The 72,089-nt window shown below is 37.0% G+C and overlaps 3 long non-coding RNA genes and 1 pseudogene across 5 annotated transcripts; 1 reads left to right on the top strand and 3 right to left on the bottom strand.

Moving 5' to 3' along the window:
- Positions 1-11,522: 11,522 nt before the first annotated feature.
- LOC115991713 lies at positions 11,523-18,956 on the top strand (annotated as a pseudogene).
- A 17,467-nt stretch (positions 18,957-36,423) lies between these two features.
- LOC115989571 lies at positions 36,424-41,495 on the bottom strand. Its single transcript, XR_004092000.1, has 3 exons — positions 41,419-41,495; positions 37,479-37,536; positions 36,424-36,636 (listed from the first exon to the last, which is right to left on the bottom strand). It is a non-coding gene; the product is annotated as an uncharacterized LOC115989571 (long non-coding RNA).
- A 7,352-nt stretch (positions 41,496-48,847) lies between these two features.
- Positions 48,848-56,595, bottom strand: LOC115988510. 2 transcript variants are annotated; one of them, XR_004091536.1, is made up of 5 exons: positions 56,379-56,595; positions 55,629-55,706; positions 54,934-54,973; positions 50,471-50,592; positions 48,848-49,069 (listed from the first exon to the last, which is right to left on the bottom strand). It is a non-coding gene; the product is annotated as an uncharacterized LOC115988510 (long non-coding RNA). The 2 variants fall into 2 exon arrangements; XR_004091535.1 differs by lacking the exons at positions 54,934-54,973; positions 55,629-55,706; positions 56,379-56,595 and adding an exon at positions 51,959-52,333.
- A 7,178-nt stretch (positions 56,596-63,773) lies between these two features.
- LOC115988511 lies at positions 63,774-71,524 on the bottom strand. 2 transcript variants are annotated; one of them, XR_004091537.1, is made up of 7 exons: positions 71,158-71,524; positions 67,499-67,553; positions 66,471-66,527; positions 66,298-66,359; positions 64,581-64,655; positions 64,009-64,174; positions 63,774-63,881 (listed from the first exon to the last, which is right to left on the bottom strand). It is a non-coding gene; the product is annotated as an uncharacterized LOC115988511 (long non-coding RNA). The 2 variants fall into 2 exon arrangements; XR_004091538.1 differs by lacking the exon at positions 71,158-71,524 and adding an exon at positions 70,408-70,460.
- Positions 71,525-72,089: the final 565 nt, after the last annotated feature.

Raw genomic sequence — 72,089 nt, 5'->3', positions numbered from 1 at the left:
AGACTGGAAGAGTCGTTACTTCTTCCTAAAGGGTGATAGATGGATGAACCGTCCAGGGGAGACGGAGTACATGCCTGTTGACACAACCTAGGGAGTGATAAATCAATCGTGTATGCACCCGTCCCATTTTCGTAATACTTTTCATACCCGTCCATTTTTATGTGTATATTTTGATCGTCTTTCTCTGCAGGTAGACGGCGTCCGCAAGTTAGCCTTGAGGAATTTAGTTTCCTTGAAAAGATTTGCAGAAAAACTAAGTCGGAGGAAAGGACTTGGGCTAAGTTGGTGAACCCGAAGACCATACATTGGTACTGTGACGGTCCTGAGCCCACTCAAGAGGCTATTAGATACGACGAGCGAGTTCATAGACGTAAGCCCGTCGATTTTACTTTGCCATTTATTAACTTTATTTAGTTTAATTTCATCCGTCACTATTTGCAGAGATGGAAAACGCAAAAAGGAGAGCTTTGATTAAATCTCAAGCCGTCAAGAAGAAGGAATCCGGCGAGGTGGTTCCAAAGGGGTCGGCTCTAGCCTCAAAAAGGAAGCCGACAACAAAATCTAACCGTCCGTTTAAACAACCCAAGATCTCTCTTGAACCAATTGTTGGCTTGATGGCTGAGGGTGCCAAGACCGTTACCCTAGCTAAGCATGGGACAGCGAAGGGTTTTATGAAGGCCCCGGACTCAAAACAAGAGAGACCTCCTCCCCTTCTCCGTGACGACTCCAAGTTTGCATTAGAGAAGCTGTCGTCTATTATTACGGCGGAAGATTATGAGGACCTAGGAAACCACTCGACGGAGGCTATGGGAGAGACGGGCCTCTTTGCTGTTGCTCAAGTAAGTTATGCCCATAAATTATGTTGTTTTTTCTTTTTATTTATTACGTGACGGGCTCTCTTTTCGTTTTGTAGTCGTTGGTCATGATGAAGGAATTATTGGATCGATGTCTCAATCGTGAGAATACTTTGGACCGGGTGCGTGCAAAGGCGGAACAGACGGAGGAAGAGCTTGGTCAACTCCATAAATGGAAGTCCAATATGGAGAAGAAGCTGGAGCTCTCTGAGCAAGCAAGGAAAGAGCTGGAGAAGAAGACGGACGAGGCGTCGTCGGTCTTGGAGAAGAAGGAGAAGGAGATCCAAGCACTGAAGGAAGAGATCCGTCTTGCTAAAGAGGTAGCCGTCCAGGAGTACCGTGACTCAGACTCCTTGTTAAGCGAGCTGGTGGACTCTTTTCTGCAAGGCTTTGACGACTCGCTTCGCCAGATCAAGAAGGTCTATCCCGAGCTGGATGTGTCAATGATCAAAGTTGACAACCAAGGCCAGACTTCTGCTATTCCCGTTGCTTCCGAAAATACTGAGGAGCTCTTCAGAGATGAAACAGCTCAGGGTGACGGAGAGTCAGCTATGCCGAAGGAGGTTCCGGTTGCCGACCCTAAGAAAGTTGATTGATCTCTTGTAATTTTTGTATTTTGAGGACGGTTTGTTCCTTTTTGTATGTTTTGAGCAGTTTTATGGTAGACCTATCTGTCAATGCGCACTTTAAACTTTTATCTCTACTTTATGTCAGCCTTCATATTGAACAATGTTTATGCATATTTTTGATTGAGCATTTGCATCCGTAAGGATTTTTCTCTCCGTCCACTTTGTGGTAGTTATATCACTTCTAATTGGACCCGTCTATTAGTCGGACTCAGGGATATACTATCCGTCCACTCTGTGGTGGTTTACCATTAATATGGTCGTCCATTTTATGGACTCGTAAAAATTTTAACCGTTTCGGTGATCCGTCCTCTTTGCGGACAGTTCTTTTACCGTCTTGGTTATCCGTCGGTTATATCACCTATAAAAGTACCGTCCATTTTATGGACTTGTAAAAAATTTTCACCGTTTCGGTGGTCCGTCCTCTTTGCGGACAGTTTTTTTTACCGTCGTGGTGATCCGTCCACTTTGTGGCCGTTATATCACCTTTAATAGCACCGTCCATTTTATGGACTTGTAAAAAATTTTCACCGTTTCGGTGATCCGTCCTCTTCGCGGACAGTTCTTTTCACCGTCGTGGTGATCCGTCCACTTTGTGGCGGTTATATCACCATTAAAAGCACCGTCCATTTTATGGACTTGTAAAAAATTTTCACCGTTTCGGTGATCCGTCCTCTTCGCGGACAGTTCTTTTCACTGTCGTGGTGATCCGTCCACTTTGTGGCGGTTATATCACCATTAAAAGCACCGTCCATTTTATGGACTTGTAAAAAATTTTCACCGTTTCGGTGATCCGTCCTCTTCACAGACAGTTCTTTTCACCATCGTGGTGATCCGTCCACTTTGTGGCGGTTATATCACCATTAAAAGCACTGTCCATTTTATGGACTTGTGAAAAATTTTCACCGCTTCGGTGATCCGTCCGCTTTGCGGACAGTTCTTTTACCGTCGTGGTTATCCGTCCACTTTGTGGACATGTTCATTGTAGCATATCCATATCCATGCGAAAAATTAAATTGTCTGTGAATACTTAAATAAATAAAAAAACAAGTGCCTGCCCCCTTGGATTTAAAAAGGCACAAAAAGATTGTATCAAAAGTTGGAGAAAACGTAGTAACAGTTAACAGAAAAATAAATAGGGGAAATTGAAAATCTTTCTCATATTCTTCTTCTTTCTACGGGTAGTATTTCCAAAGATGCTTTGAGTTCCATAGGTGCTGCAGCTTTCGTCCATCCAATGTCTCGAGATGGTAGGTGCCCTTCCTTTGCCATGATATGATCCTGTAGGGTCCTTCCCAGTTGGGGCCGAGTTTTCCTTGTTAGGGGTCTCTGGCGGCGCTCATTACTTTCCGCAGCACTAGGTCCCCGACCCCGAAGTCCCTATGCCTTACTTTGTTGTTGTAATGTCTCGCCATGAGATTCTGATAGCGTGCTAGCCTTTGCTCGGCCGTCATTCTGACTTCGTCCAGTAGATCAAGTTGGAGGCGCATAGCTTCTTTGTTTACATCTTCGTCGTAGCTCTCCACCCGGTAGCTGGTGATCCCCACTTCTGCAGGAATGACAGCTTCTGCAAGTCGGAAAGGTGTTTCTCCAGTAGGTGTTCTTGCTGTGGTCCGGTATGCCCATAGGACACTAGGTAGTTCGTCTGGCCATATGCCTTTTGCTCGTTCAAGACGGGTCTTGATTATCTTGAGTAGAGACCGGTTTGTGACCTCTACTTGCCCGTTCGCCTGTGGGTGTGCAGGTGACGAGTAATGATTCCTGATCCCTAACTCTGCGCAGAAGTCTCTGAAAGCATTGTTGTCGAACTGTTTGCCGTTGTTAGAGACCAGTACCCTGGGTATCCCGTACTTGCATATGATGTTTCTCCAGACAAAACTTTGAAATATTTTTCTCCGTGATTGTGGCTAAAGCTTCCGCCTCGACCCACTTGGTGAAGTAGTCTATACCGACGACCAGGAATTTTAACTGCCTGACTGCTGTAGGAAAGGGGCCCATAATGTCAAGTCTCCATTGCGCAAACGGCCAGGGTGCCGTCATAGGTGTCAGCTCTTCGGATAGCTGCCTGATGAAATTGCTGAACCTCTGGCATTTGTCGCAAGATTGGACATAGGCTTGCGCATCCTTCATCATTGTAGGCCAGTAGTACCCTGCACGGATCAGTTTATGTACCAGTGATCACGCCCCCGAGTGGTTTCCGAAGATTCCCTCGTGCACCTCTCTCATTACATAGTTCGCCTCTTCTTTGCACAAACACCTCAGGTATGGTCGAGAAAAACCTCTTTTATACAAGATGTCTTTTATCAGCACGAACCGTGATGCCTGGACCTTCAATTTTCTGGCGGCACCTTTCTCATCCGGTAACACCCCGGCCTTTAGGTAGGCGATCAATGGCGCAGTCCAGTCACACTCAAAGTCCTCAACTTGCATGTTTGTTTCGTTATCGATTAGTGAGGATGTTTGTACGAAAGACAATACCTGTTCGGGGACCACTACGAACTCGGCTGATGCAGACTTTGCTAGTTGGTCAGCCCACTCGTTCTCCTCCCTCGGGATTTGAAAGAATTTGACTTCAATACTGTTGATCCGGTACTTCACTTCTTCTAAGTATTTATTCATTCTGTCGTTCTTGCACTCGTAGTCGCCATTGATCTGACTTGTTACTACTTGCGAATCGCAATGGACAATTACGTTCTCCGCTCCCGCGACCTTTGCGAGGTCTAGTCCTGCCACCAAGGCCTCATACTCTGCCTCGTTGTTGGTTATTGGAAAATCTAGGTGGGTCATGCATCGTATCATGTCTCCCCGCGAAGTTTTTATTACGACTCCAGCTCCTCTGGCTCGCCTGTTTAAGGACCCGTCTGTGTAGATTTTCCATTGTTCCCTTACTTCTTCCAATTGGTCCTCCCCGAGTGTAAATTCGGCGATGAAGTCAGCTACTGCCTGTCCTTTCATGGCCGTCCGTGGGCGGTACTGAATGTCGAACTCGCTTAGCTCTATTGCCCATAAGGCCATTCTTCCTGCTGCTTCCGGGCTGTTCATAGCTTTCCTTAGTAGCTTGTCTGTTAAGACAATGATTGTGTGTGCCTGGAAGTACGGCTTAAGTCTCCGCGCAGCTATTACTAGTGCGAAAGCCCACTTCTCCATCTGGGGGTACCTCTCCTCTGCACCACGGAGTGCACGGCTGGTAAAATAGACAGGTTTTTGTATCCCTTCCTCCTCCCTTACTAAAGTTATGTTTACTGCGGCATGCGAGACTGCTAAGTAAAGGTAGAGTTCTTCACCTTGCACGGATGGACTGAGTAATTGAGGAGATGAGAGATACGCCTTTAAGTCGTTGAAGGCCGCTTGGCATTCATCCGTCCACTCAAATGACTTTCTTAAGGTTCGGAAGAATGGTAAGCACCTGTTCGTCGCCCTTGAGACGAATCTGTTTAGGGCCGCAATCTTTCCATTTAAAATCTGGACTTCCTTGACCGTCCTCGGGGGTTCTAACTCCATTATGGCCCGTACCTTCTCCGGGTTGACTTCTATTCCTCTCTGGGACACCATAAAACCCAGGAACTTTCCCGCCGTGACCCCGAACGCGCACTTGCTCGGATTTAGCTTCATGTTGAATGACCGAAGTGTTTGAACGTTTCTCGGAGGTCGTCTAGATGATCTTTTTCGTGCAGGATTTTGACTAACATGTCGTCAACGTAAACCTGAACGTTCCTGCCTATCTGATGTGCAAACATCTTGTTCATTAGCCTCGGGTACGTTGCTCCAGTGTTTTTGAGTCCGAAGGGCATTACCTTGTAGTAGAATAATCCCTGGCTGGTGACGAAGGAGGTTTTTTCTTGATCAGATACGTCCATCCGGATTTGGTTGTAGCCCGAGAAGGCGTCCATGAAGCTTAGGAGCTGATGTCTTGCAGTTGAATCCACCAGGGTATCTATTCGTGGGAGTGGGTAGCTGTCTTTGGGGCAAGCTCTGTTGAGGTCTGTGAAGTCTACACACATCCGCCAATTCCCGTTTGTCTTTTTCACCATAACGACGTTCGCCAGCCAGTCGGGATAATACACCTCTCTGATGAAGCCTGCCTCTAGTAACTTCTAAACTTCCTCGACTATGGCCTTATCCCGCTCCTGGGTGAAGGCTCGTTTCTTTTGCCTGACTAGGGGAAAGGAGGGTGACACATTCAACCTGTGGACCATGACTGATGGGTCAATACCCCGCATGTCTTCATGGTTCCAAGTGAAGACGTCTTGGTTACTTTTTAGGAAAGTTGTGATCTTCTGTCGCACCGGCCAACTGGCTAGCGTGCCGATTTTGGTTGTCCGTTCAGGTCATGCGTCATCCAGCCTTACTTCTTCCAGCTCTTCAACTGGCTCTGCCGTTACTTTCTGTTTCCCGATACACATCGTCTGCTGTTGATCCTCCATTTCTATCATGGCAATATAGCACTCTCGAGCAGCAACTTGATTTCCCCGCAACTCTCCTACTTCGTACTCCGTCGGGAATTTAATCATTAGGTGGTACGTGGAAGTTACCGCCTTCCAGGAATTGAGTGTTGGTCGGCCAAGGATGGCGTTGTAGGTGGACGAGCAGTCGACTACGAGAAATGTTACTTCCTTGGTGATTTGCTGATGATAGTCACCTGCTGTCACTGTTAGAGTTATTGCGCCCAAAGGGAATATCTTTGCGCCCCCAAATCCTACGAGTGGGACGTTCGTTGGGGACAATAGTTCCCTGTCAATTCTCATCTGCTGGAATGCTGGATAGTACAGGATGTCCGCTGAGCTGCCGTTGTCGACGAGTACCCGATGCATATTATAATCCCCAATCTGTAGGCTGACCACCAGCGCATCGTCATGAGGATGGTGAAGTCTCCGAGCATCATCCTCTGAAAAGTGTATGACGGGGTTACCTATTCGTGGCATCTTCGGTACGGATCCTGTGAGTTGGACGCTATGGACCGTCCTAAGGTAGGTTTTGCGGGCCTTTTTGGAAGACCCGGCTGCAACTGTGCCCCCTATTATCATCTGAATGTCCCCTATTGGTGGTCTGGGGCGCTCGTTCTCCCGTCATGGGGTCTGCTCTTTCGGTTTGTTGGTCTTTTCCCTGCTGACGAACCTTTGTAACTTTCCCTGTCTGATCAGTGCCTTAATCTGCTGCTTCAGGTCATAGCAGTTGGTAGTGTCATGCCCGTGGTCCCGGTGAAAGCGACAATACTTGTCCCTCAGTCTTTTGTTGGGATCTCCTTTCAACTTCCCTGGGAATGTCAATGCTCCTTCATCTTTGATTTGCATCAGTACTTGGTCGATTGGGGCTGTTAATGGGGTGAAATTGGTGAATCTTCCTGTGGGGGGTCTGAAGTGCCTTTCATCACGTTGATCCCCGGTTCTAGCGACCTTTCACCCCCTATCTTGTCGCATATCCTCCTGCCTCTCCCTCTTCTTAGGTTTCTCTTCGCGGGCCAACAGTGCGTCTTCTGCATTCATATACTTGGTAGCCCTGTAGAGTACATCCGCCATGGTCTTCTGGTCGTTCTTGTACAAGGAAAACAAGAACTTTCCCTTCCGCAGCCCGCTTGTAAACGCGGCCACCAGTATCTTATCGTCCGCTTCGTCGATCGAAAGGGCTTCTTTGTTGAAACAGGTTATGTAGGCTCACAACGTCTCGTCTTCTCGCTGCTTGATGCTCATCAAGCACGCGGTGGACCTCTTGTACCGATGTCCGCCAATGAAGTGGGAGGTGAACTAGGCGCTCAACTCCTTGAAAGTATTGATGGAGTTTGGTGTCAGTCTACTGAACCAAACCCTCGCAGGTCCCTTTAGTGTGGTCGAGAATGCCCTGCACATGATCTCGTTAGGTACCCCTTGAAAGTGCATCAGGGTCTTGAAGGTCTCTAGATGATCGAGGGGGTTCTTGACCCCGTCGTAACTTTCGATCTGAGGCATTCGGAACTTCGGTGGCAGGGGGAATGAGTTGACGGACGCGGTGAATGGTGAGTCGGTCCTGTTCACTAAATCGTCGAGGTCAGAAGATACCCGCCCCTTTGGGGGGGTAGGATCCGTGAGAGACGGAAGGCTCTCGTTTTGCCGCTCCTGTCGGCTTGGGATGTTGCTGTCCTCTAGATTCTCCCGCTCCCTTCGCTCGGCACTGTCACCTTCCTGGTTTCGTTCCTGAAGGTTAGGTCCTACATCCCTTTGACGTAGCTGTTCCTCCAAATCATGATTTTGCTTTGTGAGTCGTTCGACCACCGTCATGAGGGTCTGGACCTGCCTTTCCAGTGCGGTAGATCTTGGCGGTTTGTCTCCTTGGGCGTTGCTGATGGTGGCCATTGAACGAGTGAGTACCATGCAACTCTTACGTCCGGGAGGCGATAATCTTTCTCGCGTTTCCCACAGACAGCGCCAACTGATGATGGCGTGAAATCACCAGTGAGCCGCACAGTCCACACTCGCCGCAACTAGCAACCTGCAAAGAAAAAGAAAGTGATCTCGCCGTGGGCACCGGTGTGGTGTCGACCAAATACCCTCCGACGATCAAGTTAGTATTGCTCTCCACTCTAGAGTGCTAGAGAGAGTGTTTTTTTGCGTACCTTGATTTGCGAGAATGTTCAAGCTTTTATAGTAGAAGAAAGTCGGTCTTTCCACCTTGGACTAGAAGTCTTTTCCTTCTAGAACTCTGAAATCCCAAACATGATGGACAAATATTTCCTTGTAGAGCGAGTCTCTTCATTAAGGTGGATCTTCTAGAATTGCCCTCCTGATTTTCTGGGATTCCCTTGGATTTTAAACGTGCGTATCAAGCATTTTAAGCGAGGCTAAGCCTTGGGCCCCTGCTTAATGTCGGCCCATGATTACGAATCCGTCAGGCCCAAATGTTGCACAATTTTTTACCCATCAGAAGGGATGAAATTTTCAAGGCTAGTAGTAGTTTAAGAGTGAATAGTTCTTCCCTATGGAGGAACAACTATGTGGAAGTTTTCAACAGGTCTTCACGTATGGGTTTCTAACACCTTCCTATCTTGTAACTTAGCCTTGAATCTAGATCTTAGGTTTGTAGTATAATCTTTATTGTTGACAGATTGTAATTAGTAAACAAAGTTTTGTAATCTTTTTACAAGATTGTAAATTAGAACCAAAGCCATGTACTATTTCTTCCAATCAAATGTAAGAGTTCAAATCAATAAAAACTCAGTATTATTCATGTTTTCTGAATTTTATAGTTTTCTTATTTTTGTAACTTAAAAATAAGTGGCGACTCCACAAAACCCCAAAAAGAGGTACCAATACACTCTTTTTAAGAGTTGGTCTCTTACATTACCATTGGTTGCTCAACACATGGACTTTGATAATAGGTGAAGAAATGACTCCAAGAAGTTAATTGGTAGTTGAAGCTTATAGAGCTCTAATACTAGGGGATGTTTAGGCCTGAAGGGTTTTATTCAATATTGTATTGCAACTATTTACCAGTGAAGATTTGGCAATGATGCCATATAAAGTTTTTTTGTTGGAGGCTTCAGTTTCCTTTTGGAAAACACATTCCCTTGTTTTCTTGTATTTATTCTACACTTTATATTCATTTATATTTAGTTATTGCTATTTGAATATGCATGCAATGGAATTTGGTTAATCATTTATATTTGGCATTAATTGTTAAATTAAGTTAAAAATGGTTTAGCCTAAAAATTGGTAATTGGGGTCTAAATATACCTAGGGTGTTAGGTCTTTCACCTTCCATATTTAATTTTAATCAAAGTTTATTTTTTTGATACTTTGACAGTTACAACAGGAAATGAAGATTTGAACCCTAGTATTCATTGGAGACATCAGAAGGTGTCAATCAATTAAGATACAAAAAGTTGTCAATCAGTTGAGATACAATGCTCTTGGCTATTTAAAGAATATACTAGTTTTTTTTTTTTTTTTTTTGTGGATAATTTGATAGTTGAGAGTGGAGAGATTTAATCATTTAAATCATATTGGAGACATCAAGAAATACTAATCAATTGAGCCCAAGAATTATAAACCTAATTTAATTCAATGCATTAGATGCCAACTAAAGTCAAGTCAAGTAATGCGACGGCCATAAATTATTTTACAATATTTTTATAAATTGTTGATGTAACCAATTCTTAATGATTCTCATCTGGACCCACTATTAATATTTTGTAACTCTCACATTTTCCGAGCGGTAAATTGCAGCCTTCTCAAAAAACAAATCATAAATTGCAAGAACTATTCAATTAAGACACATGGGTTTGCCAAAAGTACGGCCCTAGTTGAGGCAATTAGATTAGCGTGCCTTCTTTCATTGATAATTGAAACAAAAGAGCTTTCACTATCATGAGTCCACGACCCATTATTACGAAAAAGTGATCCATCCAACTCAATTTTGTGAAACTACCAACTGCTTTCTTTTAATTTGGCAGAAAAACTCTCAAAACTAATTTTTGGGGTACACGGCATTGGATACGGAGGAAAATTAGGATCTATCAATTTCCGAATTCCAGACCTCAACTTTCTTATTCAGAAAAATAATAATAATAAATAAAAGGAAAAAAAAAATCCAACTTTCTCTTTGGTCATTTCCCCCTCATGTTTGCTTGACAATAATGTGAACCTTGACCATGATATTCAACTATCCTTTTTATCTAGAAGGCCAGCTGAGAATTGCAAAAAAATACGGAAACCATTTATTCTTTTAATAAATGAAAATTACTTTATGACCCTTTAATTAAATTTTAATTGACCTTATGATTTATAAGACTCGCATCTTTATTTATTTGTAATAAATTAATGATGCTCAACCATACTTTTGTTCTAGAAGGTCCAGGTCAACAAAGAAAACACAATACGTAACTTTTTTCTAAAAAATAGTACATCACTGTTATTGGTAACCTAACAGTGCATCACTATTGCGAGTCCAAATCCTTTGTATCACGTTTTGTGTATCACTCTATATTCCACCAATCATAATTTACCATGTGTATAATTGTTTTCCATTTTAAACTTCAGTTATTCTATTGCAACTAAGTTCACTATTGCAACTAAGTTCACATTTTAAACTCCACTATTGCAACTACGTTCTTGGAACACAGGTTAGACACTTGGATAGAATTATAGTAATCAACAATAAGTTTAGCTAAAACAGATGTAATAAACAATAACGGTCTCCTCTTTATTATTTTTAAATTCTACGTTCCCTTAGCCTAAGCCTGAAGTCAAAATTGGTAAATTAATCAACTGGGTACTCTCTATTTCGCATGTGATGATATCACTGCTTAGTTCATTACTTTCTTCTCCCATAAAAAAAAATAAATAAATAAATAAAGAAAACTGCTGAGCAATGCAGAGAAGTAATGCTGGAATATAGTAACTCCCATTATATGCTGCAGCCTGTCAGCAATATATAAGTTGTGAAATTGTCTACCCCAATATATGGTGCAGCCTCATCCATCTTTATGTTCTAGAAACAAGTTGTGAATATATTTAGAGTTGACGAAAAATTATGTAAAAAGAATTGGCATCTATTTTTCAAGTCAAAGGACCAAAGCATTCTCAAAAAAAAAAAAAAAAAAAAAAAATGTCAAAGGACCAAAGTGACATTGAAATTTAATTTCTACCTTTTCAACGTATAAGTTGGGTTTTGTAAAGGAAAAAAAAAAAAATCCAAGATTTGTATGTTAATTAGTGTAATACTAATAATTAAATTGCTAACAAATCTTTGGTTTAGTACACAAGAATGAATATATTTAGAGTTTAAGAAAAACGTTGTCAAAATAAGTGGCATCTTAATTTTCAAGTCCATGACTAAAGGTGGCACTTTTTGAATTGAATATTTACCTTTCAACATATGAGTTCCCGCGCCACGTACGTACGAAGCATCCTAGGATATTGTGATGTGAATGCAGTTCAACAAAAGCCGTCTCTAAGAAACTTACACACTTACATGTCCTCACTCTATATATATGTCACCAATAATGCTACTTCATATTCATTGTTGGGACAAGTTCCAGACCAACATACAGAGAAAAAAAGCATAGAGTTTGATCATCTGTTTTCTGTTTAATTCACTTCTATATTGAGAAAACAAAAACTCTTTCTGGGTTTTGGTGGGCTTTTTGCAGTTATTGCAGCAGGACCACTCTTTTGTTTTTGCCATAAAGTTTGAACGTTTTGAATTCTGAAGAAATATATATATTTCTGGGGGGACTTGGTGGGTTTTAGCTGTTGGTTGTAATGGAAGGGGGTGACATTTACAAGGCTAGTAGTAGTTTAAGAGCGAATAGTTCTTCCCTATGGAGGAACAACTCTGTGGAAGTTTTCAACAGGTCTTCACATGAAGAAGACGATGAAGAAGCTCTCAAATGGGCTGCCCTTGAAAAGCTTCCTACATTTGATCGTCTAAGAAAAGGTATATTAACTACCTCAAAAGGTGAGGCTAATGAAATCAATATAGAAAGTCTTGGATTTGAAGAAAGGAAGCAATTGCTTGAGAGGTTAGTGAAAGTAGCTGAAGAGGACAATGAGAAGTTCTTGATGAAGGTCAGGAACCGGATTGATAGGTAAGAGTTCTGCCAATTTATGCTTCAAAATTTTCATGTATAGTTTGGTTTGTACTGTAATGGATTTTAATTTCTCTGGTTTCTTGGAATTTAATTAGAGTTGGAATTGATCTTCCAACAATTGAAGTACGATTTGAGCACGTAAATGTTGAGGCAGAAGTACATGTGGGTGGCAGTGCTTTGCCTACATTCTTTAACTTCAGTGTCAATATTGTAGAGGTAACCATCAGCAAAATATGTACTAGTCAGTTGCACAATTTTGCTTTCGAAGTGTTTCTGTTAAGTTGTTATTGAATTTACTTTTCACTGTGCGCAGGGTTTTTTAAATTCTCTCCATATTCTTCCAAGTAAAAAGAAACACTTGTCTATCCTAAAAGATGTTAGTGGAATCATCAAGCCTAAAAGGTGAGAAATTAACCTCAGCTATAATATGCATTTGACTCTGATTGTTTACAATTAGTTTCTGGGAATCCATTTTCATTTTCTGCATATGTATTTTGCAGAATGACATTGCTATTGGGTCCTCCAAGTTCTGGGAAGACAACACTCTTGTTGGCTTTGGCCGGAAAGCTTGACCCCAATCTAAAGGTGAAAATAATTTGATTTCAGCTTCAACTCTTCCTTGAGTTTGTAATTCTTTACTATATTTAAATCTTTAGTATCATCTCTGATAAAAAAAAAAAAAAAAAATGAAATTCTTCTTCAGTTGTCTGGGAGGGTGACTTACAACGGCCATGGCATGAATGAGTTTGTACCCCAGAGAACTGCTGCCTATATAAGTCAATATGATCTACATATTGGAGAAATGACTGTAAGAGAGACCCTGGGCTTCTCTGCAAGGTGCCAAGGGGTCGGATCACGATATGGTCAGTTGATTTATTTATGGGATCACTTATTTTATAGATGTCCTTCAACATAAATTTCTAGATGAACTGTCATTAGTGTAATATTAGGAAGAATGACTGTTGTTTTGGAAATCTGTAGATATGCTAGCAGAGTTGTCCAGAAGAGAAAAAGAGGCAAATATCAAGCCAGATCCAGATATTGATATCTACATGAAGGTGACGCAGAAGCTATTGACCAATTATTTATATCTTTAGCTGTTCGAGAAATTTATAGTATTAGTTTTTCCCTTCTGAGGAAACCGTACCTCGATCTCATTTAATAATTGAGATTCCAAAAACAATAATAATGGTTGCAGCTGTAATCTTGGGCATAATTCATATTATAGTAGATTATTTATGTTCAGTTTTGGATTGAGTAGCATCTTTAATTTTATTCGTAACATAACTTATTCAAGTGAGTGATTGTGGCTTTTTTTTGTTTATTGACTTCTGATATATCAGGCTGCCACAACTGAAGGCCAAGAGGCAGCAGTGGTGACAGATTATACATTAAAGGTAACATTGCCCGTTTTGGCATAGGCTTATGACTATTAAGACACAGTAAACATAATATACTTTAGTTTATTTAATTTGCTTCAAATATACAGGTTTTGGGTTTAGATGTGTGTGCTGATACCATGGTTGGAGATGAAATGATCAGGGGTATTTCTGGTGGACAAAGGAAGCGTGTTACAACAGGTATATCGAATCAATAACAAATAGAATTCAGTTTAGTTGATATGAATTTGGATGTATGCTAATCTATATTGAATCAAATTACAGGGGAGATGTTGGTTGGACCAGCAAATGCATTGTTTATGGATGAAATATCAACTGGATTGGACAGTTCGACAACTTTTCAAATTGTGAATTCACTCAAGCAATATGTTCACATTCTTGATGGAACAGCAGTCATCTCTCTACTGCAGCCAGCACCCGAGACATATAATCTTTTTGATGACATTATTCTCCTCTCTGATGGCTACATTGTGTACCAGGGTCCCCGTGAGCTAGTTCTTGACTTTTTTGAATCCATGGGTTTTAAATGTCCGGACAGAAAAGGCGTGGCTGATTTCTTGCAAGAGGTTAGTGTAAATATATTTTTTTTTATCTCATCCATACTAATAAAAAACTTAAGGATGAGCCTTAGTTCTCATATGTATTATCTGTGATTATGACAGGTGACATCAAGGAAAGATCAGGAGCAGTACTGGGCATGCAAAGATGAGCCTTACAGTTATGTCACAGCTCAGGAATTTGCTGAGGCATTCCATTCATTCAATGTTGGCAGGAGTATAGGAGATGAACTTTCAGTTCCATATGAAAAGAGTAAAAGTCACCCGGCTGCTTTGACAACCAACAAGTATGGTGTTAATAAGAAGGAGCTGTTAAAAGCTAATTTCTCAAGAGAATACTTGCTGATGAAAAGGAATTCATTTGTTTATATCTTCAAAATTACACAAGTGGGTTTAAAACTTAATTTTTGACTCTTGATTTATTTGCATTTAGTAGGATTTCGATTTTGATCTTTTGTTTGTCTGTTTGTTTTTGTTTTTGTGCTTTTAGCTTTTCATAATGGGACTGATTGCAATGACAATTTTCCTACGGACAAAGATGCCTCGTGATTCAGTAAACGATGGATCAATTTATACGCGTGCTTTGTTCTTCACTGTGATTACGATTATGTTTAATGGAATGGCAGAGATTTCAATGACGATTGTAAAGCTTCCTGTCTTTTACAAGCAAAGGGATCTCCTCTTCTATCCTTCTTGGGTATATGCTCTTCCAACATGGATCCTCAAGATTCCAGTAACATTTTTAGAAGTTGGAGTTTGGGTATTTATGACCTATTATGTCATGGGATTTGATCCAAGTCCTGGAAGGTAATTATAATAATATTGTGGCTCATTTAGATATTGGTTTAGCTTGTGTGTTATATTCTAATCAACATGTTCAAATGTACATATTGCAGGTTCTTTAAACAATACCTTCTGCTCTTACTTGTAAACCAAATGGCTTCTGCATTATTCCGAGCTATTGCAGCAATGGGTAGAAACATGATTATTGCCAACACTTTTGGGTCCTTTGCACTGCTCTTACTTTTTGCCTTAGGTGGCTTTATACTTACCAAAGGTAACAATATACTAAACTGAGAAATTTATTTAAACCTTTTTTCAGTTTGTTACACTATACCTTTAAGAACTGCCTTTTCATCTGTTGACTTACTTCTACAGATGATATAAAGAAATGGTGGATATGGGGTTACTGGATATCGCCTTTGATGTACGGGCAAAATGCAATAGTGGTGAATGAGTTCCTGGGCGGAAACTGGAGAAATGTAACTTCTTGACTATGCATCTGAAAATTTATGCTGTCTTCCTGTTAATAACAAGCTAATGCTTGATTAAATTGTAATAATATAGGGTAGCACAACGGAAGAACTGGGAATTTCAGTTTTGAAGTCTAGTGGGTTCCCTACTCAAGCAAAGTGGTATTGGATTGGCATAGGAGCACTAGTTGGATTCTTACTAGTTTTCAACGTCATTTTCACTCTGGCTCTTACTTATCTTAACCGTGGGTATCTCCACCTTTTCCGCTATATTTTGTATAAATTTAGAAGCATTTTTGTTAATGATGTACCATTTGTTGTGCAGCACTTGGAAAGGTACAGACTGTAAAATCAGATGAACCAGAAAGCAATGAACAAGGGCAGAGGACAGGAGAAGGCATACAGTTAACACTCAGAGGAAACAGCTCAAGTCACCATTCCCACATAGGTAATATGTTGCAAATATTGTGTATTGTATCTTGTGAGCATCAAAGTTTTATTTCTTTTTAGTTTCCAACTAAAGTTAATGGACGTGCAGGGAGTAGGAGGAGAAGTAGCTCATCTGCAAGGTCAGGAGCTGAAATTAACGCCAACACTAATGGGAAAAGAGGAATGGTTCTTCCTTTTGATCAACATTCTATCACATTTGATGATATTATATACTCTGTTGACATGCCACAGGTAACTCAAGTCATAAATATCTTAAATTGAAAATATTTCTTGTAGTGGCTTTCAATTTAATATTGTCCCAAAAGCAGAAACTTGAGACTTGACTATTTTGATTGGACTTACAGGAAATGATGAGCCAGGGTGTTATTGAGGATAAATTAGTGCTTTTGAAGGGTGTGAGTGGTGCTTTTAGGCCAGGTGTTCTCACAGCTCTGATGGGTGTTAGTGGTGCTGGTAAAACAACTCTGATGGATGTGCTGGCAGGTAGGAAAACCGGTGGATATATTGAAGGGAACATCACAATATCAGGATTCCCAAAGAACCAAGAAACATTTGCTCGAATTTCTGGGTACTGTGAGCAAAATGACATTCATTCTCCTCATGTTACTGTGTATGAGTCCTTGCTTTACTCAGCATGGCTCCGCTTATCCTCTGAAGTTGATTCAGAAACCAGAAAGGTCGGTATCTAAAAGGTCACTTAGCTTCATGGTTTTTCTGTTTGCATTACTTCCTACTTTCTTTAGTGCAATTGATTAAGCTCAATAAATCAGACTCTATTGGTAATTGTTAAGCATGATTCCATAAAGAAGATGTTTGGGTTTGAATTAAAGATCTTGACTATTATATCACTACCAGAAATCCTGATTCATGGTTCTAACAAACCGTTGCAGATGTTCATTGAGGAAGTCATGGAGCTTGTGGAGCTAAACCCATTGAGGAATGCACAAGTTGGGTTACCTGGTGTGAATGGTCTCTCTACTGAGCAGCGCAAGAGGCTCACTATCGCAGTTGAGCTTGTGGCAAACCCCTCCATAATATTCATGGATGAGCCAACTTCAGGTCTAGATGCAAGAGCTGCTGCAATTGTTATGAGAACAGTTAGGAACACAGTGGACACTGGAAGAACAGTTGTGTGCACCATCCATCAGCCAAGCATTGACATATTCGAAGCTTTTGATGAGGTAAGGACCATTAACTATCAACAGGCTAGGTGCAAATGTGTTGGTTAACTTGGTTTTCTTCTAGATTTGAGTATGACAAATATGTAACATGTATTTGCAGCTTTTCCTAATGAAACGTGGAGGACAAGAGATATACGTTGGGCCATTGGGACACCACTCATGCCATCTTATAAAGTATTTTGAGGTAGGATTCTTTGAAGATCATAACTGCAAACATCCAAAAGCCAAAATTTTTTATCTATGTTGTATATTTCCTAATGCATATACCTTTCCTTCGCTTCTAGAGTATTGAAGGAGTCAAAAAAATTAAAGATGGTTACAATCCAGCAACTTGGATGTTGGAAGTTTCATCTTCAGCAGAGGAAATAAATTTGGGTGTTGATTTTACTAATGTGTACAAAAACTCAGAGCTGTACAGGTATGTTCAATGTTGTATTAAATGCTTTACAAGACTGAAAAACAATTCTACCATCTGGGCAATGTATAAATAAGTTCTTTTTTTTTAGTCATGTTCTTTGAATTTAAGGCTAAAACTTCTGTGCGGTATATTCATTAGGAGGAACAAGGCATTGATTCAAGAGTTGAGCAAGCCTACACCTAATAAAAAAGAACTCTATTTCCCAACCCAATATGCACAGCCATTTTTCACTCAATGCATGGCTTGCTTGTGGAAGCAACACTGGTCCTATTGGCGCAACCAACCATACACTGCCGTGAGATTTCTGTTCACAGTTTTCATAGCGTTGACATTTGGGACAATGTTTTGGGACCTTGGTACCAAGACGTAAGTTACTGCTACAAAACTTCGCGAAATTTTGAACAATCCATTGGTTTACTACTACATTTTAATACCTTTAAGTTTCAAATTGCAGCGAGAGGCAACAGGATTTAGCAAATGCAATGGGTTCCATGTATGCTGCTGTTCTCTTCCTTGGTGTCCAAAATTCTACGTCAGTGCAGCCTGTAGTGGCAGTTGAACGAACTGTCTTCTACAGAGAAAGAGCTGCTGGAATGTATTCTGCATTGCCATATGCATTTGCACAGGTAACTAGCTAGGGTCACATCTTGCAAGCTTAACCTATATAAATTTACAGTATTAGTATACAATAACTATGTATGTTAATGGAACTTCGTGTCTTTGTCACAGGCTGCAATTGAGCTCCCATATGTTTTTGCACAAGCTGTGTTTTATGGCGTCATAGTTTATGCAATGATTGGGTTTGAATGGACTGTTGCCAAATTCTTTTGGTATCTATTTTTCATGTACTTCACATTGCTATACTTTACCTTCTACGGCATGATGACTGTGGCTGTGACGCCAAACCACCATATTGCTGGCATAATAGCGACCGCATTTCTTGTAATATGGAATCTATTTTCAGGATTCATAATGCCGCGACCAGTAAGTATTTTCCATTTTTGATGTGCAGGTTTTCATGTGTACAAATATATGTAACAATTACTAACTCTTTTTCATTTTTCCTTTTCCTTTCATTAATCTACTTGGAAATCAACAGAGGATTCCTGTATGGTGGAGATGGTACTACTGGGCATGTCCAATAGCTTGGACTTTGTATGGATTGATTGCTTCACAATTTGGAGATATAGAGAAGTTTATGACTGACGGCAATAGAGAACCAGTGAAAGAATATATTAAAAGCTCTTTTGGATACAAGCATGATTTTCTAGGAGTGGTTGCAGTTGTAGTTGCTGGGATTGCTGTACTCTTTGCATTCATCTTTGCAGTTTCCATCAAGGTGTTCAATTTCCAAAGGCGATAGAAAGTTGTTTTGATTATTTTGTATAGTATGTTTCCAGCAAGTTCAAGATGTTTTGTCTCTTACATCAACAAGATGTATCTTGAAGCACTTTATTATTGTTTTTACTATTTATTATTTATTTTATTCAAAGCACTTGGATTATTGATTTTAGTATGTTTTAGGATTCATGCTATCCAGCAAGTCCAAGATGTTTTGTCTCTTGCACCAGCAAAATGTACCTTAAAGCACTTGAATATTGTATTACTTGGTTTTTTTATTCGTAATACATAATAAACCCCGATATATCTTTTACACATGGCTTGTGAAAGCACAGGATTGCGGGACATAGGATACAAGATTGAGGAATTGAGTAATTTAGCCCTTCTTAGACAAAGACCGAGGGTTGAAATATAGAATAAGGAAACTTCGATCTATTGCCCCCAAAATAACGTTCTTTTTTCTTTCTTCTTTTCTGTTGATAAATTCTAGAGGTAAAATAGCCAGTAGGGAAGGGGGAATTTTAACTCTACACTTCTAAATTAGAAACGTTAGAAAGTACTAGTTGAGTTACAAAGTTCTTGACCATGTTATGCTCTTTTAATATAAACTTATATTTTACTGCAGAAAATGAAGTCACTTCATCTAGCCTGCACCAAATACTACAAACCCCCAAAAGTTATCCAAATTTATATTTTCATGACTGAAAAGTAGCATCTTTTATTTTTTTTTTACTAGTGATATATAATGATTAATCCATTGCAAGCTATTTATCCATGTTTTGTGAAGCCATTTGATAGACAAGCTACAAATGTGCTTGTAGGTTGTAAATGACTAAATGGTAGGATTTTTTTTATTTATTGAGAAAGAGAATTTCAACTTATGAAATCCGACAAATGTTATTCGATACAACTAATAATGGGCATCGCACAAATAATTCTGTAAGCTTCTTGTGCAAAAGTTATATAGTTATATTCTAAATATTTTAAAGTAATAATATCAAGTAATGTTGCGATAACAAGAAAGAGGTTTTTGTTAAATTAATGATGTAATACAAAATTAAGGGGATGAAGAATTTAGACTATAGAGTAAATTGGAAATTAGTTATTATGTGGTGTAATAAGTTGATTGTTTCTTTAATCATAATTTTTGTTACTTTTTTTTAGACAGTTTCAACTTATGATGTCCACTTCTAATGATAGCTATTTATCATTAGACCAAAACATCGATCGATTATTTTGTGTAAGCAGGGATTGAACCCAAATCTCTTATTCAACCATCAGAAACTTTACCAGTTGAGCTTAATATCATATTAATTTATTTTATATCATATTAATGTTTAGTTGTCTTATGGAAATATCATAGAATTTTATAATAAAATTCTATTAGTATGATATAACTATTTTCACAGAGTGTTTAACCTACAATAATCATACTTCAATAACATAAATATGACATAGATTCTACCACCCTAAACTATATTTTCGATTACACTTTACACCCTAAACTTTGGATTTCTATTTAAATTAATAGCAAACTTAACATCAGCGTGCAAAGTGTAACAAGGGCATTGTTCAGGGTGCAAAACGTGCATTCAAAAAGTTTAGGGTGCAACGTATAATCTGGAGTATAGTTTAGGGTGATAAAATGTAATATCCCCTATAAAAGAGAAATTATTTTAATTATAAAGTGGATATATTCATTAACTCTATGTATAACTAGTTCATGCGATGTATGGCTTGATGAAGATTCACATATAAGCTAAATTTTTTTTAAAAATAATTAAAACAAAATTATTAAATAGATAGTAATAAAAAATTATATAAAAAAAGTAAATAGTTTTAAGGTCTGATTGTTTAAAGTTTGGATGAAAACAATAAGTAAGATAAATTTATTCGATGAAAAGATAAGTGTAAGTTGCATCTTGAGAAAAAAAAAAAAAAAAAAGTGAAAAAAAATTCAACAACATGGGGTGTATTGTTGTTGACGCCCCACTTTGCAACCTATATATAACCTCACATGGAAGGTAAAATGGTAATTTCACCTTGAAAATTGGCATCTTAATTGTGGCCACTAGATCCTTAATTTCATTTCATCAAAACGATCTTGATGTTTTAAAGATCAAACTGACTGGCCAGAAGCCTTAAATAGACCATCAGATCGAAAGTTATCATCAAATCAAGTTTTAAAAGCCGAGATGCACTATCACAAATTGAGTCCGGCTATATGTAATTATGAAAAATTGATTCCAATTAGTTTTAATTATAATCAAATTGAAACTAATGATGTGTCATAATTTGATTGGTTAGTACTACATCTTATGGTAAGGTTCCTTACACTTGATTAATTAGATAATCAAATATTAATTATTCAATAAGTAACTTGTATAATTATCTTTTTAATTGGGGTAGATTTGGAACTTATTAAGCCTGAAATGGAAGTGATTGGAGCTTATTAATGTTAATTGGAAACAAAATTTGAGGTCTATTAATATTAATTATGCTAAAACAATTTTATGACAAATGGCCTCTGCTCACCTTTTTGTTGATATCTCTCAAAATATTTTGAATTTATAAGTGAGATTAATTTTTTCAGAAATTAGACATATGGGGCTTTAATTTGAGTACAAGAACGAGACAATTTCAGTCAAAATTGAGTAAGATACGATTTTTTGAATTTGTCTTTGCGAGCTGTTACAGGAGCTACGAGAAAAACCAAATTCTTAGTCATTTTGCTTGCTCATTGCTCCCACCAACCTTCACATTTAATGTACCAACTTTCCCCAAATACTGAAATAAGGTCTAGGTTCATGATTCTCTTTAATCCTTTGTCAACTCTCATTAAAAATGTCATTTCATTCATATTTTCTTCACCACTACTATATAAACCCCCTCTTCCCCTCCTCCATTCCAAAGTACACAGAAACACCCTCTCTTCTCCCTTCTTGAGTTCTAGTGAACTAGAGTAGTCTTGTCATATCTTGGTCTTCCTGAGACTCAAGGTATCAAGTGAGACTCACTCTCCCTCTCCTAGTTCTTCTTCTCTACTCCACCCTTAGAACCTTCACTAAAAGCCTCCTCCTCCATCATGTGAATCCTGTATGTAAGTATAATCCATTTCCCTAAATTGTTTTTCATGTTTCTATAATGTTAATTTAAGATTAAATCATGCTAGTGATTATTTGAACTTATTGAATATGTTTAAATGTTCTTAAATGTTCATATGCGTTCTTTACATGTTCTTGGTTGTTCATCACATGTTCATGCATGACACTAGTTTTGATCTTAAATCTACATCAAAAATATGAAAAACATATTAGTTTCATAATTCTCTCAAATACTTGAATCTAGGATATCACCATCCACACACATTTACTAGAATTTATTTTTCAATCGAAATGCAATGATTAATAAATGGAATAAGGGGTTATCACATGCACACACATTAAATTCAACATGCAAATTGATTTATGATATATCAGATAATATGATATGAATGTTGGCCACTATAGTCTAGAAGACCGATTTCACCAAGCAAGGTGGGTGCCTAACACCTTCCCATCTTATAACATAGCCTCCAAATTTTGATCAAGGGTTGATAGATCAATACTTATCCATGCAATATTCAATTTCTAGATTGTAACTAGAAAATAAAGTCATGTACTTTATCAAATAATGTATCTAGGACCAATTATGATGAATTATTTTAATTAATAAAATAATTATGATGAACTATTTTATTTTAATTAATAAAATGATGAATTATTCAATTATGATTTTCTCATTTTTCCCAGTAATTAAATAAGTGGTGACTCCATTGTGTACGTGCAAGTTAGATTTGAGCTTATTTATGGGAGTGAAATAAGTTATATAACAGTACATCTACATAAGAAAGCTCAAAAAGATGCAAGTTTTGACATAACACTCAAACAAGAAATAAAGAAAGTGATGGTAGGACATGAAAAAGACACATTTAGAAAAGAAGAAGAAGCTAATTATCAAAACAACACAGGATGTACATGGAAAACCCTAGAGAAGGGATAAAAAACCACGATTTGAGCAAGAAAATAACATTCTTGCTCGACTCTGCTTATATTATGTATGAGAAAGAGATCAGTTTACAATAAAGTTGTCTTTCTTTCCTACCAACACTCCATTTTCATCTCAAAATATCTACTTGGGTTCTTGCCTTAATAACACAGCTGCATGTTCCTCTTATACTCTGAGGAATATGGCTAAGTACAAAGGACAGGTGTCAAGTCATCATATTCTCTCTTTTGGATCTTTTCACAACTGTGATATTATCTGCTAACTAAGGGATAAGAACTGCGCCAACATGACACTAGAACCCGTAGTTAGGTAACTTTGTCACTGTTTAAGAGACAAGTCTTGGTCATCAAGAAGGACATCAAGAATACTATGATTGGTACATGTGTCTCCAATGTGACTCATTGTGCATTCAACCAATAAGGGGTGTCCTCATAGCCTTCAACCTTGAAAAATCACTATGTTTCTTTTTGGTGATTGCTTGAGTTCCATGTCAGATGTAAATCTCACTTCCTTCCTAAGGCAGTCACACCTTTAGTACTGACCAACATGACACTAGAACCCATAGGTAGGTAACTTTGTCACTGTTTGAGAGACAAGTCTTGGTCATCAAGAAGGACATCAAGAATACTATGATTGGTACATGTGTCTCCAACATGACTCATTGTGCATTCAACCAATAAGGGGTGTCCTCATAGCCTTCAACCCTGAAAAATCACTATGTCCTTTTTTGGCGATTGCTTGAGTACCGTGTCAGATGTAAATCTCAATTCCTTCCCAAGGAAGTCACACCTTTAGTACTGACCAAGACAAAATCTCTTAGCCAACACCTACTCTCTCTTCCCTCACAGTTGCTCCACGTGTAGAGTCTAGATTCAACCACTTATGCATTCTACCATGCCTTAGTCGTGCTATGTACATTAGCCTCCTGATTGTCAATGGTGTTTAATAGCAAAGGCCTTTGACAATCACATGGTTCAAGCACTAACACTCCAGGAATCATGCCCTATGAGGTTCAAAATGGACACGTGGCTCAAAAGGGTGCTCCTAGCCATTTTGGCGCCTCTTCCTTTCTTGCATTTTGGCAGAGAGACATTACTCCTCATAAATGTCATGTCTCTTCACTTAACTACAGTTGGGGATTTAAATAGGGAATGTTTCTTCTTCAACCTTCATTCCTTTTGTATTTTTCTAATTTTTCTTCCAAAAAAACTTTAACCTCCACGAAAATGTCAAACTCTTCTTCTGATGGTTCCAACTCCCTATATCACTCCTCAAGCTCTTTTGAGAGTGCTTCCAATGATCATACTCCTTCCCCACCACTAAGCCCCGTGCACCCTCCTCTCCCTTCCCATTCACCCTTTACCTCCTCATGTCCTCATTCCCAAGGAGGTTGCTCCTTTTGACTGGAGCGATGAGGTGGAGGAGAACTCCAAGGAACTGCAGTTAAGGGCTGAAGAGGAAGCTGAGGAGGCAGCGACCGCTGCATTCTTGGATGCTCCCACTCACCGTAGGAGAAGGCAAAGGCTTGGTCGTTCAAGCTTGGAGTCTAGCACTTCAAGGTTTTCTGACTCCAAGTAGGCAAATTCCTCTAATAGCTCTTCTAAGGGCTCTTCTAATGGCTCCGACTCGGGGGATGATGAAGGCAAAGAAGAGAAGGAAGAAGAGGATGATGATAATGATGAAGAGGAGATGGAGTACCTGGCTTCGAATTATCCCCAAGAGAACTCTGGGGATGACACGAATGCCTATGCGCCAAGGTCTCCTTAAGTTGCTCGCTGTTGAACCTGCTGCTGTTTCTTTTTTTTCTTTTTCTTTTTTTATTGTCGTTGTTTTGTTTATTTCTTTTTTATTATGTGTTTTTTGTTTAGCCAATCTTTTGGCTTAAGTTGTAAAAAACAAACTTTATCTTTCATATTTTGTGTATAAATTTTTGTGTTCTTTTTTGTAGTTAGAAAAGAGGTGATAGGCCATAAGGGCCAAATCATGTAAATCCCTCTTTTCTGTTTTGTAGAAAAAATTTTAAACACAAAAATATATGAAAGAAAGAAAGTTATTTATTATATGTTTACTGTTTTTCTTTCATGTTATATTATATGTTTATTTTATCATATATCAAATTCTTGCACAACACGAAAGGATAAACATGTTAGTTAATAAAATGTGAAATGCAATGAATTAAATCATACATGTTAGTGAAGGGTTGCGCCTTTGCCCTTGGACTATAAAGGCAGTTTTCTTGATTTTAGCACCATTAACTACCATTCTTTATCAGAGATTTAGTTTCTTCCCTATGCTGACACGTGTCAATTTTGAAAAGATGTCTCCCTTTTTGAACCACTCTCTTTCAGTGGGAAATTACTAACTTCTCAAAGTATAAAATGAAAAAAAAAAATATTTATATATATATATATATATATATATATATATCCTTCCTTATTTTTCTCCTTTTTTTCCTTATCTCCTTCTTCAACTCAAAACCCAGAATTCTTCTCACAGACCAAATCATGGGTGTGAAACGTGGTCTACAATCCAACTCTGCTAAATTTGCAGAATCTTCTGCGTCAAAAGGTAATAAACCCCTTCTAGGAGGAGATGAAAATCCTTCCATAGAAGAATAATGGATCATCCCTCCCTTCTTTGAAGATTAACTATTTGATTAAAGTCTCGATTGGTTCTCAACCCCTTGCTCTGAAGACCCTCCCTACGCAGCATGTGGGGAACCTGATGATCTTCTGACTATGGATCTAGAATTGAAGCACATTCCAAGGCTTGACACTTGTAGGGGAGATCTTACTCCCACTATAGATATGGTTTTCAAATCTCACACTTTAGTTTCCAGAGGTTGGAGAAGCTAGTGTTGAAGGGTGTTTAAGGGGTGTTGAAGATTACCTATTTGGTAGAAGTCTCGATTGGGACTCAACCCTTTGCTTTGAAGACCCTCCTTACGCAACATAAGGGGAACCTGATGATCTTTTGACTATGGATCTAGAATTGAAGCACATTCCAAGGCTTGGCACTTGCAGGGTAGATTTTACTCCCACCATAGATGTGGTTTTCAAATCTCACAATTTAGTTTCCAGAGGTTGGAGAAGCTGGTGTCGAAGGGTGTTAACTCATCCTCCCTTTATGGATATCCTGTAGAGAGTAAAGCTTGTGGAGAAAATCCTTGTATTTTTCTAATTTAGAGATTAGCAAGGATAGTGAAAGTTTGCTTTCTCTTCAGTACTGCTGGAACTCCATCACTCATACATTCTTCACCGGATGTCAAGAAATCTCTATATCTGTAGAAGATGTCTATGAGATATTGAGAATTCCCCTGTTTGGAGATGATGAGGTAGTCAACATCTCTTTATCTCCTGATGAGTCTAAAGCTATGAAGTTCCTTAAGGATGCAGTGAAGAAAACTTTGAAGAAGCCAATTTTGAAAGTGGCAAGGGAAGGGAAGCCCCTAGCAAGGAAATACCCGAAGATGCAAGTGTTGGTGGAGACAAAGGTTCCAGGGCCAACTTCTGAGGATGAATCAGATATTTTTGATGGAATATGCTGATGGCATGGATGAGGAAGCCAATAAAGACCCCCTGAAGGAAGGCACTAACTTTGTTGTTGGAGAAGGTAACTCTAGTTCCTATGAACTTGAAGCATTTATTGCCTTTTTACTTTCTTGCCTTCTGTTTAAGGGATATCCTCATGAAAAGATTCTAAGTAGACATTTCCTTTTAGCTATTAAAGCAAGGTGATAATCTTTCCCCCTTGCCCCATATTTTTCAGGAACTTTATATTTTCACCTAGATCATTTTACTCTTGACTTGCAACGCTCCTGGGATAGATTTCAAGTTGAAACTTTCATACTCGTTGCTTTTTTACAAATATGGTTATGGGAACAGTTTAGGAATTATGCTCCTATTCCTAGAGTGTTAAACTCTTATAAGACCAGTCTACCATCACCCCAAGGTTTGCCAAGCTCTTGGCGTTGGAACAAAGTGGCAGTATCTTCAAACAGATTCTTTAGCAAAGTGTTAGATGACCCTACTGATTGGACAGCTAGATCATACTCTGCTTTGGAGGGTGGACTTCCCCTACTATTCACTTCCCTAGAAAGCATCTCTATTTCTCATTACAAAGATAGCCCCTGGTCTGAGGAAGAACTTTCTTTTGTGGCTTGTACTTTTCTTTCTTAGTTTCAGGCACGTTTTCAAGATGACTAAGAAATTCAAACCTACAAACCCCATAGGTTTGCCCGTCAACTTGGTTTTGACCAAGGCATATTGGGACATCTTTCTACCTCAGCTTTGCCTGCTGTGGTAGCTTCTTTAGCCTTTAAAAAGGAAAATCTCATCAAGATTTTAGTATTAAGCCCCGATATCCCCTTCACTTCCCCCACCAGAATTGGATTGCCTTCACCTAAGTTCAAGTTATGGTGGTCCAATATCAAAGAGCATGTTAGGAATTTTTGGCAAAGTGGTGCCAACGAGTGGACGTTCCACCTATTTTTCAAGGAGATTTTACTTTGAAGCCCCTTCTAAACACCAAACTTTCAAGCACCAAGAGAAATAAGAATGCAAAAACCCTTTCTAGTAAGAAGCCCAAGGTACACTCTTTTCTCTATACTGACTATTTCTTGTAACCTCTTCTTTTATTCCTGAACTCAATTAAGTTTTCTTCTTTTCTCCATTTTTGACCTTTGACAGGTTACAGGCTCTACTTCTCAAGCTCGACTAAAATCTAAAGTCACTTCTTCAACCCAAGAGGTTTCTGTACAAGAAATGACTTCCAATGAAAAGACAAGGTCTAACACTGAAATGGAGGACTTAAATCGGGTGTACATCGAAAATCCTCAAGAAAAAGAAAGCTTAACAGAAGCTACTTCCAAGGAACAAGAGGGTGAAAGCGCCCAGACAGAACCTAATCCATTGCTCTCATTGGCTTCTCCCAATCTAAGAGCAACTTGTTCTCTATTGCTCTCTATATATCTCAAAAACATGAAGGATACCAGCAAGTGGACCCTATCACTTAGGAGCTTTCTCTTACAGCAAATTGGGTCTATCATATCCTAACTGCAGTCAAAGGGTAAAGAGGATTGTCTAGCTCTTCCCCTTGACAACTTCCTTTCCACACTAAGCGAGGTTGAGAGCCTAAGTGTCAATTTCAGCAGGTTAAAGAGTTATGTCACTGCATTGAGGGACTTAAAGAAGGCAGGACCCTTTGTTCATGCTTCCTTATCCTCACTTCATGAACTAAAAGTTGTTGAGGTCTAAAAAAAAGTCACCATGTTGCACCAAGGCCCAAAATGGCATAGAGAGTTGAACTCTATGAGAAAATAAAAGACTTGAGCCTGCAATAAAGAAAAAAATATGGTAGGCCCAACTCCATTGAAGGATTTAGGGAAGAACCCAAACCCACGAAAGGATAGGCCTTAGAATTCATGAAACAAAGGGAAGAAGAAAAGAACCCAGCCCGCTAAGGTCAGAAAACCACTAGGTGGTCCAGTGGTAAGAACTGGACTGGGATATCCAAGGACAGCCAAGGGCTCGGCATCCTCGAGACGTGCAACAAAGCCAAGATGAGATTAAGACAACTCAAAAGGAGTGCCAAGAAACACAAGGAATGAGAATAGATACATCCTTATTAGCCACCCAATGATGAAAAAGGAACCAAAAAGCTTGGAAACCAACTATTCATAAGCAAAGGACTAGTACCTCGGGGAACCCAGAATGAAGAACTACAAAGGAAAGTAGCTGGGAAGACTTTCAACCTAGCAAGAAGGAATCAGCTCACTTGGGAAAAATGACAAGAGGAAGTGCAGCCAAAAGCTGAGTCTGACAAAGGGTGAGAGGCCTTAAAGGAAGAAGAACCAAACGTCAGCTCTTTAAGGATACCCCAAAATGGAAAGTCAGCTGGAGACTTTTGGGGAAGAAGCACCAAAAGGGGAAAATGATGAGAAATAAGGAAGGGATTAGCCACCAAGGTTGCTGGCACAACATCAGTTCTAGTACCCAAGAAAGCAAATGGGGGGAATCAGTGGTACCCTGGAATCCTAGGATGACATTTTAAAAGGGGAAAAGCAGCCAACAGTGAAGGGACATTTAGCAACAGTAAATTAGAGTAGAATCATTGAGAAAACTCTATTAGAATTCAAATAAAGTAAGGAAATAGAGGGAAATACCACCCCTATCCCCAAAACAACCACTAGAGAACACACTTGGATTTAAAAGGATTCAAACTTTGCAAGTCATAGAGGCCTGAAGAGATCTAAGTCTATGATTTTTGAACTTATTTGGATCTTGTGATACGTCCTAGTGAACATGATGTATTACATAATTGAGAAATTAATGAAATATTACACAGTATCTTAAGGACCCCTAACGTTTACTTTATGTCTTTCTCGATCGCATTGCCCCTTTATTGTTTCTTGCTGTTCAATGCATATATTTCTTGTTTGCTAGTATGTATGTATTGTAAGATTCTTGCTCTGTGCACCATCTGGTTTGTAATCAGCTCATTTAGCTGTGGTGAACCAAGCCCAGTCCCTTAAAACAACAAGTAAGAGGACCCAAGGTTCTTGTGTCTACTTGGGCCTAGGTATTGTCCAAAAAGGACCCTTATAAGAGTTAAGGAGAACTCATGTATCAACAAAGCAAAGGAAGCAGAATTAGCGTTACAGGTGCATGTCACTTCAATTACTCAGCTTTAGGAATCAATCAAAAGACTTCAAATGGAATTAACATCCCAACAAGAAGCAAGTTCTGCCCTTCAAACTTAACTAGAAGGTGTCACCATAGAATGTAACTCTTTGAGGAAAGAGATTGAGAATTTAGAAGGTGAGCTAAGAGCTCTGAGCGATCTAGACTTCTCTCTTGAAAATTTTAGTTTTCTCACAAACATTCACTTTTCAAGTTGTAATATTTTTTTGTGGTCTTGAAAGGCCATGGGGTTGTACTATAACTTTACCATGCCTTATTTTGCCAAACTATTTAGACTTTGCATGCATCTTATGAACAACATCATATGAAATAATTGTATATAAGTCTTTGTTTATAATAGTATGAGTTTTGCAAAACATAAAATCATTTTGACATGATGGCCACAAAAAAAAAAAAAAAAAAAAAAAAAAAAGGATTTTTTACAAGGTTAAGCATGATATTTCTTAAGGTGGGCTTTGCTAGTGGGGCTATACGCCTTTATACCTACTTGATACTTTAGCCAATAATGTCCTGTTGCATGTGCTTCCTCTACTATGTATAGTCCTTCCCATTTTGGAGAAAACTTATGTTTAATAGCTCCAGCAACTCCTTATACATGCGAGGCAGCTTTCCAAAAAAAATTCTCACACTTGAAACATTCTTTCTTTAACTTGGCCTTCGTGTTTAGCCTTCATGTTAGCCTATTAAAGGTGGTTATGAGAGGCAGCATTGTCACACATTTTCTCCATAATTTCCAAAGTGTCTTCTCTAGGTATTCCTGCAATCTTTGCCAGTTTCACCGCTAGCCTTAATAAATTTATTGGGATAACAGCTTCTGTGCTATAGATTAAAGAAAATGATGAAGCCCCTGTAACTTGTGATTTGGCATTTCTATGAGCCCACAGAGTTGTAGGAAGCTCCTCCTTCCACCCCATTTCATTCTCCTTAGTCATTTTTCCCAATATCTTCAATAATCTTTTGTTAGAGGCCTCAGCTTGACCCTTTCCTTTGGGATAATAAGGAGTAGATGTCGTGTGAGAAATGGGGTACCAGTCTGTTAAACAACGCACATCCTTGTTCAAGAATAGTATGCCATTGTCAAAAATAATTTTGTTGGGTACCCCAAAATGACATATTATATTCTCCCTTAAGAAATTAGCCACTGAGCTACCTGTTGCCCTCTTTATAGCCACAGCTTCTACTCACTTGGTAAATAGCTCAGTGGCTACCAATATTCATGTACATCCTTCAGAGAGGGGGTTTATATGTCCCATAAAATCCAGCCCCCAGTTGTGGAATGGAAATGGAGCCACAATTGGATGAAGACTCTGATGGCTGGTGTGTATTTCGTCTCCCCGCTATTGGCATTCTTGACACTTCTTTGCAAAGTCTTAAGCATTCCTTTGCATTGTGGGACAGTAATATCCCTGGTACAAAGTCATTTGCCACAATTTTCTCCCACCCGAGTGTCCTGTTGGTTCACCATTAACTTAATTAGTAGGAATACATACCATCCATCTCCCTTGGAAACTTCTCTTGAACAATTTCTCATCCACCACTTTAAACCTAGTCACATAATTTTAAAATTTTTCTCTTTGTACACGATCAGCAAGAAATATACCTTGCAAAAGGTATCTCAAATATGGATCCTACCAATCTTCTTCCAATAATTCGCCATTATGCACTTTTGCATGATCTAGAGGAATAACAGAACAAGTCTTACAACTCTATTGTTCTTTCTTAGCATCATTGGCCATTTCTAGCCAGAAGATCCCCAACCTTTTCAATCTTTTGTAGAGGCTAACATTGAGATTTACACCACAAATATCATAGTGCAATTTGTGAAACAATGTCAGTCCCTCCTACCTTGAAACGCACTTCATCAGCAAACCTTCTAATCCCCTAAGAAACAAATCCCCGTTAATCCTAAGGAAGTCTTTCATATTTGTTGGTAACTCTGACCAACACACTTCCCTTGAGTCATTGCTTTTAACAAAGGTTTTCGCCAATCTTGAGGGAAACATAGCTCATCTTGAACTAAACCAAGTTGCTTGTCAACTCGGAGTTTCATCTTTTCTTTCTTCAGTATAGACTTAGTGGCTAGAGTAGCTAGTAAGTCAACAAGCTTGTTTTCACCTCTGTTAACCACCTTGTACTCTATGAAAGTAAAGTGTTCCACGATTCTTTGCACTGCAGCTCTGTAAGCAACCAAACTAGGATTCTTTACTTTGTAAATTTCCTCAACCTATCTTATTACCAACTCAGAGTTACCAAATACCTTCAACCGTTTTATGCTTAACCTTCTGGTAGCCTTCAACCCTACCAACAAGGCTTCATATTCTGCTTCATTGTTAGAGCAAAGGAAGTGTAATTTATAGGCAAATGTATGCTCTTCCCCTGGTGACTTTAAGACTACTTCCATCCCCCCTCCTTGAATTGTAGATGACTCATCAAAATACATCGACCACACTTGCTCCTCTATCACCATAATTTCCTATTGAGGGGGTAAAAAATAATTTTTCCTAGGAAAATTAGCGAGCAGATCAGCTTCTTTCTGGCCTATGATGGCGGTTGGCCATATGCACTCAATGCACAATGTCAGGATGGCCCATTGCCCCATTCTTCCTGATAACTGAAGGCATGTCAAAAGATACTTCATGGGATTACACTTAGTCACCAGTTGCACACGATGTCCTAGAAAGTAATGATTGAATTTCATCACAGCAAAGGCTAAAGACAAACATACTTCTCAACTGTTAAGTATCTTAACTCTGGTCCCTTCATAAGCCTGCTTATATAGACACTGGCTTCTTTAGCCCTTCCTGCTCCTAAGCTAACAGTGCTCCCAAGTATTGCTCGGTATTAGCTATGTACAATAGCAAGGGTTTCCCAGGTACAGGAGCCATCATGGTGTGGGGATCCCCCAATATCATCTGAATCTTCTTAAATGCTTTTTGGCATTGATCGCACCATACAAAAGTTACCCCTTTCTTTGTTTGCTCCATGAGAGGCTTTAAGATCTGAGGAGAGGCTAGAATGAATCTTCTTAAGTAAGAAACATTTCCCACAAAGCTTCTTAACTCCTTCAGAGTCATAGGAGGGCTAAAAATGGTTATTGCTTCAACCTTTGTAGGGTCCAAATCAATCCCCCTATGATGAACAAGAAATCTCAAGAATTTCCCTGAAGATACTCCAAAGGCACACTTGGAAGGACTCATCCTCAAATTATGCTCTCTGCATCTTTCAAAAACTTGTCTTAGGTGCACCAAGTGCTTAAAAGGATTCTTCACTTTTACCACAAGATCACCAATGTAATCTTTTACCTACTTATGCCGCATGTCCCCAAAGATTATGGTCATGGTTCTTTGGTACATTGCACCTACATTCTTCAATCCAAAAGGCATCACCCTATAGAAATAATTCCCAAAAGGTGTCCTGAAAGCAGTTTTCGAGGCATCTACTAGGTCCATAAGGATTTTATTATACCCACTATAACCATCCATAAATGAGAAATGCTTGTGACCAGCCACTACATCTACTAGGATATCAACATTAAGAAATGGGAATTCATCCTTTGAACAGGTGTTATTGGGATCCCAAAAATCTACACAGATTCTTATCTGACCATTTTTCTTCTTTACAGGGACTATGTTAGCTAACCAGCTCAGGCATTTGATCTCCTCAATGAATCTCGCTTTTAAAAGCTTTTGTACTTCAAGCTTTATCTTTTCCTCCACTTCCAAACGATATTTCCTTGGCGGTTGTTTCACAGGTTTTGCATTAGGATCCACCTTTAGCTTGTGCACTACCAAGTTCAAGCTTAGACTTGGCATTTCTTGATAACTCCAAGCGAAAACATCCTTGTATTCCTTCAACAAAAATACCAACTTTCCTCTTTCTTTTTTGAACATATTCTTGCTGATATTTACCATTTTTTTACCTTTTTCTCTATCACCCAGGTTGACTTCAATAAGTTCTTCTTGCACATTCTTAACACCATCATTCATACACTCAGGAGCTTCTTTCACAAACTCCTCAGTTGTATGAACTTCCTCTAGCTGTTATGTCGAATTAAGGGAATTAGACTCGCCATCCTCCTCATCCCCTTTCTTTAACCATCATAATTCATATACCACCTGACCATCAAGCCCGGTAACCCTTCTTATCTTGGTGGCCTTAATGACTAACGACTTGTTCCTCCAAATGGCCTTCACACATTGATGATATGTGGAAGCCATTGCTTTATACACCTTTAGCCATGGATGGCCTAAGATGATGTGGTAGGATGTATTCCCTTCCATCACATACATGAGAGTAGTTGCCTGAATCGGCCCAACCCTAAGGTCCAAAGACACATGCCCAAGAGTATTTTGCTGTAAGGCTCCTATTCTTGCTCCTTGCATTGGCTTTAGAATAATTCATTCCTTTGAAATTCCCAAGGCATCGAAAGTTGGGAGAGATAGAATATTAGTGGATGTACCAATGTCTACCAATGCCCTTTTGATTCGAGATGCTCCGAAAAAGGCAATGACATATAAAGGTCTATCACCATCAACAACTCGATTAACTAGATCTTTGTTTGAAAAGGTGTCTGAATCTCTTGCTTCCTAGTATGCCAATTGCATCAAACTTCCTTCAACAAAGACCACTACATGATTCCTTTCCATCACCCTGGTCAAGGCTTGGGCTGCTTCTCTTCTAACCATGGGTCTAAGACCTATTCCTTCAAGAAATGAATTTATTTTATCCTCCTGCTGAATTCTCATTACCATTTCTTCATCTACCAATGGTGGCAAGACTGAGCTACTGCTAGCCATGTTTTCTGCTACTTCTTGCATAAGATTCTCATGACCTATAAAGAAAGTCGTTGCCACCTCTGGTCTATGCATCTTTGGGCTAGCTCTCTTCCCAGCTTTGATAATCAAATCTCCCTTGGCTACCCTATCATGGAAAATATTTCTCAAAGCATAGCAATCCATAGTATGATGGTCACATCTCCTGTTGTATCTACAATAAAATGGATTTTGTTTTTCCTCTTCTGTAGGTTCATGCTTACATTTAGGAACATCACTACACCATCTTTCACCTAAGCTTCTAGGATGCTATGCAACTCTTTAGTGGACACAATAAAAGGAGGGGGAATGCCACCTCTGTCCCTCTTCTTTCCTTTGGCCACCTTCTTAGGTTCTTCTGTCACAGCAACCTCCACCTTTTTGTTTTCTCTCCTCCACGGTTGTCTAGGAGCACTCACAATTTTTGAAGTTGAACCTTTTGAAGGCTTCCATACAGACATACTTGTTCTCTTTGCAGCTTCCACAAGCCTTGTAACACTAGAGATCTGAAGATTCTCTAAGTAAGGCCAATATTTATACAACATACCTGTGATACAAACATTCACCAGCCTTTCTTCCTCTATAGAATCATAACAAAGTAAAGAGAGATCTCAAAACCTATGAATATACTCTAGCAATCCCTCAAACACCCTTTGCTTCTCATGTTGTAGATCTAACAAAGTGAACTTTTCCTCCAAAGCAAAGAACTTTTTCATGAACTGCGTTACCCAATCGTCTCAACTTAGAACTGATCCTGGTGCAAGACTGGTATACCAAGTAAAAGCTCGACCTTCTAAAGACTTAGAGAACTCTCTAAGCCTCAACTCATGGTCGTGAGAGCGAGCTGTCAAAGCATCTACATATCGTCTGATATGCTCTCTAGCGCTCCCTATTATGCCATCATACTTAGGGAATATAGGAGGTGTGTAGTTAGCAGGATAAGGTTTCCCAACTATTTTTTCATGATAAAGAGGCCTGGTATCAACATAAACAACACTAAATATCTTCTTGGCTTCAAATAGAATAGCATGTATGTCTTCCCTAGTTAGATATGGAAACCCCTGAGGACCTTGATGAGCCTGAGGTATAGTTGTCTTCTAACGTAAGGACTGAAACTCTGCCCACATAGCAGCTTAAGAACGTTGAAGGTCTTCAATGGTAGCCATCATATCCCTGCTCTCACGATGAGTAGTCCCACTCGAAGATTCTGCGCCTTCAAAATGCATGGATATATGATCTATACTTGGTTTTGATCGATGGTTCTCACCCACACCAATCAATATCCCAATAACCACCTTCTTCCTTAGAGGCATGGAGAAAGTGACTACAAACAGAGATGTACAACCCAACAAAACACCCTTAAAAAGGAAAATAACCAAAGATCCCCAGCGGATTCACTAAAAATGTACGTGCAAGTTAGATTTGAGCTTATTTATAGGAATGAAATAAGTTATCTAACAGTACATCTACATGAGTATAACACCCCAAACCCATACTAAGGATTTAGATGCAAGTTATCTAACAGCGCTCCCTATTATGCCATCATACTTAGGGAATATAGGAGGTGTGTAGTTAGCAGGATAAGGTTTCCCAACTATTTCTTCAGGATAAAGAGGCCTGGTATCAACATAAACAACACTAAATATCTTCTTGGCTACAAATAGAATAGCATGTATGCCTTCCCTAGTTAGATAAGGAAACCCCCGAGGACCTTGATGAGCCTGAGGTATAGTTGTCTTCTAACGTAAGGACTGAAACTCTGCCCACATAGTAGCTTAAGAACGTTGAAGGTCTTCAATGGCAGCCATCATATCCCTGCTCTCACGATGAGTAGTCCCACTCGAAGATTCTGCGCCTTCAGAATGCATGGATATATGATCTATACTTGGTTTTGACCGATGGTTCTCACCCACACCAATCAATATCCCAATAACCACCTTCTTCCTTAGAGGCATGGAGAAAGTGACTACAAACAGAGATGTACAACCCAACAAAACACCCTTAAAAAGGAAAATAACCAGAGATCCCCAGCAGATTCGCTAAAAATGTACGTGCAAGTTAGATTTGAGCTTATTTATAGGAATGAAATAAGTTATCTAACAGTACATCTACATGAGTATAACACCCCAAACCCATACTAAGGATTTAGATGCACGACTTGTCTTATAAATAATCAACAATAATATAATGGAACAAAGCGTAATTAAATATCCACAAATAAACTTCAAACCATCAAAATCTTTCCTATGAAATCCATAAAAACAAAAACTTTAACAATAAAGTCTCCTAATACAATCTCAAAGAGTTCCACAAATGCCAAACTCACCATCCTAAGAAAATATATTAAAACAATCCATCAACTAACATAGCTCCAAAAAATGTCTTCAATCTATGGCTCCAATGATCTACCACCAAAATATATTCCATTGCTTTAATCTGAAAGGGTGGAGAAAAGGGGGGTGAGCTAGAAGCTCAATAAAAGACTACATAACATAAGGATGTCTTTCAAAACAAAACAATAGCATCATTGATAAAATATAAACTTTACAAAACATTTACAAATAGTTTTAACAGTAATATAATATACTTTGTAAAACTGTCAAGAATAAAACATTTAACTATTACGTTGTAATCATTAAATAAAAATAATAATCACTTTACTTAGTAAAAATTACACTGAATAAGTAGAAACAATATATTATAACGATAAACAATTTTTCCACATATAAAGATCAATAACAATAAAACAGTAGTTTGATATAGAAAACATTAAATATTATCTAGACAAAGACAGAAACTGATAAACACTCGGTGGGTGATTCCCATAGGGAACAATAACACTAACCTCAAAGAGGCAACATTGGCTCAAAAGAGCAAACAATAACACTGGCTCCGAAGAGCAAACGATAACACTGCACCACACCACAATAACACTACTTTGGCTGAAGACCAACACTTAACCCTGTATTGGCAAAGGTTGCATACTGTCTAGTTGATCGTTTAAAAACATTTTTACTTTATTACAATATTGTTGATACCAATCATATATCATATAACAAAGACTTTCTCAAAAATATAGTTTTGAGTCATTCTTAACGTAGACAGTTTCAAAGTAATATACAATAAATAATAAAATTCAGGTATGTATAAAGCATTGATAATGGTATAAGTTTTTGGAAAATTCACTTTTGCAATTATGTATATATAAATATATTTTTACCAAAAATATATATAAATATATACGTCCTGAAAGACGTCATATTTTGAATTCCACTTACCTCTAGTTGCTAATACTCGTAGTCTAGATCCAAAATCAAATGAGCTCTTCCTCCACACCTAAAAGTAAATGAGTAACACAATTATATAATTAATCCACATACCATAAGGATGTAAGGGACACTTCCTAATAATTTACTACTCTTTAAACATCTCTACAATCCTTCATAATATATTACTTCTCCTTACTACTATTATGTCTTTAAGGCTAAAAGAGGTATTAGTACATGTAAGGATATCATCTAATGAGAATATGCATGTTGGCGGCTCACCAATATTTTCATCAAGTCCTAATAGGTTAATATCAATACAAACATTGTTTAGTTAAGTGTTAGATTCATATTTTCTTTAGGATTTCAGATAACACTTCAACGCCACCATGAAATACTCTATGAGATCCATATAAATAAATAAATATATATATATATATATATATATTTATAGCATCCATAGAAATCTCTACCCGTAAGACATAGCTACCTATAGCATGTACTGACTATTAGAAATTTAATCTAATATTTATATAATATCCAAGGATTTTCCTACCCGTAAGCGATAGAAAAAATACAATAGATTTACCAAATAATTCCTACCCGTAGGATGTAGTGACCTGAAGCATGTATTGATAAAAGTTTAGAAACTTGACCATGATATAGATTACAAGATTCAAAAGACCAGCCCCGCTACCATGCGTAAACTCTAGCAACTAATCACTCAAGAGCTTATCGCCTAATTCAAGAGTTCATATGGAATATTAAAGCAAATCTATTAAACTACTCTAGCAACGTAGGTTATTTCCATGAAGATTTGAGAGGAGAAAGTATACCATATTTCGATAATACCAACTCAGCATCTATTTTGGTATTTCCTACCCAATAAATGAGTGACACCTATTTCAAAAAATCACATCAGACTACTCTAATAAATTAATCACAATCTTCTATACTATCGAGAAGATAAATTAATCATTTATTGCAGTAGTCTGATGTGGTGTTTTGAAACAAGTGTCACTCATCTGTTGGATAAGAAATACCAAAACAGATATTGAGTTGGTATTATCAAGGCATGGTATACTTTCTCGTTTGAGAGAGACATATACCTGACCACACGGATGCAGAATTTGTTTCTTGTATTTTTGCACTCTCTCTCTCTCTCTCTCTCTCTCTCTCTCTCTCTCTCTCTCTCTCTCTCTCTCTCTCTCTCTCAAATTACACTATTTTACCTTTCAGCTTTACACATTAAAATTGTTTTCATCTGGGCTGAAATTTAAAATACACTAAAACTTATCTCTTTAGCATTTAAGAAACCTATAAAACTTAAATAAGCTTCCAAGACTTTAATTCCTACTAAAACTCATATTAAGATTGTTTAGATAGGCTAAAACTCTAAAGAAATCCAATAACACTTAAACTCCTAATCCAAATAGGTTTTAATCTCTTATCATTTTCCTTAACTAATAAGGAGACTAAAAGTTTAATATGAATAATCCAAAAAAATAGCTCTCACGTTACATCTTCTTTTATTTATTTTCTTTGTAGATATCATAATATAAAAAAATATCACCTTCAAAATAAATTAAATAATTCATGAATTTCACTCTAGAAGCAATTAAATTAAATTTAAGTGAGGTAGGTGTTACAATGAGAAAGCTCGAAAAGATGCAAGTTTTGACATGACACTCAAATAAGAAATAAAGAAAGTGATGATACGACATGAAAAAGACGCACATTTAAAAAAAAAAAAAAAAAAAAAAAAAAAAAAAAAAAAAAAAAAAAAGGCTGATTATCAAAACAACATAGGATGTACGTGGAAAACCCTAAAGGAGGGATAAAAAACCACGATTTGAGCAAGAACATAACATTCTTGCTCGGCTTAGCTTGTATTATGTATGAGAAAGATATTAGTTTACAATGAAGTTGCCTTTCTTTCCTACCAACTCTCCACTTTCATCTCAAAATATCGACTTGGGTTCTTGCCCTAATAACACAGCTACGCGTTCCTCTTATACTCTAAGGAATATGGCTAAGTACAAAGGACACATGCCAAGTTATCATATTCTCTCCTTTGGATCTTTACATAGCTGTGATATTATCCGCTGACTAAGAGATAAGAACTGCGCCAAAGTGGCACTAGGACCTGTAGGTAGATAGCTTTGCCACTGTTTGGGAGACAAGTCTTGGTCATCAATAGGGACATCAGGAATACTCTGATTGGTACACGTGTCTCCAAGGTGACTCATTATGCATTCAACCAATAAGGGATGTTCTCATAGCCTTAAACCCTAAAAAGTCACTATGTCCCTTTTTGGTGATTGCTTGAGTACCATGTCAAATGTAAATCTCACTACCTTCCCAAAGTAGTCACGCCTTTAGCACTAACCAAGACAAAATCTCTTAGCCAACACCTACTCTCCCTTCCCTCACAACTGCTCACATGTAGAGTTCAAATTCAACCATTTACGCATTCTCTCATGCCTTAGTGGTGTTATGTACAACAGTTTTTGAAAATATTGTACATATATTATAAGAAAAAATAAACTAAATTAGAGTAAAAAACATATACATTTTAAGATATTAAAAATTAGTTCCCTTCTCAAGATAAGATTAATTTTATTTTTTTAAATCATGAAACCAAAGATAAATGCAAAAGAATAACAAAACCATGAAAATCAACTAATTTGTTTTGTACTCAAATATTTCATACCATGAAATGAAAGTATATCCAACTCTCTTACTGTCTTCTACTCATCGATAGAGTGACATTAAGACATGATATGGGCAAGTGTGTATACATGCATCTTATAGATGATTAAAATTAAATCATGATAAAATATGACTTTACCTTACACACCAAAAATTCTCTCTATTATATACCCAAAACAAAAATTATCTAACCAAATTACCCAAACCTAAATTATATTTAAGCCCCTGATTTTAAAAAGAAAAAAGAAAACAAACTTATTCATAGGGGTTTCAGCATCTTAATGGTAGTGGGAGACCTGTATAACAGAGGTAGTGACCCCTTAGATTCCTCTTTCTCTATCTTTCAAATGTTTTGTCAGTCTCAGAACTTTTATTTTGGTAATATATAGTGAAACAGTGCATTTTATTTAACAATCCACAAAATTTTTGAGTCTCTCTATTTCTCTTCAGGGCCTTATCTAGTTAGCTATTACTATTAGTCCTTAATTATTATTTTTTTTTACTTTTTAAAAATACTAAAACAGTGGGTATGTTAAAAGACATGAAAAATAGAGAAATGTGTGATGTAAGCTTAGTCAATTAAAGATACATTAATGAGATCACCATAAAATAAGTTAATGTGAATTTTTGGCTAATAGTAAAAAAAAAATATATATATATAAATGCAAAATTAGAGCATCACGTAGCAAGATCTCATACACTCCCACATGAGATTTTTAGGCTATTTGCTTATATATATATATAGAGAGAGAGATTGATGATTAAAAGAAACACGTTAGTGTGCATTAAATATAAAGGGAGCAAAAAACAAAATAAACAAAAAATAAAAACAAAAAAACAAAAAACAAAATAAACAAATAAAACAAAATAAATAGAAATTCAATTATAAAAGCAATGAGTCTCAAGAGTAAAGCAACAGGGCAAGACATGACTATCCACTTTAGCAGCATCAACCAAAAACAACAAAGTACCATTGAAATAGGACACTGGGGGTGGAATAAAAGTATAGTTCACATTTTTTCTGAAAATTTTGCAGAAGCTTTTAAGCTTTCCATGCTTAAATAATCTGTCACAATAGTGAGCCCCTCTCTATGCCGACTACAACGGAATTATATCTTTAATCTAGGTGAATTCTAGATAAAATCCATTAAAATCAGAAGCACAATCATATCATTACTATTACAATAGGCTGACAGCAAGGCCTGGCTCACAAGTTATGATAGGTTGACAAAAAACAAACCTCATGAATTGCAAGCTGTTGAATTTGCAAAGGGAGCAAAAGGACCACGGGCTAAGCTGAAGCATTTGGGAATAAATACAGCAACAAGTGAGAAACACAATATACAATACATGAAAAAAAAACACAACTACATGCTGTAATTAAAACCAAAACCATGGTAACTATGTCCAAGAAACCTCTTAATGACAAATCATCATGACCCAAATAAGATATAATCTATAATGCATATAAAATCATAGTCTTTAACTTGTGTTGATTTCTTCTATAGATGACGCAAAAGTTTTGAAAGCCCAAATTTTCTATCATTCTTCTAATATATGTTTTATAAGAGCTGATAAAGTAGTTTATAAGAGCTTGCATCAAGATGAAAAGCATATGTCATAACAAAACTTAGCAAAATATGGAGAGGAGACCACATACTTTATATGATCTATGTTATTGTTCTGCCTGCTTTCTACTTTTTAAAACCAAAACTCGAAAATTTAGACCCATACCACTAGAGAAGAATTTGCATTAAAGTTAGGAAAGAGAAACGGAATAATAAACAGATGATATATAGTAATAGGCCCCAAAAAAACCACTCCAAAGGAAGGGAAGACTTAAAGAGAGATGGAAGAGTTATTCTGATAAACTTTTGAATTTGTTTGAGAAATCAGTCTTGAACATTTTCATGCAACTTCTTTATATATTTTACTCTGTGTCTGCTTGTCTATCTTGTTCAAAACTTTTGATTCAATATGGGTGGCTCTGTATTTTTCTTCGTGGAATCAAAATCATTTGAGTTTTCAGTTGAGGAAGGTGGTATGTTTTACCAGCTGCGTATTTACGAGAGAGGCAGAGATTATCTCAGGTCAATATTTATGGGAAAAGGAAGTGCAAAGAGACTGCTGTTCAATGTGGAAGAACTGATCTCTGGGCAGTCCAGTGGGCAGTTTGCAAAATCTTGCCGTGAGGGGGACAAATGCTTTATTCTTCAGTTGGGTTCCCACTCTCACGGAGCTTTCTTGTTAATTTCGGAACTCACTCATGGTCGTCGTAAGGGTTCTATAGTGGTGCCTGAAGGGAAGACGTACAGGGAGTGGCTGGAGAGGATTTGGGTTACACCTGAGGAAGGTGTTAGCCCCGGAGTCTCTAGCTCCCAAGCAAGCTATCACAGGTATTTTTAGAGACGCCTCAGAATCCTTTGCGTCGGTGGTGGCAGGGAAACGGTTTAACAATGGTGGCAGAGGTGATAAAGGGAAGAAAAAAAAATGTATTGATTCAAAATACAAATTCTGAGCAACCTGGGGTGAAGAGTCTGTCAGTCCCCTAATAACAGTGAGGAAAGTATCCTAGGACAGAGGGAGGCTCCTAGGGTAAAGATTTTGTCAGAATCCAGCCGTGTTAACCGGGTTACCTGCAAGGATAGTACTCTAGGACAGAGAGATTAAATTGGGGGCGAAGATTTTGTCAACAATAGATGGGATTGAAGATAAAGGTATTAAAGCTGAGTTGACTTTGGATACGATTTTGTGTATGGAGCGTGGGTTAGATGGGAATTGGGCTGTTGTGTGGTCTGAAGTTAAGGAAGTGGGCCCAAAAGAGGTGCAACCTAAAAAGCCCACTATTCAGAATTTTCAAAAGGTTAGTAACTCCGGCCCATTTAATTACATCAAGCCCAAACCTGTTTGGAGGCCACGTCAAAGCCAATCTTTGGCAAACCCAGACCACAGGCAGCGAGGAAATTCTGATCTCGTAGCCTTGGGTGTAAGTGAGTCTCAGGTTTTGCCTCCGGGACAACTGGATGCGAGCTTGAGTGACGATGGGTTGACGCCGATGAGAGTATTGGACACTCCGGTGAACGGAAAAAAGTTGGCGGCAAGGTGTAGTTCTATTTTAGGCATTCCCAACTCCAGCAAGGCTGCCTTCTCTGGGTTCTCGGGCTCCGATGCCGAGGAAACTCAGGGGTTAGGTAGGTGGCACGCTAGGTTCACCGGAAATCTGGTGCTTAGCTCGGCAATGGCTGGAATTCAGCCTCCTATGTTGAAAGAGGGGTCGCCGATCTTGTGTCGGCAACCATGGGTGGATCATAATAGATTTTCCCCTCTCTTAGGCTTGGGTTTTGGTTTGGAAGCTGAGGTTGGGGAAGGGGAAGCTCACGAAGAAGGAGTAGTAGATTAGTGGATTTCGTTGGGGATTTTCAGCCAGATTTTGGGCTACACGTTCTCTCGTGGGAAGCCAGTGGGGTGGATGTCAGTGGTTTTGACTTTGGTGAGAAGGATAATTGGGTGTTGGATTGTGAACCTTTGTCTCGATGGGAACCTTTGGCTCGGGACTCTATCGAGGGAAAACAGGTGACGGAGTCTGGGCCACCTTCAAATTGGGTTTCACTGTTGAAAATTTTTTGTAAAATGATGGGTTTCCTATAGTGAAACATAAAGCTCAATGTTTGGCTCTATTTCACATCTTGGAATAGGAATGTCTCAAGGTCAACGATGCAGGGGTGTCTAAGTGACCTGCAAACTCAAGGACAAGAGGTCTCAGGGAGCTTATGGGGCTTATTTTTTTATGTTAATTACGATGGAGTCTCTGCTAGGAATAGGAAAGGGGGTGTTGATTGTCTTAAATGACTCTATGACTACTTTCTTGGAATGTAAGGGGGCTTAACAATCCTCAGAAGAGAGTGGTTTGTAAGAATTTGCTAAAAAAGTGGAAGTGTGAGATTGTATGTTTTCAAGAAACGAAAGTATCTTCTTGTGATGTTGCTTTTGTGTGGAGTTTATGGAGTAGTCTTTTTATTGATTGGGCTGTTTTGGATGCTGTGCAAACTTCGGGAGGGGTCTTGCTGATTTGGGATAAGAGGGTCTTTGAAAAGTTGGATGTTATGGTTGGACAGTTTTCGGTCAATGTTATTGAGAGGAGTGGTGGATGACTTTGTTTGGACTTGTACAGGTGTGTATGGTCCTAATGTCAATGGTCAGTGGTCTACTTTATGAGAGGAGTTATCCCAGGTGCATGCCAAGTGGCCTATGGCTTGGTGTATTGTAGGTGACTTCAATATTATCAGGTTCCCTAGTAAAAGGATTGGTTGTGAGTCTTTTAGCCCTGCTATGTTCGCATTCTCGGATTTTATTGAGAATAATTTTTTGGTTGATTTACCTTTAGAGGGGGCCTCCTTCACTTGGTTTAGAGATTTTGGTGTCCCCTCTATGTCAAGAATTGATAGGGCATTGGTTTCTCTTGATTGGGAGGAACACTACGTTGATATATCCCAACGGGTGCTTCCCCGCGCTCTTTCTGACCATTGCCCTCTTTTGTTGGAAGCTGGTGTTGTTCGGCGTAGTCGAAGTGCCTTTGAATTTGAAAATATGTGGTTGAAAGTAGAGGGTTTTGTTGATAGTAAAGCATTGGTGGGATGGATACAGTTTTGCGGGCTCTCCAAGTTTCATTTTGGCTCAAAAATTAAAGGCTCTGAAAGTAGATTTTAAAAAAATGGAATAGGGAGGAGTTTGGTGCTTTGGCTTTCAAAAAGAACTTGCTGACAGCTGATGGGTTTAGATGCGAGAGAGGAGTTGGTGGGTCTTTCAAACGAGGATCATATCCATCACCTACAAATCAAAGGTGACATTGATCAATTGGCTTCTCTTGAGGAGATTTCTTGGAGGCAAAAGTCTCGGGCCTTGTATGTGAAGGAGGGCGATAATAATACTTGGTTCTTTTACAAATTAGCAAACTCTCATAGAAATGCTAATCAAATTAAAAGGATTGAGATGGATGGTATTCTTTATGAGGATGAACCTGATGTTCGCTCTCAGTTAGTTCTTTTCTATCAAGGACTATTTAAGGAAATAGAGGTGGGGTGTCCCACCATGGATGGGTTAGATTTTGCTTGTATCGAAGAGGGTGAGCAGTTATCGTTAGAGAAGGAGTTCACGAAGAAGGAAGTCACCCAGGTCTTAAGGGAGATGGAGGGGGATAAAGCCCCTAGTCCTGATGGTTTTACCATAGCTTTTTTCCACATTTGTTGGAGTGTGGTGGAAAAGGATGTTACGGATTTTTTCGCTCATTTTCACAAACACTTTGGGTTTGAAAGGTCTATGAATGCTTCGTTTATCACTTTAATTCCTAAGAAGTGTAATGCCGTTAACATCAAGGATTTTCATCCCATCAGTTTGGTGAGTAGCGTGTACAAGTTGCTGTCTAAGGTCTTGGCTAAATAGGTTGAGGGTGGTTTTGGACAAGCTCATATCTAAGACTCAAAATGCGTTTGTTGGCGGAAGGCAGATTCTGGATTCAATGCTTATTGCAAATGAATGCCTAGATAGCAGGTTGAAGAGTAGAAGTCCAACGTGGTATGCAAGCTTGATATTGAAAAAGCTTATGACCATGTGAACTGGGAGGCCTTGGTTGGACCAGATGGGTTTTGGGATGAAATGGAGGGGGTGGATTAAGGCTTGTCTTACGTCTGTCTATTTTTCAATCCTGGTAAATGGATCCCCTAAAGGTTTTTTTGGATGCTCACGTGAATTGAGACAAGGGGATCCATTATCCCCGCTATTGTTTCTCTTGATAATGGAGGTTCTAAGTAGGCTCTTGAAGAAGACAAAGGAGTGTAATCTTATTCGGGATTCCATGTGGGAGATGTGAACGTTGTTGGTGTGCGTATCTCCCATCTGCTATTTGCTGATGACACTATCTTATTTTGTGATGCCTTTAGGGAACAATTGCTGTCCATAAGGTTGGTGTTGTCTTGTTTTCAGGCTTTTACGGGGTTGAAGGTCAATATCGGGAAAAGTGAGATTGTTCCCATTGGGGAGGTGAATAATATAGTTGCTTTGGCTAATATTCTTCACTGTAGAGTGGGCAGGTTGCCTATGAAATATTTGGGGATGCCGTTGGGAACTTCTTAATCAGCTGCGATTTGGAATCCTATTTTGGAGAAAATGGAGAAGAAGCTATCTGAGTGGAAGCATCTCTATTTATCTAAAGGTGGTAGGCTCATGCTAATAAAGAGTACTCTCTCAAGTCTCCCAACGTACTTTTTATCTCTCTTTACTATTCCTAAAGCTGTGGCAGCTAGATTGGAAAGTATTCAGAGAAATTTTATGTGGAAGTCTTCTGAGGGAAGTTTCAAGTATCCATTGGTGGCTTGAGGTAAGGTGTGTTCTCCCGTTGAGAGGGGCAGTTTAGGGATAAGAAGTGTGGTGTCATTTAATCAAGCGCTTTAAGGGAATTGGCTGTGGAGATTTGATCATGAAGCTACCCATCTCTGGTGGAGAGTTATCTCCACAAAATATGGTGAGGGTCATAGGGGGTGGTGCACTAAAGTCTGCAGGAGGGCTCATGGGTGTAGTCTTTGGAGAAGAATTTATGAAGGGTGGGAGAGTTTTTCTAAGCATCTATCCTTTGCAGTGAGAGATGGAACTCGTATTCGCTTTTGGCATGATAGGTGGATTGGTGAGAATTCTTTAAAAGATCGCTATCCTGAGCTTTATGCATGTTCAACGGTCAAGGATGCTTGCATCTCTGAGGTTTTGTGGGCTCCATAAGGAGGTATTGTTAGAGAGTGGAATTTAAGGTTTTATAGAGCATTTGAAGATTGAGAGTTGGATGCTTCTTATTCTCTATTTCAGCTTATCCAACCTCGAATTCCTCGGGATGTTAGGAGAGATACCCTTTGCTGGAGGCTAAAAAGGGATGGAAAGTTCAAGACCCGATCTTACTACCATGAGATTCGGGGTGCCTCGAATTCTTTATTTCCTTGGAAGGGTGTTTGGAAACCAAAGATTCCTAAGTGTGTGGCGTTCTTTCTGTGGATTGCTGCACATGGTCGGATCCTCACTTTGGATAATCTAATCCTTAAGGGTCACCCTTTGGCTAATTGGTGTTGTATGTGTTGCTGTGATGGGGAGTCGGTAAACGACCTTCTTCTTCATTGTCCTGTTACTCATTTCCTATGGGCTTTCATGCTTCAAGTTTTTGATATTCATTGGGTTATGTCAGGTTTGGTGGCGGGTTTGTTATCTAGTTGGCATCAATGGCTTGGAAAGCATAATTCGGAGATTTGGAATTTGGTTCCAGGGTGCTTAATGTGGATTGTGTGGTTGGAGCAAAATCGTCGATCTTTTGAAGATAAAGAGAAAACGTTGGAGGAGTTAAAGATTTTATGCCAACGCAGTCTGATGGAGTGGTCTCGTTGTTAGGGTTTTACTGCGTGTTCTTTCTCTCTTTGAGTTTATGCCTTCCCTTAGCTTAGTTTCCTGACATCTCTCTTGCTGTTGTGTTCTTGTTCATCATCATGAATATCTTGTAATTCTCATTTATTTTTTTCCCTCTTTAATATAAGTTTTCTGATTACCTATCAAAAAAAAAAAAAAGAAGTAATAATGTCTAGATTCTTTTTTAAGAGCTAAACTTTTTTCCTTCTTTTTTGAATAAGTAAGACTTTATTAAAAATATGAACATCACCCTACACACAAGTACACGCAATGAGAACACATAACACGTAATGTGGTATATGGGGTTTGAAAATCAAGTAACCTGGCAATAAGAACAATGAGAGGGACACAATGAAAAGATATGAAGAGTAAAAGGCGGCAGTGAGCTTCGGAGAAGCGGCTAGAGTGGCAGAGTGCGTGAATGATGGTGTTGATGTTAAGAGAGTCGGGTTGGTATCCTCGGAGGCAGAGGCAATCTAGAAGGTGAAGCACCACATCAACATTGCGGTCTTTGGTGCAAAGTCTAGGAATCCTTTTGGTCCAGTAGGACTTGTTGAATATTTCACGTTTGTCGTCTTAAATTCTTAATATGTCTTCTTCAATTCAAGAAATTGAACAAATGAACCTAAGTTAAAATTGTAAAACAATCAAAGAAATTTAGAGACATTTGATTTACAGCTTATTGCCTTTTTCAAATAACCTTCAACAGCTTTAGGGTGCTATCTTTAGAAGTAGCTGCCACAGTAATATCTTCAGCACCTGTATATACATTACAACTTTAACACTGAAGCCTTGACCATTAGTTTAACTAGCTTATAACCCGCACAATGTGCGAGATACTTTTATTTTTACAAAAGACATGATAATTGAAAATATAAACATTTTTTCATTAAGATAATACCAAAAAAATAAAATCAAATTTAATCCAAATTTATTACATAAATCTAGAGTCTTTCATAGAGACTTCCAAATTTAATCTTGAAATTTCATGGTCAGTCAACAAAATTTTAAATAGGCCTTTTAGAAATATATTTAGAAAATTTGTATTCCTTTACCACCCATGCACTCAAGCAAAAAGAAAGTGTTTTTTTTTTTAACTCTAATAATTTTTATTCAAAACATGTTCCAAAGGTCCAAAAGAGTATCAAAATAAAATTATGCCGGTCCAAGAGAGATTATAGTTGTCTTTGTTTTTTGTAGAAGCAAATATAGGGAACTTCGACAAACAATAATTAATAATTAAGATATTATGATACTCAAATCCTGTAGTATTAATCCATGAAATGCATCAAACTACAGTAGTAAATAGTCTCACAAAATTCTACACCAAAGGAAAATGTAGAGCAACAAACAAAGAAATACAGGATAAAAAAATTCATTCAGTTTCGCCTAAACGCAAACCATTGATCCAGGAAATTTAAGAATGTTATCAGATTGTCTAAGAAAAACTTTCCCTGTATTGTAATAAAGAAACACATTAGAGCACAATTAGTTATAATCAGGGATCAAAATTAAAACTAATATTCAGGATATATATTCTAACTACAATGAAATTCTAGCAATAGCATAATACAATTTAATTGAGTGTTGAAATCAACCAACTTCAGACTTCAATTGTATAAACATTATATCATAACAATTCTAAAATATTTTAACTTTCAGAGGTTTGTGTCATTTGTATTTTCTAAATGTTGATGGACTTTTTTGTTTCCAGCAATGATTGATGTTTTAATTAACTGGCGCCTCAAGAAATAGCATAATATATGCATATTGGCCATATCTTTGAAGCAACTAAATCAAACATAAGTATAGATGGAACTCTAGTAGAAGATGGTTCCAATTGTTCCCATGACCATTCTCCTATTTTTCCTAGCTAGTGTAGGACCATCATTTCTAATACACAGTTTGGAAATTATTTCTTCTTTCATGCCATTTTCTTTTGGTTCTCTATTCAATTCGAAATGAATCTGTTTGACTGCCAAATGTATATTGAACAATATATAAAAAAACCTTGAATAAAAGGAAATTACATTGGCTCACATTTAAAAAAAAAAAAAAAAAAAGGGTTGATTTATGAATCCAAAATCTTCTCAACTACATTACCACCAACAAATCATTTCATTTGTCCTTACTAAATTTGCTTGCAAATACGTAAATTGACTGCTTACAAATAAAAAAAATATACATTGTTACACCTCTGTGATATAAAAGACACAATAACCAACATCTTGAGTTATTCTTGTTACAGTACAACATTATGGGAAAACAATGCACTTCAAAACACTAAAAAAAAATGGCATAATCTTTAATGGGAGGTTGTAGGCATCAAGACCTATTATAAAAATATGAAGAATGGAAGTATTTACCTATTTTAAAAATACTAAACATTGATATATGAAACAGCAAATGAGTTCCACTAACCATTACATATATCATGAATTCCATCCAACACATGATAAACATTATTAATTTAGCCAACTTTGAAAGCAAAACAATATATATATATATATATGAATAAAAATTCTACTTTGATTTTAGTTTAATTTTTTAGTTTTGTTTTAGACCTACTATCATATAGTATATCTTCAATTTGTTATGCCTTCCAAAAAGAAAAAAAGAATAATATTATTACATCAAAACCAAATAATCAGATTGGCTAAAGAAACAATATATTTTTCTAAAATCTTATAGTTGAAGATAATAATTCTTTACTACAAATTGGCAGGACTGATACAAATATTTATGCATGTGCACATTTATATACCTTGCTACCCCTTTTTTTAACTATGCCAAAATTCCAATGAGATAATTATGATAAATCTTTAATCATCTCAAAACAGAATAAAAGTACTTACAAAGCATGCCCTTTATAAAATTCCAAGGCATAGGTAGGAGCTTTTGCTGTGAATGACCTCAAGCTATGTATCCACACCCAATTTTGGGTCCCACCTTGGCCGTGGGAAATTTTAGACCAACTCTGTAAAAAAAAAACAATTCAAGTTCTATTTTGTCAACCCACAAATTAGCAAACAATATTTTTAAAGGGCAATCTGTGAAAGAAAAAACATATTATCACCAAAACTAATCAAAGACGTAAATGTGTTTGCGAAATTGATTGACCAATTGCAATTTCTATAAGCTTTTGTTAAAAAGATAAATTGCACATACAAATGTGACCTATAGAAACTAAAGCAATACAAATCCAAATATAAAAATCAAAACCCTCAAATGGAAATCTCAACACATAAAAGTAAAACACATGAGAGCTACATTACCCTCACACCAATCTTTCCTGTAAGGAGGTTTAAAATATTTTCACTATTGTTAATGCCCCATCATAACAACATTAATTTTTTCAAGATTCTTCTATTTTAAAAATCATTATGAAGTTTCATCTCTTTAAATTTTATATAAGAGACATTTAATACTGCATGACTATGAGAAATTTCATCAAATGTATGGCATGCAACATTGACCAAAAAAAAATGTTATTCTAGACAGATTGGGTCTCAGATTGGACTGGAAAAAAAAAAAAAAAAAAAAAAAAAACTGTGTGACAAATTGGGGAAAAAACGGATAAAAGAACTTGAAAATAGAACTGTGTGTGTTACAAATTGGGGAAAAGGTGCTCAAAGAACTTGAAAATAACGGGTAAAAAAAGAACATACAAATAAATAAAAAAAAAAAAAAATTGTTTCAATAAAGATTTATAAATTATTAAAAAAAAAAAACCATTATCATCCAGTGTCCTCTGTTTACAGTAGCGTGAATATACTCAAATACCCAAAACTAAACCATTCTAATCTAGAGTCCTTAATAAAAACCAAACTTACCCAAATACCCAAATGAAAAACAATCCAACCAAAAGAACCAAATCTAAAGCATATCTAATCCACAAATTTTTTAAAAGAAATTAAAAATAAAAAAAAAAAATTACCGTTGGCCTTATAGAATAATATCTAAAAATCCCTTTAATAGTAAAAGGTAAAGGGATCTGGATCCGGATCCATTGGATTGCCCAACAGAGTCATAATCAGTGTGTGTGGGTTTTGAGTTTGACCCGTGGTGATAGAGTCCTAAACCAAAACACAATACAATTCCACAATAGTACACCCACCAAGTAGCACTGTTTCTGGCTGGGATAGAATGGGAAAAAAGACAAAAAAACTGAGGGGAAAAAACAAAAACAATAAACCCATCTACTTTTCAATAAGGGTGAAAGAAAAACCCTAGAAAGTTCAGAGAAAAAAAATAAAGAGAATAAACAGCTGGCTTTTCTTATTTTTGAAAAATCGAAAAAGAAAAGCATCAGTAAGAAGTTCCAGGGAAAAATCAATGCGTACCTTCCAAATACACTATTGAAGAGAGAGGATGGGGCAGCAAACGAACAGAGCAAAGAAGGGATGGGGCAGAGAACAAACGGAGCAGCAATTTCCGTCTCTTTCTCTTTCTACGTATAGCAAGCTTTTTTCATTTTTTTTTTTAATAACAGCAAGCCTTTTGATTACACAGTTAGTTTTCATTTTTATACTAAGAGACTATTAAACTGTGTTACGGCGTTGCTAAACAGTAAAAGGTTTCGTTTTTTAATTGAGAACGTGGCTGAAAGTTAGATGACCTTTTTTCCTACATGGCAGCACTGCCTTAATTGTAGGAAAAGGCTTCTTCTATTTGGCAGGTTTAAATAAATGAACCATAAAAAATAAAAACATTTGAAGGTTGAGTAACACCAAACTCAAGTTTAATAACATAATTTAGCACTGCTACTTCATTTTGTATATAAGTGATCAATAAAAAGGAATATAGTGGTTATAATGAAGGTCATTCATATTAAAATTGAGTATATATACTTTGGACAATGAAATAAAATTAGGCATTATATTAATGAACTAATTTATGGAAAAAAAAATTATAAAACTACATATCCAATCATTTTGACAGGAAACCAACTATTTTAGAATTAGTACCTATAATTTTAAGAATTAAGATACATACTTTGGCATTATAGGTATTCCACTACTATCAATTATTACACCAAGACCCACAAACACCTGTAGGGAAAAATGATGGAGACCATAAACCATATGTAAAAACTCAGCTTGAAATTGCAATGAACAATTTCAGAATCATCATAAATTCAAATTCAAATTCCCTCAAAATCACAACAATGTAATCTTTGAGGTAGACTGAATTAAAAACCTCAGAAATACAAATTAGGCAAACTGGTTAGAAAACATAGCCAAAACAGAAAAACAAAAGAAAAGAGAATCCTAACTATATATTTTGCTAATCAAAGATGCACAATAGGATCCTTTATTTATATATTTTAATTGAGTCATGTGAGTTTAAGCGTAAAGAGCACTACAATATTTAGACATACAAAACCTAAGAAATCACCCTATACTGAGCCAGTCAAAAGCACTGAAGTAAGTATCTTAATTCTAGTAAGTTTACTCTAAAAAGATATTTATGTAAAACTACTATTGGTACACTTTCCATGTTGTTTTCATTTATATTTATATTCTAGCCCTTATAAGGGGGGTGGCTGTGGTCTGGAGGTATTCCTTTAGGCATATTTCAAACATATTAAGGGGGGTGGCTGTGGTCTGGAGGTATTCCTTTAGGCATATTTCAAACATATTACTGGGGAAAAAAATGGATCGAAGATATAGTAACTGGCATCATACAGCTATGGGCTACCCTTTGCTTTCTCTTTTGTAGGCATCTATTTTATGAGTCAATAGTGCAATCATCTTAATGGTATTATATTTTCTAAACAACATAATACTAAGGAAATAAAATGCAGGTCTATAAGACATGTTTTCAAACACGTATCATGCCAAAGAACTCAGTCAATAGTCATGCAAACACTGTTAACACACTTAAGATAAATCTATTGTATATTAATTAGAAGCCCAACTATTAAAACAATCTAAATATTATAGCCTTTGAATTATAAGTCTGGAGTACCCTAAAAAAACAAATCCAAATATTCCAAGCAAAACCAAATCATTTCAAAGGCTGCAGAATGAAGAAGTAACTGAATTAAAAAACAGAGGAGAAAAAATAAATAAATAAATTGAAGATTTTGGTAATCTAACAATCAATTAAGATAAACAATCTTTCTCAAAAAGAAAGAAAGAAAGAAAGATAAACAGTATACATAACCATATCGTTTGAGATCAATGCATGTCACTATTTGAAGGCCAAAGAGGTATTCTGTATTAAGTGTGATTCAATAACATAAATTAATAACCACCAGAAAACTAATCTTCATGATCATGTGCATGGCAGTATACACAAAAAAAAGGCATTAAAAAATATTTTAAAATAAGATTAGTGCAAAAAGGTATTTAACAGAAGTCATAGTAAGTCCTAAACACAAATACAAAAAAGTACAGTGTCTCATATAAGAAAGGTGAAGTCCTAAAAAAGTAATAAAACCTGTGTTAGTGACAGATTGCCTACCAACTTTCCGCTTGATAACATAAATCAAATTACATAATTGCATCATCCCAAAACGCATCAAAATTTAGCCAAAATGCATTATATTTATATGTTTATTGCATAAGGTAGTTGCTTTAATTTATAGGATAAACACGGTTCAAAATTCCCCTCTCCATTGTTGTAAAAAAGTTTCCCAATTATATTTTTTGAGAACCTATATAAAGTTAGACTTTTTCATTCAAAATTAAAAGCTTTAATTCTAACTCATCATCAAACATAATCATAGGCACTAAACAATACTGGTAATTGCATATTAAAATACAAAAACATATGAATAGCTTTGACAATACAATTACCAAAAAATCTGATGGTATTGAAAACAAATTCAAAGAAAGAGAACAATTTTAAATCCACTCATTTTTGGAAAACTTAAAGCCCAAACTTATACCAATTGAAATACATAAATTCACTAAAAATAAAATCCTATCTACCGATGAAGTAACATGAGATCTTGTAGCATTCATCAACAATTAGAAGATTTAGCAGGTTGTAGCCAATAGTGGAATTTAGAGTTTCTTTTGCAAATTGAGATGATCACTATTCAAAGAAAGAGAATAGTTTTTCACCCTCTCATTTTGGTAATAATTAAAACCCAAACTTTTACCAAATGAAAACCATAAATTCACAAAAAAGAAAATCCTATCCACCAATGAAAATAGAAAAAAAAACGGGTACTAGCTTTGTAATAAGCATCATTAGCAACAATGATGATGAAGACACAAAAAAAGAGTATATAAAAAATGCTTAGATTAACAACTTTATGTGTTATATCATACATTTACCAACAGTAAATTAGGACAAAGTACTGTACCTCCTCTATCAAAATTATCCGTTGACTGCATATGAGTAACCTGCATGCAAAATTTCCTTAGCAACCGAAAAGAACAAAGGATTTTAGTCAATTTGAGATGTCTAATCTCCTTAATGAGAGAAAAGTAAGATAGTGCTGGTTTAATTTTTCTAATGATCTTTATTTCTACACTTTTCCATATAAAATACAGCCATGATATGGATTACATCCAATTGAAAATAATTCAAATAGCAAACTAATTAGAATTAAAATAGCCGAAACAATTGGCTAATGAGATAATAACATCCTAATGAGTAATGACAACCAACATAATCACCTAATCTATTCTACAAAATAAAATGAGTTTATTTCAAATCCAACTACTACTAAGTAAAGGTCCAATTCCCCAATTCACTCTATAATAGCAAAGGAGAAGAAGATTAAGAAATAAAATCCAAAGCAGTACAACTGAAAGGGAAGAAAGAAAGAAATCAGTTTTACTGATAGTGGTTTCGCTGGCTGACCAGTGGTGGCAGGCTAGTAAAGGCAGGCCCCTGTTCTTTCAAGCGTCACTGGGTTTCTTACCGCAGAGGAAAAAGAGCATAACCAAAAAAGGGAAAAATTGAAGAGAAGAAACAGTATATAAGAAGGCAGATAGAGTGGTTACATACTGAACCGGTGTGGGCTTTTAAAAGTTAACATTTGTAAAAACTTACCTTTCAAAATTTTGGGTACTCATTCTAATGCAATGCCTCAATCACTATGATCTGTGAACTGTAGCCTATGTATCGCAACTGCAGGGGAAAAAATTAAATTTTAATTTTAATTTTTTAATAAAAAGCACTCAAATAACTTGACAAAAACGAACAAAGAGAACATCAAAAACAAAAACATAGAAAGAAGGAATGAAATAAATACCAATTGTAATAAAAAACAACATAAATAAAAAGTCATGCATGTTGATTTTAAACAAATACCCAAAACGAATGCAACCCAAATAGGCAAAAACAAAACAAAACAAAATATGAAACTGAAATTCATGAAAGCAAAGGAACAAAACCCAAAAATTGAAAATTCCTAATAACAATTCAGTTAGAATTTGATACTAAACCCAGAAACTAAAAATTCCTAATAACAATTCATTTAGATTTTGATCTTCTAGGTTGTTTCCCTGATTTCAAATCCCTAAATTGATAGCAAACCTTAAGAAGACAATAGGGTAAGAGATTAAACCAAATCTAACCCGCCTATTTACATAAATTAAACAAAACTACTCCTAACCAAAAAACCGAAATCATAACCAATCAAACCAAAATACCTGAATCATAAATAATGCCCAAATGATTCTCCCTAAAAAACCCCACTTAGAAACAAAACTTATGGGCAGCAGCCCTAATGGTGATGACAGAACTTGTATGGCACCCCTCAGATTTATCTTAATGTCTCTCATGGTTATTCAGACTTACCGTCTCTCTATCGTCCTCTCTCCTTCTGTATCGGCTTATTCCAAACAGTTATTAAAAGAATCTTCAAATGATGTAACGATCATTCTCTTGTGTCTCTAAACTGACTTGGTGGCAGAAATCTGAGTGGGCAAGTTCGCACTCTATTGCAAAGAAGATCGACAAGGAAGGGTTTTTGTTTTGGCCGTTTGTGTTTAACGAATGGAAACAGCAGATGCTTTTGCTTTTAGACTTGTGGAATGAAATGCTAACGTTTGGCTTTGAGGTTTTTATATTTATAGTAAGAGGCTTTCAACGCCATAGAAGCAAAAGTAAAAATTTTTAGAATACTGAAACGGTGTACCGTGCGAGTCTTTTAACTTAAAGTTGTATACGTGTCAGTTTTTTTAAGGGGTCTTTTGTCAGCACCTCCTTAATCGTAGGAATCTATTTTCTCTCAGCTTCTACTATTATATATATATATATATAGATTTCTATAAAGATTCCTTATAAACCTCAAATATTTACACCCTCCATTAGAATATTGGCACATAATATTTTCTATAAATAATAGAATTAATATTTCTATATGCAAACACAATCTAATAACTGTCATAATTATTAGATTCTATATTTATAAATAAATAAAATATATTGTATTTGTTGAATTTTCTCATGCATTGCATAGATTACTGACTAGTTGTGTATGCTCACAAGTGGCATAAGAGATTTAATACTTGAAAAGAAAAATTCTAGTCAGCCGTACGCCTACGGCAGGGAATAGACTGCTGATAAAGTAGTTATCAGAGCTTGCATAAAGATGATAAACATATGTCATACCACAACTTAGCAAAATATTGGAATGGAGACCACATACTTTATACAATCTACGATATTGTTTTTCTTGCTTTCTACTTTTTAAAACCCAAACTCGAAAATCTGGACCCATATAACTATAGAAGACTTTGCATAGACTTTGAAATTAGGAAAGAGAAACTGAATAATAAACAAAGGATATATAGTAATAGGCCCCAAAAAAACCACTCCATAGACTGAGGTAGAAGTAGTACACAAACAAAAAAGAAGAGTCAAGCTTGGTGAAAATTTAAGGTGCTCAAATAAAAATAAGTTGAAGAAATATACAAGAACTTGAACCCTCAATATACTGAGACTATCAAAGAAGATTGACACTACCAAAGAAGATTGTACAAACAGAACTTACAACAGCTATATTGACAATACGAAAGAAGATTCCATAAACAAAACTTAGAGCTGCAATTACTGAGCTGAACATTGGTAACCCATGCAAGATACAACTCCATATTACTTGCCAACTACAGTCAAACTGCAAAATTTTCTCCAAAAAATAAGTCAGTTTTAAGTTTTCAATATGAGGATAACAATATTAATTAGAGCAATAAAGAAGACATATATGATCATTAATAGGATTTATAATTTTGTGATTCATAAAAAGTTTTATTACAAAAAAAAGGAACTCAACCACACAAAAGTGCATAGGAGGAAACCTTCAAGAAATTTATAGAACTTTACAATGCCCAGAGAACAATAAAAAGATAGACCTAGCCCAAAGGAAAAAATCAGGTTACTATTGCTGGGTATTCAAAAATAAGACAATATGCTATGAAAAGAACTCCCAGAAATTATGTAGGGACTAAAAGTGATAAAGATCGTATAGAAAAATGCTCACACAAACCAGCATCACTCTTATCCTTAGCACTAACAAGATCTATAGATATCAAGTTAATCTGAATAAACAGCCCATCTGACTTGGAGACAGTATTAACATTGCTCATACAATGATTCTCCTCCACCACAATACTCTCCATGTTAACAAATAATACCACAGCATGCAAATACACAATTTCCTACACCACCCCCCAACAACCCCGCCCCCCCAAAAAAAATGACTCAGTGGCATCATTATCATATGCTGAAACTACAACTTTAGTGGTAATAAAAGTAATAGACTTGAACACAATTTAAAGTTCCATAGTCACTCAATATCTAAAGCAAAGTCCCAAAGAAACATGTTAGGCTTTAGCACACCCACAATATCAAATCTATGAACAAAAAGTTTCATTAGCAAGAATTGACACATTGGTAAGAAACATGAGACCAATATAAAAGGTTTTGAATCTGAATTTGACAGAAACAGTTTTTGTTTTTCCATATCAGTAAGAAAGTGTAATGATAAATCACCTGTTCAAGAATAAATTTTAGCAACGCTTCAATCCTCAATAAGACTATAATGCACAAGTTGAAGTAAGTTGAATTTGAGTAAGTATTCTATAATCTAAGATATGGATGAAAGTGGCAACGGAATAGAATTGTAAAAGTCATTCATAGTCATAGAGCAAAATGCGCATCAGAAAAGATAACAACAAAATTTCAGAATTTAACAGCAAAAAGAAACATATATTATAACAACAAAAGACAGAGATGCAGGAGAGAGAGAGATGCAAATATAACAACAAAAGAAACAAAAGAGAGAGATGCAATTATACATTTTTTGAATCGCTATCTTATGATGGGTGGTGTGTTGTGTTTCTAATACTATGCAATTATAGGGAAGTGTGTAGGGTAAAAATTAAATTACCCAGGCACAATACATATTATTTATATGATGTTTCTAATACATTATGACTAATTTTCCCCTAGCTTATATACAACTCATAACATGCTTAATTCAGCTTGGGCTAGCAAAAGCTATGACTAATACTTTTGCGTGTTCATTTGTTTCCCCCATAAATTATTGGGAGTTTTTAAAGTGATTGTTAATGCAAAGATAAGGAGTCTATCACTCCATTTTACATGTGTAGAAGAGAAAGTAGAGGAAAGGATAAGGGCTTTCTTTGAAGCCTTGTTACACCCATCTTTCATTCTTTTTGGTTTAGCAATATTTTCAGATACACATAATTTCATTAAAAGACATTCCAACCTGTCCCAATTTGCTCAATTATAGGCAGAAAGGATAGGAAACCAAAATGGGTGGGTTTCTCCTTCTAAATTCCTCCCTTTCCTTCCTTGTAAATTTACAAAAGGCAAACGCTATCCTCTATAATCCACCCTGTTCCTCTTCATTCTGCCCAAAACCCCCCTCCTCCCAAAGAAAATGCTAATGAGGTCTCTGTTCCTCCCCTTAGATGCTCCCCCATCATAATTAATAGAAGAAAACAAACCTTTGAGTTCCCTAAGCCCTTTCTGCTTAGAGTTCACAATATCTAAAGAAGACCCAACACTAACAACATCAACACAATCTTGTTCAAAAAGACGGAACAAAGCCAGCCATTGATCTTCGTGCTTAACAATAGGAAACCCCACAATTCTACAAAAAATTTTCATCAGGTTACAAACCCATTTCGAGTTTTTCACCGCTGACCCTCGAAACTCTCCCTCATCACCTTCCTGGATCACCTCCAACTCCTAATGATCATTGGGATCCCATTTAGATAAAGGTGAGCACTCCAAAGACCCATTCTCGTCCTCTCCATGAAATAAACCACTAGGATTAACTTCACTGTGCTTCCACTGCAACAGAGGTTGCTCAAGCCCTACCTGTAACATCTCAACCCCATCCAAATGGCTCCATCTTTCTCCCTTCTCACCTGAAACCATCATGGAGTCCTCTCTCTCTCCAAAACAGAAATCCTCCTCACTACCCAGACCCAATAGAGGAGAAAAAGAGTTTTGGGCAGCTCCTTGATGCCGAAGAGCAAAATGAACAACATACCCAGGTCCCATCAGCTTCGCCGACGACCCATCCTCCAAAACACCAGCTAACGGAGTCTGGTTCTCAGCCCTCAACCTCCGATTTGACACCTCCACACCGGAAAACTTGGACCTGAACCCCTCCGACGCACTTGCCGGCGCCACCGTGGTCACCGATGACCCAAAGGCCTTGATCGCACTCGCCAGCGCCACCACTATTGCTGGCGCTGCTGCTAACATCGGCGTCGTTGCTGACCTCGGCGACACCGTAGTAACCGGCGACCCAGGAGCCTCCATCGCACTCGAGCTCTCCCCTTACCCCTTGAAGGGGCTTCGTTTACTTGGTTTAGAGATTCGGGGTCTGCTTGTATGTCAAGAATTGATAGAACCTTGGCATCCATGGATTGGGTAGATCACTTTGGAAACGTGTCTCAAAGGGTACTCCCTTGGGTAGTTTCTGACCATTGCCCTCTTTTGGTGGTGGCGGGTAATGTTAAAAGAGGTTGGAGTGCCTTTAAGTTCGAGAATATGTGGTTGAAAGAAGAGGGTTTTGTAGAAAGGGTTCAGCATTGGTGGAATGGGTATCGCTTTTCGTGTTCTCCTAGTTTTATTCTGGCTCGTAAATTAAAAGCTCTTAAAAAGGACTTGAAAAAGTGGAATAAGGAGGAATTTGGGGATCTGGCCTTTAGGAAGAAATGTCTTTTATCTGAATTGCTGGGTTTGGATACTAGGGAGGACTTGTCTGGTCTTTCTCAAGAGTAATCCCATCATTTTCACATTAAAGGAGAGATTGCTCATCTTGCCTCTTTGGAGGAGATTTCTTGGAGACAAAAGTCCCAGATTTTATTTATGAAGGAGGGGGACAATAATACTTGCTTTTTTCATCGGGTTGCAAACTCCCATAGAAAAACTAATCATATTCGGGGTATAGAGGTGGATGGAGTCCTCTATGAGGATGAAGAAGAGGTGCGGTCTAGGGTGGTCAATTTTTATCAGAGGTTGTACACTGAGTCAGTTTCTTGGTGCCCTTCTATGGACGGTTTAGAGTTCGCTAGAATTGAGGAGGATGAGCGGCTTGAATTAGAGAGGGATTTTTCTAAGGAGAAAGTGGTAAAGGTTCTTCATGAGATGGAGGGTGATAAAGCCCCAGGTCCTGACGGTTTCAATATGGCTTTTTTTCAAAAATGCTGGAGTGTAGTGGAAGTAGATGTTATGGCATTCTTTGATCATTTCCATAGGAGCTCAGAGTTTGAACTGTCTCTGAATGCTTCTTTCTTATCTTTGATCCCCAAAAAAAATAATGCTGTAAATATCAAAAATTTTAGGCCTAACAACCTAGTGGGCAGTGTGTATAACCTGTTGTCTAAGGTTTTAGCTAATAAATTAAGGCGGGTGCTGGATAAACTTATTTCGGAGTCACTGAATTCTTTTGTTGGTGACAGATAGATTTTGATTCAATGCTTATTGCTAATGAATGTCTAGACAGTAGACTGAAATGTTGTGCTCCGGGTGTGGTGTGTAAGCTAGACATTGAGAAACCATACGATCATGTGAATTGGGATGCTTTGTTTTATCTGTTGGAGAGAATGGGCTTTGGGGATAGATGGAGGAGTTGGCTAAAGACTTGTGTCTCTACCGTTCGCTTCTCAGTTCTGGTTAATGGATCTCCTTCTAATTTTTTTGGTAGCTCTAGAGGTCTCAAACAAGGCAATCCTTTGTCTCCCCTTTTCTTTCTGTTGATCATGGAGGTTTTAAGTCGTATCCTGAAGAAAACTAAGGAAGGGGGTTTCATTCAGGGTTTTCATGTGGGTCCTGTTAATTCTACTGGTATTCAGGTTTCTCATCTCCTATTTGCTGATGATACCATTCTTTTCTGTGATGCCTCTAGAGAGCAGATTCCTTCTATTAGGCTAGTTTTGAATTGTTTCCAAGCTTTTATTGGTCTAAAGGTGAATGTGGGGAAAAGTGAAATTGTCCCTATTCGGTGCGTAACATTCAGCATTTGGCTAATATCTTTCAATGTAGGGTGGGTAGTTTGCCTATGATTTACTTGGGTATGCCATTGGGTACTTCGTACAAAACAGCCTCTATTTGGAATCTGATCCTTGAGAGGATGGAAAAGAAGCTTTCAGGTTGGAAGCGGCTTTATTTGTCAAAGGGTGGTAGACTCACCTTGCTGAAGAATACCCTTTCAAGCCTTCCGACGTATTACCTTTCCCTTTTTACCATCCCTAAAGCTGTGGCAACTAGATTGGAATACATCCAAAGGAACTTTTTGTGGGGTTCAGCAGTTGAGTATTTCAAATATTCTTTGGTGACTTGGGAAAAGGTTTGTTTACCGCGTGAGTTGGGTGGTTTAGGAATTCGGAAGTTGGTGCCTTTTAATTAGGCCCTATTAGAGAAATGGCTTTGGAGGTATGGCCATGAAACCTCACATCTATGGCGAAGGGTCATTGCCATGAATTATGGGGAAAGAAAAGGGGGTTGGTGCACTACAGCTTGTAGTAGGGCTCATGGTTGTGGGTTATGGTGGAGTATTAGTGAAGGGTGGGAAACTTACGCTAAGCATTTCTCTTTTGTGGTGGGGGATGGTTCTCGTATTCTTTTTTGGCATGATAAGTGGACTGGTGATATTCCTCTCAATATTCTTTATCCTCAGTTATTTTTGTGTTCAGCTAATAAGGAGACTTGTATTTCTGAGGTGTTAAGCCCTCCTGTGGGTGATAATGACAGAGTGTGGAGTCTAAGTTTTCATAGGGACTTCAATGATTGGGAGTTGGCGGCTTCCTACTCCTTTCTTCATTTCATCCAAACTCAAATTCCTAGGGAAGGAGGGTGTGATAGGCTTTGTTAGGATCTTAATGGCAGTGGGAAGTTTGATACTCAGTCCTTTTATCATAAGATCCGAAATGTAGCTCCTTCCACTTTCCCTTGAAAAGGAATTTGGAAAGTTAAGGTTCCTAAAAGGGTGGCCTTTTTTATGTGGATAGCAGCCCATGGTCAGATTCTAACTTTGGATAACCTTATGTTTCGTGGTCGCCCGCCCTTTGGCGAATCGTTGTTGTTTGTGTTGTTGTAATGCGGAATCTGTGGATCACCTGTTACTTTTTTGTCCGGTAGCTCATTCTTTGTGGATGTATATGCTTTGGTTGTTTGGGATGGAATGGGTCATGCTAGGTTCAGTTGTGGACTTATTATTTTGCTGGTATCATTGGCTTGGGAAGCATAGCTCAGATATTTGGGATTTGGTTCCAGGATGTTTAATGTGGACTATTTAGACTGAACGGAATCGTCGGTCTTTTGAGGATGAGGAGAAAATGGTGGTTCAGTTATTAGAGCATTGCCAGCGGACACTCTTCGATTGGTCTCGTTGTTGGGGCTATTCGGATTGTTCTACCATTTTGGATTTTCTTTCCTCTATTAGTATAGATTAGGGGTTGTTTCTGTCTTTTTGTTTCTTTCTTCCTTTGTTCACTACCGTGAACTTTGTGTGCTTTTCTTGCTATTCTTTTATTAATAATATTCTCTTCTTACTTATCAAAAAAAAAAAAATAAATAATGTATAAAGACAAAATCATCCATCTCAATAAACATATGTCAAATATAAGCCAAATAAACATATGTCAAATATAAGCCACATAACGGACAAGAAAAATCAAAAAGACACCAGCTTAAGCCACTTACTTGAGAACCTCTCCTTGAAAAGTAACATGAAATGAAGTAAAAAAACTGAGCTGGATGAAAACCATAAGCCATATAATATGCTTCAGACCAGCGAAAGGAGTAGAGCTTATATACCTGAAAGATTGTGTGGTATGGATGGTCAATGGCCATTTTCTTCACCAGTAAAACCAAAGCAAACTGCATAGTCCAACAATCCTGGTTAAAAACAAACACCCAACTCTATAAAGTATAAAAATTTCACCTCAGTTTCAAACCAAAAATTATGTGCCCCGAAGTGTCCTTTGAGCTACCCATTGTTGATGCAATTTGGTACGCTAAAGGTATGAATTTGTAAGACTGAATTCTATTCTCCCACATGAAGATGCTATCCAACGTAAATCCCAAGCCATGCCAAGATGATAAAAAATCTGCACAGGGGACATTGACTTAGCAGAAATTTGAAACAAACACTATATAAAGAAAAAATATATATATTTTATATTCATTATAAAGCAAAATCAAAGAACCACATAACTGCACAGTGATTTAGGTAATAAAATTTTACAGAATTTCAAACCATTCAAAAACATACTCGACTTTGCATTGGTGCCCACCAAAATCAACATTTATTGAAAGGAAATCTGTTAAATATAGGTTTTCTAGAAGTTCAGCAACTACCAGGATTGACTGAAATCAATTCTAATTATCTAAAGAGAATTATACCAATGTCAAAAAAAACCAAAAGTTATAATTTGGACTTGATTTCCAAAAGGTTGCTACTACTGGCTATTGCACTCTATGTTAGAAGCATTGTATTACAGGTATAATAAGTACCTGGAGTTTGATTATTGTTGAGTAGGTGTATTCGGTGCTCTCTTCACTTGCACGGAAAACAGACAACACAAGCTCCTAAAACAAATGAAACATAAGTTGATTACATAAAGTCCAGTTATTGGTTTAGTAATATGAAATTTTGATGAATATTACCTGCTTTTAATCTTTCAATTTTCCACAAAATTCATCACAATCTCCCTCCTACAATGCCCTCAAGCAACTAATTTGTAGAAATGAAAAATATTTTGATGAAAATTCGTTCTTTTCTTGGTACACTTGTTAAGTGCACTGAATATACGTTCACATGTACAAAATTCATCACAATCTCCCCCCTACAATGCCCTCAAGCAACTAATTTGTAGAAATGAAAAATATTTTGATGAAAATTTGTTCTTTTCTTGGTACACTTGTTAAGTGCACTGAATATACGTTCACATGTCCTACTCCTACATTATATGAAATATCTATGGATTATAAAAAATTAAAAATTATACCCCTTAACTGTGAGGTCAGCACCATGAGCTACTTATTAACGTTTTTTTTATGCTTTGTAATTAGTAACTTATGGTAAAGTGTGACTTGTTGCAGCATAGTTCAAATGATTTCTCAATTTTGGCTATGTATTGAAGGGGTAAATGGTCTCTTTACAAGTATATATCAAGAGTATTCATTTCAAATCATGAAATTTATTATTGAAATGTTTACATTACACCAATGTTATAAATACCATATTGGTGGCTCTTTCAAGTTAGCCACTAGAACAAAATGTTTTAGTACTTGTGTGTACTGGTGTATTGTCTCAAGATTATTGCTAATATGTGTGTGTATTTCTACAAATACAAAGCCAAACTAAATATACCTTAATTTCCTTTCTTTCTTCTTTTTATCTATTGAATAAGATTATTTTATTATTCAAAACCTTAATTTAAGTTCTAAATATTATTTTGTTTGGACAGTTTGGGAATTGAGCTCTTAAAAAGGTAATTTGACTAGTAGTTCTACTTTGGCCCAAGACCTTGCTAAAGAACAATATAAAAAGTCCATCGCATGACTCATAATCCAAGGTCAAAAATCCAAAGAAAGTAGAATTAAAATGAAAAACAATCATAGCTACATGTCATGGTCCACTTCCCACAATTTTAGAGTCTAGACCCTTCAAGATTTCACAGGTAGATTCAAAATACCATGAAGGCATAACTGATCCCAAACATTCATTAGTTCCCCCACATTCACTTACAGATTATTTCACATGCCACACTCCACCACCATTGTCATCATTTACTTCATCAATGGACTACTAAAGTTTCAAAACTCAAGTCAATATAAAAATTGAGAATAAGATCTAACTAGGCACACTAAACAAAACGTCTAAGCAGGGGCCAAAAAAATTACTGATTTGCACCATTTGCCATTTATTTTCATATGAGGGATAGCAAAGGGTTTAACTATTAGACCTTTTCTCCCATTTTCCCCTCTTCTCTCTTTTTTATTCTCTTTGTTCTCCCCCCCCCCCCCCCCAAAAAAAAAAAAAAAAAAACTCTTTTTTGGGTTGTCTGGGGAGAGTTTTGTTTTTTGGGGGTGGGGGCACAGTGGTACACAAAAAATCTCCCTAAGTACAACACTCCAAGTAGCACTACACACAATCAGCACTAGGGCACAAAAGATACTGATAATGGTCTTGTAAGGACATTCAGAAAGGCAAATAATATAGACTAACCTTGTGTGACTGGATGATCCCATACAAGCTGTCAGGTTCATTGATTTGAGTGACTGCTGAGACTAGTATTTCAACATGAAGTGGAAACTGGTGTTCAAGAAGACCCAAAAAAGAAAACAAAAAAGACAAAAAAAACAAAAAAGACAAGATTTATGAGAATCTTCAACACTCACAACACTCATAACTGCTGATTTAGCTACAAGAAGATGATCAATGCAAAGCCAATAAACCTGGGATCAAATAAAACATGTTAGAAAAAGAAAAATGGAGCAAAAAAACTGTCACATTTAATGATCTTAGTCAAACAAAGAATTAATCCTAATTAAATCTAAATTTTCATTTTGATAAATAACTAAATCCAATTTTCTTGATGTTACAAGCCTAATATTACAGCATAATATAACACAAATTTATAAGTTTGTGTGCATGTAAATAATGCCATGTCCCACAAAGATGTTGCCATTTCCATTTCTCAAACAGAAGATCATACACATTGGTTAGCTTAAAAATTGAAGCATCCTGTACAAGAAACTTACGGGGAACGAAAGAATTATCAAAGTATCCATGCCTTATGGAACGAAGACAATCTGATTACAGGGTTGAATTATGTGACCCTAAATCATTTCCAGCTCAATGGAAGGACAGCTTTTTGAAACACTTGAAACTGATGTCACCCTACTTTGTATTGGAGAATGTCATGTAAAAACAATGTGAGGAATATCACAACTTTATTTACAGCATATGAAGTGAGAAACAATTTATTTTTTCCTTCTAAGGGAGCAGACACCATCCTTTTCTGATTCCTCAATTGATACATTAAACCGTAGACAAATATTGGCCCCTAGTAATTTTGTGAGCATAGTGTTTATGTCAGCTCCTTTTCCAACATGTTAGGATGTATGTAAGAAAGTGTCAATCCCAGATGTTCTTTCCTTTGTCAGGTTTAACAAGATAAAGGGGGAAAGTCCCAAAAAATAATCACAAAGCTAAGTACAAACTTATAATTTCATTTTTGTGATGTATTTCAATACTTAAAATTTCATGTCCCTATCTCTACAAAGTGTCCTCAAATAAACTGAGGTGCAACCTATGACATATATGATAGCAGTTTCCCTACCTATGTTGGAGAAAACTATATTAACAATGAGGGTTGTTCACACACACTAAGACAAATTCTTAGTGAACAAAATGAGCACATTACCTCTGCAGGTGCAACTAAGTTTATACCCCAAGCATCCCATTAGTTCCTCCAAATACTGCCAAAGAACCCAGGAAATTCAAGAATATCAGAGAAGTACTTCAACTTTCAGGAAATTTAAGTCCAAGAACTAACATAATTTATCAATAATTCAAGCGTGCATGCTTTAAAAGTGAAAAATATACATCAAATAGAAGAAAGGAAATATAAAGCATCTTATTAAACATCTTCAACTAATAGCAAAATGAAACACCAAAGGTCCATATGTGACTTCAAAATGTAAGTCTATCGCAATAGTTTCAAAAGAAGAACATGTCAATCTCTGGCTTTTTGAAGTATGGATAATATTTAAGGTTTCATAAAGCTAAGGATTCGGTTAAAATAATTTTGGCATAACCATACAATTTTCCTAGGGGTCTATACATATTTTTTACCCTAGTAAACTAAAATTCCTGCCTCTTTTGTTTTCTAGGAGTTATAATTGAAAAAATACTTTTATCATGGTCACATTAAGACAGTAGCTGTGGTGCTGTGGTGGTCAAGGTGAGCATAGGCCAGCTATGCAAGAACATCTACTAGTCAACTTCTCAAACACAACTAATAGTTCAAGCCCTTTTAAGTTTCAAGGATGAGAAAAAACAATCAACTAAATGATGCATTCCTTCATTAGCCAAAACCAGACCAAGGAAATATGAGCTGACTGAGATATTTTTAGTCACAGATATCCAATACAGGGAGACTACAAAGCACAATGGATGAAAGTAATCTTATCACCTAAAAGTCATGTTTACCAAAAATAATGCATATTTCTTAGACACAAGATCTTTTAGAACATTGAACTTCAGAATTCTAACCCATAAGGATTATTTCTGCGCTGTAAACTAAAATATTTGAAGCTCCAGTCTTTAAGATCACATTCACGAGTACCACAACAGATTTTTTTTTTGATAGGTAATTAGAAAACTTATATTAAAGAGGAAAAAAAAGAAGAGAGAAGTACAAGATGTTCATGATGATGAACAACAACACAACACAACAGCAATAAAACAGCAACACAGCACAACACAACACAACAGATTTTAGCAACAACATTGACATCTACGCTTCAATAAATTAGAAATAATGTAAACCAAATGAGAACAACTAGAAAACTAAAGAGTATGTCATATTCATAAAACTATAAGCAAACAAACCTTCCAGTTAGCACAACCCAAAACTACTCTCAGGAGACTCTTTCCTGAGATTTAAAATGTCACGAATGTCACCATGCCCAAAAATGAAGAAAGTGAATATGTACAAGTACACATGTTGGTACACATCCCACAACTGAAACTCATTACATAGAAAAACACACCATGTAAGCATTAAGTAAATTGCATTCTCAATTTCTTGAAGAAAGATCTGATGTGTGGCCAATGCAAGAATACATTCTGACTCATACAAAAGTCAATAAAACCCAAACTCAAATGAAATTTAAATGTTCTACAACTCTACCCCAGCTTCATTAAGTTGACAAGTACCTTGTGTTTTGTTATTCTCAAGAAGTGAATAGGGTAAAAATTAAATTGCCCTAACGCAAGACATTTCGTTTATATGATGTTTCTAATCATTATAACTAATTTTGCCTAGCATGTATACTAATCATAACACTTGAAATGGTTTCTCGGGAGCTGTGGCCAAAGAAATATCAATGCTGGTAATGGAAGCAATCAAATAGATAAGTGTTTGGAAAGACCAAAAGGCTATAACTAACAAAATATGTCACAATGTTAACAAAGGTCCAATACAATAATTCTAGAATGTAACCACCAAAATTAAAAGGTTGATTAGTTAACTGTTAAGATGGCAGTGCCATTGTATAAGGTGTAAATGCATCCTGGGTGGAAATTTCAACCCTCCACCTTTAAAATGAGCACATCATGCTAACAAATTCTATCTTAGACAAGAATAAAGCATACAATGGCGGCTGTCTTTTAATGGAAAATCAACAATTTACGAGTGCTTACATGCACATATGTACCTAACAAAAAAAGTGTTTACTACACATATCACATAAATTAGATAGTCAACTAAAATTGACAAAACATACTAACATCCTAAGTAATACAAATGTTTTGTCCTTAGTTCCTCTATTTATAAGACCATAAAGAAGCAGGCATAGAGAATCAAAAGGAATTTGTTTCCACTGAGATGTAATCAAAGTAAAATGCACTTACACTGATGGCATTCTTTTATTAAATCCTAAGGTAAGATGTGTTTATTAAATCCTGGAAAAAGAATAGGTGACATATAAACACTTTCAGAATAAAAGCATGTGCATTTTTGTAAATGGATTATTATAGAAGGCATCACCTAATTTCTTAGAAAAAAGGATAATGCAAATAAAGTGTGAGAACACAATCTAAGAGGATACACGTTCTGGTACTCACATATGAAATTATGTTTCCAAGGAGCACCAAAGCAGCATCTACGTGCATGGAAGTTTAATGAACATTAAAGTGGCAGCACAAACAAACAATTAGAAAAAACTTGCAGGCTATGTTAGTAGATTTCCCAACAATTAGATCTTTTAGGTTGTGTTTATTTCATACTATCAACAAACCAGAGAAAGGTTGTGTATCATCATAAGTATAATTCAGTAAGACACTTATAAAAAATATATATATTTCAATACGGCATAACTTACTTATAAAAATAAAAGTACACAAACAAACAAACAAAAAAGAAGAGTCAAGTTGGGTGAAAATTTAAGGTGCTCAAAGAAAAATAAGTTGAAGAAATATACAAGAACTCAAATCCTCAATATACTTAGACTATCAAAGAAGATTGACACTACCAAAGAAGATTGTACAAACAGAAGTTACAACAGCTGTATTGACAATACGAAAGAAGATTCCATAAACAAAACTTACAACTGCAGCTGAACATTGGTAAGAGACAACTCCATAATTATTGCCAACTACAGTCAAACTGCAAAATTTTCTCAAAAAAATAAGTCCGTTTTAAGATTTACGTATGAGGATAACAATATTAATTAGAGCAATACAGAAGACATATATGATCATTAATAGGATTTATAATTTTGTGATACGTAAAAAGTTTTCTTGCAAAAAAAGAGGAACTCAACCACACAAATCTGAAAGATTATTACATGATTAGGGAGAAGGCTTAACTTTCCAGCATCACTCTTCTCCTTAGCACTAACAAGATCTATAGATATCAAGTCAATCTGAATAAACGGCCCATCTGACTTGGAGACAGAATTAACTAACATTGCTCTTACAATGATTCTCCTCCACCACAATACTCCTCTCCATGTTAGCAAATAATACTATAGCATGCAAATACACAATTTCCTACACCCCAAAAAAAAAAAGTAACTCAGTGGCATCATTATCATATGCTGAAATTACAATTAAGTGGTAATAAAGTTCCGTAGTCACTCACAATATCTTAAGCAAATTCCCAAAGAAACATGTTAGGGTTTAGCACACCCACAAAAGTGAAGACAAAAAATTAATTGTCAAAATTGTAATAAAGTATTGGGTAATAAATTTAAAACCCTAGTTTTCCATAAAATAACAAACATAAAGCCTCTAATTCTAATTCCATTTTCAAACAATCCACAAAGAGCAAAGAACAAAGGATAAGAAGAAACTAACCAAGTAATATATAGAATGAGAGAGTGATTAAGTCCCTGAGTCCTCCTCGCCCCGAGTTGACTCGCCTGACGTGGACGCGAGTTCTATTAGTATTAGGATAGGCGCCGAGAAAGGAAGGGTAAACAAAGTCGCGATCAGAGAAGTAAGAGGCGGAGGATTGATCGAGGCCGTTGGATGAAGAGACGGAGAGACGAAGATCAGAATGATCGGACGGCCGAGGTGGAGATTGGGAGTGTTGATGCGTCGTACGGTGGAGAAGAGTGGGTTTGTTTCGGTACCACCAGCGCCGGTGGTGGTGGTGGTTTCGGAGAGAAGGGAGAGCGAAGAGAATGTTGAGAGAGAGCCGTTGGGGTTTTTACAAAACTCATACGTGGAGAAAGAGAGGGTGAGATAGCCGTTGGGGTGTGTGCATTTAAATACATAAATTTAGGCTGTTTTACAAAACTGCCATTGTATTTGCTTGTTTTCATTTTTTTTTAGTTTTATAAACTTTTTTTTTCTTTTACAAAATTTTCCCCTTTTTTTAATTTATATATATATATATATATGAGCGTTCATAATATTTTTACAACAAGTCATAGGTGGTTAGTTGTTGTTGGTCCAAATTTAAACTTAACACTAAGATTACTTTTTTGCCCCAACAATAACAACCAATAACAAACTGTCACTTAGGATTTACTGTAAAAATATTGTGAACATATCATTTCTCTCTCTCTCTCTCTCTCACTCTCTCTCTCTCTCTCTATATATATATATATGATGCACAGAAAATCAGTAAGTTGAATGCTCCAGACTTCAATGATCTAGTAATTGCTTGAAACCCCTGAACAAACGATCAAAGGAGACTGGGGCTAACGGGCCAAGAACCCTCTGATGTTTAAGTTAGTTTCTCTCTTAAATTCTGGAGTTCCAACTTTTTGGGAGTTGTCTCA

This window comes from Quercus lobata, chromosome 5 (assembly GCF_001633185.2).
Source record: "Quercus lobata isolate SW786 chromosome 5, ValleyOak3.0 Primary Assembly, whole genome shotgun sequence".
NCBI classification, from domain to species: Eukaryota; Viridiplantae; Streptophyta; class Magnoliopsida; order Fagales; family Fagaceae; genus Quercus; species Quercus lobata.
This window is presented reverse-complemented; position numbering and strand designations above follow the sequence as displayed.